The 72089-nt window shown below is 40.6% G+C and overlaps 2 long non-coding RNA genes across 2 annotated transcripts; one reads left to right on the top strand and one right to left on the bottom strand.

Moving 5' to 3' along the window:
• Positions 1 to 2155: 2155 nt before the first annotated feature.
• LOC132344875 (uncharacterized) lies at positions 2156 to 7873 on the bottom strand. The gene is made up of 2 exons (XR_009493916.1): positions 6989 to 7873; positions 2156 to 5749 (listed from the first exon to the last, which is right to left on the bottom strand). It is a non-coding gene; the product is annotated as an uncharacterized lncRNA (long non-coding RNA).
• Positions 6424 to 41135, top strand: LOC132344874 (uncharacterized). Its single transcript, XR_009493915.1, has 3 exons — positions 6424 to 6598; positions 25239 to 25343; positions 39067 to 41135. It is a non-coding gene; the product is annotated as an uncharacterized lncRNA (long non-coding RNA).
• The last annotated feature ends 30954 nt before the right edge of the window (positions 41136 to 72089 follow it).

The following is a 72089-nucleotide window of genomic DNA, read 5'->3' on the forward strand; positions in this document are numbered from 1 at the left end:
TCTCCAGGCAAGAACACTGGAGTGGATTGCCATTTCCTTCTCCAATGCATGAAAGTGAAAAAATAAAGTCAAGTCGCTCAGTCGTGTCTGACTCCTAGAGACCCCATGGACTGCAGCCCACCAGGCCCCTCCGTCCATTGGATTTTCCAGGCAAGAGTACTGGAGTGGGTTGCCATTGCCTTCTCCTAGTGAGTGCAAATACTCATTGTGGTAATAATGTGCATGTTCCTAGGAACTAATGATGGTGAGTATCTTTTCATGTGTTTGTTAGCCATTTGTGTATCTTCTTTGAAGAAATGTCTGTTCAAGTCCTCTGTCCTTTAAAAATTGTCTTTTTGTTAAGTTGTAAGAGTTCTTTACATATTATGGATACTAGATCTTTATCAGATATTTGATTTGCAAATATTTTCTCTCATTGTTAAAGTTGTCTTTTCACTTTCTTGGTAATGTCCCTTAAGACACATTCATTTTTAATTAAGTCCAGTTTATCTATTTTTTCTTTTGTTGCTTGTGATTTTGGTGACATATCTAAGAATCCATTGCCAAATCCAAGATCATGAAGATTTATCTGTTTTATCTTACAGAGTAAGTTTTACCTTTGACATTTAGACCTTTCGTTAATCTTTAGTTAATTTTTGCACATTAGTATGAAACTGTCTAATTTTTTTCTTTATTCTTTTGCATGTGAACATTCAATTGTCCTAGAACTATTTTTGAACCTATTATATTTTTGAAATGGAATTTAAGTATGAAACAAATAGATAAACTTAGTCTTTTCAAGCTTTCCTCCTTTGGGGCGTGTCAATGTTTTGCAGTCTCTTACATGACTTAGGAGTTTTAGAGGCACCTTCCTGTATCAGTCCTCTGTGCTAGCTGTGATTGAAGCATTGTCTCAGCATGCACAGTTCCTTCCATGCCAGGAAACCTCGGATGAGGCTGGGATCTTCTGATCTAGTATTTAACTGACCTGGTACACTATGCAGCTAAGAACCCCCTTCCTCCTCCAGTCTTGGGCATGATCTTTTTATTTTTCTTCAAACTCCAATCTCAGTGTAAGCTTGGACAATCAAAAGTCATGAAGCCATCCTACCAAGCCCAAATGAAGCAATGAAGCAGAAGATTTCTTCTGTGAATGGGGAAGGGAAAGGGGAAATGATAGGGAGAAACATAAACTAATGCCTCAAGAAATTATCCTGCTACACATGTATTGGGAACGTACTTACAAGAAATTCAAAAGTAAGTAAGATAGCCCCTACCCTCTTGAAACGAACAACGTAAGGACAAATACAGGCTAGGGAATTATAAGGAGCCAAGTTTCTGATAACACTTATTTCTACACTTAAATTTTGCATTTATCCTCACTTCAGTTCTCCGTCTGGTACACTGTGCCCCACATTTGTATGCTCAGTTCCGATCATTTTTAAGCAAACCTTGATTCAAATAGCAGTTACAGTCGTTTTAAAAAATTTGTTTATTTTTGGTCGCGCTGGGTCTTTGTTGCTGCATGAGGGCTTTCTCTAGTTGCAAGGAGGAGGGGCTACTCTTTGTTGCGGTACGTGGGCTTCTGATTGCAGCGGCTTCTCTTGTTGTGGAGCACGGGCTCTAGCACTCGAGCTTCAGTAGTTGTGGAGCACAGACTTCGTTGCCTTGCAGCATGTGAAATATTCCTGAACCAGGGTCATGTCCCCTGCATTGGCAGGTGGTTTCTTCTCCACTGTACCACCCGGGAAGTCCATAGTTAAAGTTTTGATGCCCTATCTGACTGGCTAAATTCTCAGTCATCCATTTGTATAGGGGATCCAGTCAAAGAGACACAGTTATGGCCTCCATAATGATGTTTGACTCATTACTCATCTGGATACCACTTTATCCCTCTTTCAGAACTAACGTGCTGCCCTGACCCCAACTGGGATTAGACACTGTGCTGAGTCTTCTCAGGCCTCCTGTGTAGAAATAGAACTTTGCACAGTTGCTTGCCCAGCCTAGGGTCCTGCTCCACAGCCTCTTTGTTTGATGATCAGCCATTGTCTGATTCCTGGATTCTCTAGCACTGTGTGCTACCCACCAGAATGGAAACTTAAGAAGTTACTAAAATTTGGTGTGTAATAATAAAGCCAGAAAGTTTTGAAATTAAAAAACTATAAAAAGGCCAAAGAACTCTTTATTATTTTTATTTATATAGATTTTTAACAACTGAAAATGTACACTGTTTTACCAATACAATTGACCCTTGAACAACACGAGATTGAACTGAATGGGTTCATTTTCATGCAAATTTTTAAAGTAAATATAGTACCTATATCTTCATTTTATAGGTCTTCAAATTAGCAAGTATGGGGGAAAGTTAGTGTTTGATAAGGGATCACAATATGTGTAATCAATATAACTAAAATGTGAGTCCTGATTCTATCCAAACCGACTGACTTACTTTGTTTACTTTAATGCTTGATATTTATTTTATATTTATTTGGGCCCTACTTTGTGAAACAATTACAAGAAGATGATTATTTAAATCATAATGATAGCTATGAGGGGGGAAAGCTATAAAAAGGCAAGCACGAACAGATTCTAAAGCTGATGCTGATGCTTTGTTCTAATTGAAGTATAGTTGACATACAATGTGATGTTAGTTTCAAGTCATAGCAAGACATATGTATCTATGTCTACTCTGTTTTAGATTATTTTCCCTTATAGGCTATTACAGAATATTGGGTAGAGTTCCCTGTGCTATATAGTAGGTCTTTGTTGATTATGTATTTTCTACATGGAAGTATCTATATGTTAAGCTCACACTTCTAAGTTATCCTTCCTTCTCTTTCCCCTTTGGTAACCTTAAGTTTGTTTTCTATGTCTATTGACCTATTTATTTTGTATATAAGTTCATTTGTACCATTTTTTTAAATATTCCACATGTAAGTGATATCATATGATGTTTGTCTTTCTCTGTCGGGCTTATTTCATCTAGTATGATCATCTATAGATCCAGCTATGTTGCTGCAAATGGTATAATTTTATTCTTTTTTATGGTGGAGTAGTGTTCTATTGGATCTATATGATTCCCCAGTGGCTCAGCAGTAAAGAATCTGCCTGCGATGCAGAAGCTGCAGGAAACTCATGTTTGATCCCTGCATGGGGAAGATTCCCCGGAGAAGGGCATGACAACCTACTCCAGTATTCTTGCCTGGAGAATCCCATGGACAGAGGAGGCAGGCAGGCTATAGTCCATGGGGTCACAAAGAGTCAGACACGAATGAAGCAGCTTAACACATGCACACACATATATGTGTGTATCTTCTTTATCCATTCATCTGTCAATAAACATTTAATTTTTTAAAAATATCTGTATATTTCATTAAGCTGTGAGGGTCTTAGCTGTGGCATGCAGCATCTTCAATCTTCTTTGCAGCCTGTGGACTCTAGCTGCAGCATGCAGAATCTAGTTCCCTGACCAAGGAGTGAACTTGGGTTCCCATGCATGGGGAGTATGGAGTCTTCACCATTAAACTACCAGCCAAGTCCCAACATTAAGTTTTTAAAAAATGAAAATAGAGCTACCATGCGGCTGCTGCTGCTGTTAAGTCATGTCAGTCGTGTCCAACTCTGTGAGACCTCACAGAAAGCGACCCACCAGGCTCCCTTCCCTGGGATTCTCCAGGCAAGCATGCTGGAGTGGGTTGCCATTTCCTTCTCCAGTGCATGAAAGTGAAAAGTAAAAGTGAGGTTGCTCAGTCGTGTCCGACTCTTCGAGACCCCATGCACTGTAGCCTACCAGGCTCCTCCGTCCATGGGATTTCCCAGGCAAGAATACTGGAGTGGGGTGCCATTGCCTTCTCCAAGAGCTACCATATGATCTTTCAATCCCACTCCTGGGCATATATCCGGAGAACACCATAATTCAAAAGTACCCCAATGTTCACTGCATTGCTATTTACAATAGCAAGACATTGAATCAACCTAAATGTCCAGCAACAGATGAATGGACCTTTATATCTAGACCCATGGCCTGTTTACAGATGAAGAAACTAAATTAAGGAGAGGTGAAGTACCTTGGCCAATATTCTGTGATTAATTAGTGACAGAATCAGTATAATCTTCCCTGTTCCATTTTTTTTTTATTTCTGTACCTTTCTCACTTCTTTCCTCTTTAATACGGTTATATTAAGAAGACAGACCCTTTAAAAGTAATGTATTAATGTTACTACACACTTGAATTCAGATATTTCTATTTAAAGTTGTTAACTTGAGATTTTAATAAAGCAGGATTATTAAAAAAAATGAGATTCATTAAACAAATTAAGAAATTGCTAATTAAATAGTTATTGTTAATTAAACAGTTATAGCTAATTAACTATTAACTGTAACCATTTAATGATGCTGAAGCTGAAGCTCCAATACTTTGGCCATGTGATACAAAGAGACGACTCACTGGAAAAGATTCTGATGCTGGGAAAGATTGAGCGAAAGAGGAGAAAGAGGCAATCGAGGATGAGATGGTTGGGTTGGATGGCATCACTGACTCAATGGACATGAATTTGAATAAACTCCAGGAGACAGCGGAGGACAGAGGAGCATGGTGTGCTGCAGTCCATGGGTTCGCAGAGTCAGACACAACTTAGCAACCAAACAATAACAAATAGCTGATTAAGTCATTTTAAAGAATACTCTACATAGGAAAACATTGACTTGACTACCAATCACTGATCATTAAGAAGGTTTTGATTGTTTTCTTTAAAATTGTTATTTATTTTCTGCTTGGAAGGTTAGGTTCATCTTTTGGTCTGTTCATTCTCTTGGTCTTAATTGTTTCCTAATATACCTGATAGCAGCTTTGTTCATAGTTTCATTTGTGCTACAATAATGGATGGCTGTTTTTCATTTTAACAAATATTTATTTATCTGACTGTACCAGGTGATAGTATACAGCCTTGACGTACTCCTTTTCCAATTTGGAATCAGTCTGTTGTTTCATGTCCAGTTCTAACTGTTGCTTCTTGACCTGCATACAGGTTTTGCAGGAGGCAGTTAAGGTGGTCTAGTTTTCCCATCTCTTTAAGAATTTTTCAGTTTGTTTTGATCCACACAGTCAAAGGCTTTAGCATAGTGAATGAAGCAGAAGTCGATTTTTTTTTTTTTTATTCTCTTGCTTTTTCTATGATCCAACAGATGTTGGCAATTTGATCTCTGGTTCCTCTGCCTTATCTAAATCCAACTTGTACATCTGGGAGTTTTTAGTTCACATACTGTTGAAGCCTAGATTGGAGGATTTTAAGTATGACCTTGCTACCATGTGAAATGAGCGCAATTGTATGGTAGTTTTTGAACCTTCTTTGGCATTTCCCTTTTTTGGGATTGGAATGAAAACTGACCTTTTCCAGTCCTGTGGCCATTGCTGTTTTCCAAATTTGCCTGCATACTGAGTGCAGCACTTTCACAGCATCATCTTTTAGGATGTGAAATAGCTCAACTGTAATTCCATCACCTCTAGCTTAGTTCATAGAAATGCTTCCTAAGGCCTACTTGACTTCACACTCCAGGATTTCTGGCTCTAGGTGAGTGATCACACCATCTTGGTTATCTGGGTCATTGAGATCTTTTTTTAATAGTTCTTCTGTATTCTTGCCACCTCTTCTTAATATCTTCTGCTTCTGTTAGGTCCTTGCCGTATCTATCATTCATTGTGCCCATCTTTGCATGAAATGTCCCCTTGGTATCTCCAATTTTCTTGAAGAGGTCTCTAGTCTTTCCCATTCTATTGGAAAAACAAAGGAGAAAGGGAAAGATATACCCAACTGAATGCACAGTTTCAGAGAACAGCACAGAGAGAAAAGAAAACCTTTTTAAATAACATTCATATATACAAATAACAACCAGTTTAGAAACTATAATAGATGAGAAAACTCCATTAACAACAGCAATAAAAAAGAAAAACTATTTCAGAATAAACTTATTAATAAAATATTCAAAACCCATATGAAGAAAATTATAAAACATCACCAAAAGACACAAACATAGCTTTGAACAAACAGAAAGACATCCTGTTTCTTGGTTAGGGTGTTTCAACATCATCAGTATGTCAGTTCTCCCTTAGTAAACGGTACAATTTCAAGAAAAATCCCAGTGAGCTTTGTATGAAAGTGGATAAGTTAATTCTAAAGTTCATATGGGAAAATAAACACACAAGAGTAACTGAGAAGAAAAGATTTAACCCTTTCAAATATTAAAACATACTATAATGCATCTATAATTAAAAGTGATGCCATTGACACATGAATAGATAGACCAATGGAATAGAATAGAAAATCCAGAAATGGAGCCAACTGTGTATAACAATCTAGCATTTGATACAAGTAGTAACTCTCATCACTGGGCAAACATTATATACTTTTTAAAAATAAATTATATTCAGAGAACTGGATAATGATTTGAAAAATAGGGGGAGGAGCCAAGATGGCGGAGGAGTAGGACGGGGAGAACACTTTCTCCCCCACAAATTCATCAAAAGAGCATTTAAACGTCGAGTAAATTCCACAAAACAACTTCTGAATGCCGGCAGAGGACATCAGGCACCCAGAAAAGCAACCCAACTCTTCGAAAGGAGGTAGGAAAAAATATTAAAAACAAAAAAAAAGAGACAAAAGAGGGAGGGACGGAGTTCCGTCCCGGGAAGGGAATCTTAAAAAGAGAGAAGTTTCCAAACATCAGGAAACCTTCTCACTGCCGAATCTGTGCCGAGCTTTGGAAGCACAGAGGGCAACATAACAGGGGGAAAAATAAATAAACAATTTAAAACTCGCAGATTGTGAGCCCTACGGTAACTCCCCCAGCAGAGAAGCAGCGCAGACGCCTGCATCCGCCATTAGCAAACCGGGGCTGGGCAGGGAGGCGCGGCGTGGGCTGCATCACTGAGAGTAAGAATCTGGCCTGAATACCCTGAGCGCTATCTGAGCGAAATAATTTGGGCTAGCAAACCAGACTGTGGGATACCTACCACGCGAAAAGCCAGCCCTAACCTAAGACCGCCAGGCCCGCGCACGGAACAAAGGACTGAACAGAGATAGCCGGCTGCAGACCTTCCCCCTCCGGTGACAGGCAGCCAGAGCCGGAAGGGGGCAATCGCAGCCCCAGAGAGACATTATCTATAAAATTGTAAGCAGGCTTCTTTGCTAACTAAAACTTCTTGGGGGTCTGGACGGTCAACATCTGCCTGAGAAGGTGCGCCGGTTTTACATCCAGATAACCGAGTGGCGGGGAGGCGATAAGTCGCAGCATTGGCGCTCGCCTGGGAAGAGCAAATTGGCGCTCGGACCTGGGAAGAGCACAAAACGCAGGCCCAACTGAGTCTGCGCCTCTGAGGACTACCCGAGTGCCTGAACCTGAGCGGCTTGGACCTGGGAGGTGCATGCAGCCCAGGGCCAGCCTCGGATTGTTCCCGGCGGAACAACCTAGAGTCCGAGCAGTGTGGACAGGGAGGCTACACGCGCCGTGAGCAGGGGCAGACCCAGGGTGGCTGAGGCATTGCGAGCCCACGCCAGTGTTATTTGTTTGCAGCATCCCTCCCTCCCTCCCCACAGCGCAACTGAACAAGTAAGCCTAAAAAAAAAAAAAAAAAAAAAGCGTCCTCCACCGTGCCCTTTGAGTCAGGGCGGAAACCAGATACTGAAGAGACTAGCAAACAGAAGAAGATATAACAGAGGGAAACGCCTTGGAAGCTACAGGCAATAGATCAAAACCCTGTGGTTACTACGGACTACATAGGAAGGGGCCTATAGATCTTGAGAAATATAAATCTGACCAAGGAACTAGCCAAAAATGAACTGAACCCACAACACCCAAAAAAAAAAAAAAAAAAAAAGTCCTAGATATATTTTTATTATTTTTACGATCATTCTTTCTTTTTTTTTAATTAAAAAAAATTTTTTTAAGTCCTCTATTGTTCCTTTAATTTTCACTTTTATAACCTATTACTTTGCAAAAAAAAAAAAAAAAAAGACCCTATTTTTTTTATTCTTCAGCAAACTTCATATATATATATTTTATAATTTTTTGACCTTGTTTTTTTTGTTTGTTTGTTTTTGTTTTTTTCTTCTTTTCTTTAACATTGTATTTTTGAAATTCCAAACTCTACTCTAGATTTTTAATTTTCACTTTTTGGTATATGTTATCAATTTTGTACCTATAGTTTTTTTTTATATATATAATTTCTGTGACTTTTTTTTTTTTTTCTTCTTCTCTGTTTCTTTCTCTTCTTCTTTTATATAACATTGTATATCTGAAATTCCAAACTTTACTCTAGATTTTTAATTTATGCTTTTTGGTATTTGATATCAATTTTGTACCTGTATTTTCTTTATAATTTTTGTGACATTGTTCATATTTGTTTGTTTGTTTTCTCTCTTTATTTTTCTTCTTCTTTTTTTTTTTTTTTAACATTATATTTTTGAAATTCCAAACTCTTCTCTAGATTTTTAATTTTTGCTTTCTGGTATTAGTTATCAATTTTGTACCTGTACTTTCTTTACAATTTTCGCGACCTTGTTTGTTTTTGTTTGTTCGTTTTTTCTCTCTTTCTTTTCCTTCTTCTTTTCTTTAACATCGTATTTTTGATTTGAAAAATACATCATCTTAAATCCATTTCCCACATCATACACCAGAATAAATTCCAAATGTAAAAAATAAATTACACAAGTACTGCAAGAAAACATAGACAAATTTCTCTTTAACCCAGGTATCAGAAAAGTTTTTCTAACTGACTAAAAATCCAAATGCAATGAAAGGAAAAAATTGATAAATATAAGTAATAACAATAAAACTTCAATATGTCCTAAAGACAGTATAAGCAAAGTCAAAAGACAATGGTAAACTACTGATAGAAAAAAATAAAAATATTTGCAACCTACATTCCAGTTAATAACATTCCTAATTTATAAATAGTGTATGTATAAAACTTGAGGGGAAAATGAACAAATGACAAAAACCAGACAGTTCACAAAAAGAGATAAAAAACTGGTCTTTGAACATGTTGAAAAATGTTTAATAAGAGAAATTGGAGTATAAAGAAAGCTGAGTGCCAAAGAATTGATGCTTTTGAACTGTGGTGCTGGAAAAGACTCTTGAGAGTCCCTTGGACTGCAAGGAGATCCAACCAGTCCATCCTAAAGGAAATCAGTCTTGAATATTCATTGGAAGGACTGATATTGAAGCTGAAACTCCAATACTTTGGCCACCTGATGTGAAAAGCTAACTCGTTTGAAAAGACTCTGATGCTGGGAAAGATTGAAGGCAGGAGGAGAAGTGGATGACAGAGGATGAAATGTTTGGATGGCATCACTGACTCAATGGGCATGAGTTTGAGTAAACTCAGGGAGTTGGTGATGGACAGGAAGGCCTGGCGTGCTGCAGTCCATGGGGTCGCAAAGAATCAGACATGACTGAGTGACTGAACTGAACTGAAAAGACATTATTTAGGGTACATTTCTTACCCATAACATTGGCAAAAATTAAAAAGCTCAGCAATGTTACTCTGTGGCAAGAATTCAAAAGCTTAACAAGGTTACCCTGTGGCAATACTATGAGGAAAATGTTCTCACATATTTGTCCCTCATACATCACCATAGGAATGAAAAAAAATAAGAGAAGTTTGGCATAATTATACATACATATAATTATACATGCAATTTGCCTCTTGCCCTACTTCTAGGGATTAAGAAATCAGAGGAAATAGATCCACTTCCAGAAATACAAAACTGTATATGCACAAAATTCTTTCTTGTAGAATTATTTGAAATTGCAAAATAATGGAAACTAAGAAGACTCTTGAGAGTCCCTTGGACTGCAAGGAGATCCAACCAGTCCATTCTAAAAGAGATCAGTTCTGGGTGTTCTTTGGAAGGAATGATGCTAAAGCTGAAACTCCAGTACTTTGGCCACCTCATGCGAAGAGTTGACTCATTGGAAAAGATTCTGATGCTGGGAGGGGTTGGGGGCAGGAGGAGAAGGGGACGACAGAGGATGAGATGGCTGTATGGCATCACCGACTCTATGGACATGAGTTTGAGTGAACTCTGGGAGTTGGTGATGGACAGGGAGGCCTGGCGTGCTGCAATTCATGGGGTCGCAAAGAGTCAGACACAACTGAGCGACTGAACTGAACTGAACCCAAGATTCAAGTGTAGGACATTGATTGAAGAATCTTTGGCATGGGCACACAATGAATTCTATGCAGCTGTAAACAATAATAATAATAATAATAGAAAAGATCTCTGTAAATTGAAATAGCATAATTTTAGATGATATGACAGTTTTAAAAAGTAGCGCGGCTTATATAGGATATTACCTTTTATGTGCAAAAGAGGAAAAGTAAGGATACATACATATATTTGCTTATCTTTACAAAAAGAAACACTGAAGGAGAAACCAGATAATAATGAAAGTGATAGCACACCAGAGTGGGAGGAAATAGGGTGGAAGGCATGTGAAGAAGCATCCCTTCTCTGAGGTTACCTCCATGAATAGAAGAGCCTGGTGGGCTACAGTCCATGGGGTTGCAAAGAATCAGACATGACTGAGTGACTGAGCACACACACAAAATATGCATATGGGGTGTGTGCATATGTAAGTGTATGTATTTAAGTATGTATGTTTATATTTTTAATTCTGTCCACTGCAAGGACCAAGAAGCAAAGACACTGGTAGCAATGATTACACCCAATATCCAAATCTTGGTCTTTAATACCGTTCTTTGCTAAGTTGAACCAGGGCTCCTCAAAGAAATGATTAACACCAGGGATGGAGCAAAGTGGGTATTAGATGAACCTGAAACATCTAGTTATGCCAGAAATAAGGAAGTGATACGACAAAAATCATGGAGGAAAGAATGTCACAAGAATACGACATCCATCTTGAATAGACTCCTTTTGGCCAAATCTGGAATAATTTGTGTGCCAAAGTAAGTAATGAATTGTAAGCCATTGAGGAAATAGAAATTAATGAGTTTGTACCTACAATAAATAAGCAAATAAAATTGCAGAGGAAAGAGCTCTTGATTATCGTTGCATATTGAGAGCCAACTGGTAAGTGTAGAGGAGTTAGCAAGTTGGAAAATGATCATTTTGCCATAATCACAGTAAAGATTTTATCAGGTAAGAATCACCAATGATGCTAAATCTAGGAGGAGACTTTCATAAGGAATAGGATATTTTCTTGATTCTAAATTATCTCCCCCATAGACCACCTATTAGTTATAATAGAGAAAAACAGTAATTTTAGAGTGAATAAATTAGAAACATCTTGACTGGGAAATCCAAATTAACATCACCAATGCTGGACAGATGGACAGTTCATGCTTCTGGTTGTGCTACTCTGAGAAGGATATAGCATCTCACATGCAGTATTCCGGTCTGCATAATATGAATCTAATTGTGAGGAAATATTAGAACAACCTGAAATGAGGAACACTTTTTAAAAAAGAGAAGAGGTACCGATTTGTCAAATATATAGTGTCATAAAGACTTCAGAAAAATCTTTTAGGAAAAAAAGTCTTTAGAAATATTCCAGATTAAAGAAGCCTCATGAGAGGTGACAATGAAAAGCAACAGCTGACCCTAAATGGGATTTTTTTAAATTGGGGAAGTAGGGGACTTTGTTAAGGACATCCAGTTCGGCTCAGTTTAGTCACTCAGTCGTGTCTGACTCTTTGCAACCCCATGAACTGCAGCACTCCAGGCTTCCCTGTCCATCACCAACTCCCAGAGCCTGCTCCAACTCATGTCCATTGAATTGGTGATGATATCCAACCATCTCATCCTCAGCCGCCCCCTTCTCCTCCTTCCTTCAGTCTTGCCCAGCATCAGGGTCTTATCCAAAGAGTCAGTTCTTAGCATCAGATGGCCAAATTTTTGGAGTTTCAGCTTCAGCGTCAGTCCTTTCAATGAATATTCAGTATTGATTTCCTTTAGGATGGACTGGTTGGATCTCCTTGTAGTCCAAGGGACTCTCAAGAGTATTCTCCAGCACCACAATTCAAAAGCATCAATTCTTTGGCACTCAACTTTCTTTATGGTCCAACTCAGTTAAGGACATTACTGAGTTAATAACTGACAAAATTGGAATACAATTGATAGATTAGAGTATTACATTGATGTTAAGTTCACTGAAGTCAGTAACTATACTATGACCATATTAGAGAATATCCACATTCTTGAACTTTTTAGGAGTAAAAGTCTGTAATTTTCAAGCAAAGGACCTTCAAATGGTTCAGGAAACACACACACACAAATGTAAAAGCAACATTTATATGGTTACAATAGACAAATCTGGATAAAGAGTATTTGAGTGTTTTGTTTGCAAGTTTAATTTTTTTTTATTCAATTTTAATTAAAAAAAAATTATACATGTGTTCCCCATCCTGAACCCTCCTCCCTCCTCCCTCCCCATACCATCCCTCTGGGTCGTCCCATTGCACCAGCCCCAAGCATCCAGCATCGTGCATTGAACCTGGACTGGCATCTCGTTTCATACATGACATTTCACATGTTTCAATGCCATTCTCCCAAATCTTCCCACCCTCTCCCTCTCCCACAGAGTCCATAAGCCTGTTCTATACATCAGTGTCTCTTTTGCTGTCTCGTATACAGGGTTATCGTTACCATCTTTCTAAATTCCATATATATGCGTTAGTATACTGTATTGGTGTTTGTCCTTCTGGCTTACTTCACTCTGTATAATAGGCTCCAGTTTCATCCACCTCATTAGAACTGATTCAAATGTATTCTTTTTAATGGCTGAGTAATACTCCATTGTGTATATGTACCACAGCTTTCTTATCCATTCATCTGCTGATGGACATCCAGGTTGTTTCCATGTCCTGGCTATTATAAACAGTGCTGCGATGAACATTGGGGTACACGTGTCTCTTTCCCTTCTGGTTTCCTCAGTGTGTATGCCCAGCAGTGGGATTGCTGGATCATAAGGCAGTTCTATTTCCAGTTTTTAAAGGAATCTCCACACTGTTCTCCATAGTGGCTGTACTAGTTTGCATTCCCACCAACAGTGTAAGAGGGTTCCCTTTTCTCCACACCCTCTCCAGCATTTATTATTTGTAGACTTTTGGATCGTAGCCATTCTGACTGGTGTGAAATGGTATCTCATAGTGGTTTTGATTTGCATTTCTCTGATAATGAGTGATGTTGAGCATCTTTTCATGTGTTTGTTAGCCATCTGTATGTCTTCTTTGGAGAAATGTCTATTTAGATCTTTGGCCCATTTTTTGATTGGGTCATTTATTTTTCTAGAGTTGAGCTGTAGGAGTTGCTTGTATATTTTTGAGATTAGTTGTTTGTCGGTTGCTTCATTTGCTATTATTTTCTCCCATTCTGAAGGCTGTCTTTTCACCTTGCTAATAGTTTCCTTTGATGTACAGAAGCTTTTAAGTTTAATTAGGTCCCATTTGTTTAGTTTTGCTTTTATTTCCAATATTCTGGGAGGTGGGTCATAGAGGATCCTGCTGTGATGTATGTCAGAGAGTGTTTTGCCTATGTTCTCCTCTAGGAGTTTTATAGTTTCTGGTCTTACATTGAGATCTTTAATCCATTTTGAGTTTATTTTTGTATATGGTGTTAGAAAGTGTTCTAGTTTCATTCTTTTACAAGTGGTTGACCAGATTTCCCAGCACCACTTGTTAAAGAGATTGTCTTTAATCCATTGTATATTCTTGCCTCCTTTGTCAAAGATAAGGTGTCCATATGTGCGTGGATTTATCTCTGGGCTTTCTATTTTGTTCCATTGATCTATATTTCTGTCTTTGTGCCAGTACCATACTGTCTTGATAACTGTGGCTTTGTAGTAGAGCCTGAAGTCAGGTAGGTTGATTCCTCCAGTTCCATTCTTCTTTCTCAAGATCACTTTGGCTATTCGAGGTTTTTTGTATTTCCATACAAATTGTGAAATTATTTGTTCTAGCTCTGTGAAGAATACTGTTGGTAGCTTGATAGGGATTGCATTGAATCTATAAATTGCTTTGGGTAGTATACTCATTTTCACTATATTGATTCTTCCAATCCATGAACATGGTATATTTCTCCATCTATTAGTGTCCTCTTTGATTTCTTTCACCAGTGTTTTGTAGTTTTCTATATATAGGTCTTTAGTTTCTTTAGGTAGATATATTCCTAAGTATTTTATTCTTTTTGTTGCAATGGTGAATGGAATTGTTTCCTTAATTTCTCTTTCTGTTTTCTCATTATTAGTGTATAGGAATGCAAGGGATTTCTCTGTGTTGATTTTATATCCTGCAACTTTACTATAATCATTGATTAGTTCTAGTAATTTTCTGGTGGAGTCTTTAGGGTTTTCTATGTAGAGGATCATGTCATCTGCAAATAGTGAGAGTTTTACTTCTTCTTTTCCAATTTGGATTCCTTTTATTTCTTTTTCTGCTCTGATTGCTGTGGCCAAAACTTCCAAAACTATGTTGAATAGTAATGGTGAAAGTGGGCACCCTTGTCTTGTTCCTGACTTTAGAGGAAATGCTTTCAATTTTTCACCATTGAGGATAATGTTTGCTGTGGGTTTGTCATATATAGCTTTTATTATGTTGAGGTATGTTCCTTCTATTCCTGCTTTCTGGAGAGTTTTTATCATAAATGGGTGTTGAATTTTGTCAAAGGCTTTCTCTGCATCTATTGAGATAATCATATGGTTTTTATTTTTCAATTTGTTAATGTGGTGTATTACATTGATTGATTTGCAGATATTGAAGAATCCTTGCATCCCTGGTATAAAGCCCACTTGGTCATGGTGTATGATCTTTTTAATGTGTTGTTGGATTCTGATTGCTAGAATTTTGTTTAGGATTTTTGCATCTATGTTCATCAGTGATATTGGCCTGTAGTTTTCTTTTTTTGTGGGATCTTTGTCAGGTTTTGGTATTAGGGTGATGGTGGCCTCATAGAATGAGTTTGGAAGTTTACCTTCCTCTGCAATTTTCTGGAAGAGTTTGAGCAGGATAGGTGTTAGCTCTTCTCTAAATTTTTGGTAGAATTCAGCTGTGAAGCCGTCTGGACCTGGGCTCTTGTTTGCTGGAAGATTTTTGATTACAGTTTCAATTTCCATGCTTGTGATGGGTCTGTTAAGGTTTTCTATTTCTTCCTGGTCGAGTTTTGGAAAGTTGTACTTTTCTAAGAATTTGTCCATTTCTTCCTCGTTGTCCATTTTATTGGCATATAATTGTTGATAATAGTCTCTTATGATCCTTTGTATTTCTGTGTTGTCTGTTGTGATCTCTCCATTTTCGTTTCTAATTTTATTGATTTGATTTTTCTCCCTTTGTTTCTTGATGAGTCTGGCTAATGGTTTATCAATTTTATTTATCCTTTCAAAGAACCAGCTTTTGGCTTTGTTGATTTTTGCTATGGTCTCTTTTGTTTCTTTTGCATTTATTTCTGCTCTAATTTTTAAGATTTCTTTCCTTCTACTAACCCTGGGGTTCTTCATTTCTTCCTTTTCTAGTTGCTTTAGGTGTAGAGTTAGGTTATTTATTTGACTTTTTTCTTGTTTCTTGAGGTGTGCCTGTATTGCTATGAACTTTCCCCTTAGGACTGCTTTTACTGTGTCCCACAGGTTTTGGGTTGTTGTGTTTTCATTTTCATTCGTTTCTATGCAAATTTTGATTTCTTTTTTGATTTCTTCTGTGATTTGTTGGTTATTCAGCAGGGTGTTGTTCATCCTCCATATGTTGGAATTTTTAATAGTTTTTCTCCTGTAATTGAGATCTAATCTTACTGCATTGTGGTCAGAAAAGATGCTTGGAATGATTTCTATTTTTTTGAATTTACCAAGGCTAGCTTTATGGCCCAGGATGTGATCTATCCTGGAGAAGGTTCCATGTGCGCTTGAGAAAAAGGTGAAGTTCATTGTTTTGGGATGAAATGTCCTATAGATATCAATTAGGTCTAACTGGTCTATTGTATTGTTTAAAGTTTGTGTTTCCTTGTTAATTTTCTGTTTAGTTGATCTATCCATAGGTGTGAGTGGGGTATTAAAGTCTCCCACTATTATTGTGTTATTGTTAATTTCTCCTTTCATACTTGTTAGCATTTGTCTTACATACTGCGGTGCTCCCGTGTTGGGTGCATATATATTTATAATTGTTATATCTTCTTCTTGGATTGATCCTTTGATCATTATGTAGTAACCTTCTTTGTCTCTTTTCACAGCCTTTGTTTTAAAGTCTATTTTATCTGATATGAGTATTGCTACTCCTGCTTTCTTTTGGTCCCTATTTGCATGGAAAATCTTTTTCCAGCCCTTCACTTTCAGTCTGTATGTGTCCCCTGTTTTGAGGTGGGTCTCCTGTAGACAACATATGTAGGGGTCTTGTTTTTGTATCCATTCAGCCAGTCTTTGTCTTTTGGTTGGGGCATTCAACCCATTTACGTTTAAGGTAATTACTGATAAGTATGATCCCGTTGCCATTTACTTTATTGTTTGGGGTTCGAATTTATACACCATTTTTGTGTTTCCTGTCTAGAGAATATCCTTTAGTATTTGTTGGAGAGCTGGTTTGGTGGTGCAGAATTCTCTCAGCTTTTGCTTGTCTGAGAAGCTTTTGATTTCTCCTTCATACTTGAATGAAATCCTTGCTGGGTACAATAATCTGGGCTGTAGGTTATTTTCTTTCATCATTTTAAGTATGTCTTGCCATTCCCTCCTGGCTTGAAGAGTTTCTATTGAAAGATCAGCTGTTATCCTTATGGGAATTCCCTTGTGTGTTATTTGTTGTTTTTCCCTAGCTGCTTTTAATATTTGTTCTTTGTGTTTGATCTTTGTTAATTTGATTAATATGTGTCTTGGGGTGTTTCGCCTTGGGTTTATCCTGTTTGGGATTCTCTGGGTTTCTTGGACTTGGGTGATTATTTCCTTCCCCAGTTTAGGGAAGTTTTCAACTATTATCTCCTCAAGTATTTTCTCATGGTCTTTCTTTTTGTCTTCTTCTTCTGGAACCCCTATGATTCGAATGTTGTAGTGTTTAATATTGTCCTGGAGGTCTCTGAGATTGTCCTCATTTCTTTTAATTCGTTTTTCTTTTATTCTCTCTGATTCATTTATTTCTACCATTCTATCTTCTAATTCACTAATCCTATCTTCTGCCTCTGTTATTCTACTATTTGTTGCCTCCAGAGTGTTTTTAATTTCATTTATTACATTATTCATTATATATTGACTCTTTTTTATTTCTTCTAGGTCCTTGTTAAACCTTTCTTGCATCTTCTCAATCCTTGTCTCCAAGCTATTTATCTGTGATTCCATTTTAATTTCAAGATTTTGGATCAATTTCACTATCATTATTCGGAATTCTTTATCAGGTAGATTCCCTATCTCTTCCTCTTTTGTTTGGTTTGGTGGGCATTTATCCTGTTCCTTTATCTGCTGGCTATTCCTCTGTCTCTTCATCTTGTTTAAATTGCTGAGTTTGGGGTGTCCTTTCTGTATTCTGGCAGTTTGTGGAGTTCTCTTTATTGTGGCTTTTCCTCGCTGTGTGTGGGTTTGTACAGGTGGCTTGTCAAGGTTTCCTGGTTAGGGAAGCTTGTGTTTGTGTATTGATGGGTGGAGCTGTATTTCTTCTCTTTGTTCAGTCGCGCTGTGGGGAGGGAGGGAGGGATGCTGCAAACAAATAACACTGGCGTGCGCTCGCAGTGCCTCAGCCACACTGGGTCTGCCCCCGCTCACGGCTCGTGTAGCCTCCCTGCCCACACTGCTCGGGCTCTAGGTTGTTCCGCCGGGAACAATCCGAGGCTGGCCCTGGGTTGCATGTACCTCCCAGGTCCAAGCCACTCAGGTTCAGGCACTCGGGTAATCCTCAGAGGCGCAGACTCAGTTGGGCCTGAGTATTGTGCTCTTCCCAGGTCCGAGCAGCTCAAGTGATGAGGTGTTTGGCGAGCGCCAATGCTGCGACTTATCGCCTCCCCGCCACTCGGTTATCTGGGTGTAAAACCGGCGCACCTTCTCAGGCAGATGTTAACCGTCCAGACCCCCAAAAAGTTTTAGTTAGCAAAGAAGCCTGCTTACAGTTTTATAGATAATGTCTCTCTGGGACTGCGATTGCCCCCTTCCGGCTCTGGCTGCCTGTCACTGGAGGGGGAAGGTCTGCAGCCGGCTAACTCTGTTCAATTCTTTGTTCCGTGCGCGGGCCTGGCGGTGTCTTAGGTTGGGGCTGGCTTTTCGCGTGGTAGATATCCCACAGTCTGGTTTGCTAGCCCAAATTATTTCGCTCAGATAGTGCTCAGGGTATTCAGGCCAGATTCTTACTCTAAGCGATGCAGCCCGCGCTGCGCCTCCCTGCCCAGCCCCCACTTGCTAATGGCGCATGCAGGCGTCTGCGCTGCTTCTCCGCTGGGGGAGTTACCATAGGACTCGCAATCTTCGAGTTTTAATTGTTTATTTATTTTTTCTTCCTGTTATGTTGCCCTCTGTGCTTCCAAAGCTCGGCACAGATTCGGCAGTGAGAAGGTTTCCTGGTGTTTGGAAACTTCTCTCTTTTTAAGACTCCCTTCCCGGGACGGAACTCCGTCCCTCCCTCTTTTGTCTCTTTTTTTGTATTTTATATTTTTTCCTACCTCCTTTCGAAGAGTTGGATTGCTTTTCTGGGTGCCTGATGTCCTCTGCCGGCATTCAGAAGTTGTTTTGTGGAATTTACTCGACGTTTAAATGCTCTTTTGATGAATTTGTGGGGGAGAAAGTGTTCTCCCCGTCCTACTCCTCCTCCATCTTGGCTCGCAAGTTTAATTTTTGCTACTATTCATAAGTTTGAAATTATTTGTTAAAAGAAGTTTTTAAAAAGAGGAAATTTAAAGAATAATTTGAGAATATCCATAGCAACCTTGTTCATAACATCCTAAAACTGGAATCCCCTGTGCCCATCGACAAGAGAATGAGTAAATAGACTGCAATATAGCCAAATCATGAACCTCAGCAGGGAAAAGGAAGAACTACTGATAAGCACAGCGATATGAATATCCAAAATGCTGGATGAAGGAAGATACATGCACACACACACGCGCACACACACACATGCGCTACTTGAGTCCGTGAATATGAAGTGCAATAACAAGCAAGATAACAAAAGCAATAACAAAAATACATGTATGAAAGAAGTCAGAAAATGGTTGTATTTGGAAGTGGGGTAAAATCGACAAGAAGGAGCATGAAGAAGCTTTCTGGGGTGACAACATATTCTCCATTTTGTTTGGGGTGGTGGTTTCATGGGTGTTTACAAATATCAAAACTCATCAAATTGAACACTTAAGATCTGTGCCTTTTGTGGTCTGTAAATGGTAATTCCAACTAAGTGAATAAATATGAATGAATAAGCAAACAAATTAATTGTTGTTTTTTAAAGGAAGATAACGTAAGGTAAATTTCAGGTTGAAAGAGAAGTTAAATATCCCTGGAATTTGTTCCAGTACTAAGAGCATTAGGTACTGAAAAAGACCTGGTTTTTCTAAAAATAAGAAAGGGAGATAATTCATCTCAAGAAGACCCAGGGTATCTGAAAATATGGAAGGGAAATAATTTGTCTTAACCTTCCCTCAAACAACCTTTAGAATATTTAAGAATTCCCTGTGGGATCTATGGCTAATTTCAAAACATAACTTAACCAGTTTGTTAACCTCAAACAATGCATATATTGCTAAACTTGGGAGGATGTCCTGATTTTGCCACTGGGTTGTTTTTTTTTTTTTTTGTACATATAAAGAATGGCATGTCTTCATAGGGGCCTGTTAGGGCATCTTCTCTTGGTTAGCCCACGCTTGTCACCAACCAAGGCTGCAACTACATGTGTAGCTGAGTTCCACCAGTCCAGATATCTGTCTTTAAGCTGTACAAAAAGGAATTCATTTTATTCAAATAACTAAAGGGATTAGTTCGCAAAAACTAAACTGCAAAATGGACATAATGTTGAATATCTACACCATTTTTCAAGCACTCACAGCTATAATCATACACAAAGATTTTTTACAACCCTGCATGACATAACACAGAAAATAAGAATCACCCCCTTCTAGCACATGACTGCCCCTTTATCTACAGCTACAGAAGCTGAGGCCAAAACGTTCTACTTAACACCTCATCGTTGTTTTACTGGTAGTCCGTTTCGTCAGCTCAGATCAGATCAGATCAGTCGCTCAGTCGCATCCGATTCTTTTCGACCCCATGAACCGCAGCACGCCAGGCCCCCCTGTCCATCACCAACTCCCGGAGTTTACTCAAACTCATGTCCATCGAGTCGGTTATGCCATCCAGCCATCTCATCCTCTGTCATCCCCTTCTCCTCCTGCCCCCAGTCCCTCCCAGCATCAGAGTCTTTTCCAATGAGTCAACTCTTTGCATGAGGTGGCCAAAGTACTGGAGTTTCAGCTTTAGCATCATTCCTTCCAAAGAAATCCCAGGGCTGATCTCCTTCAGAATGGACTGCTTGGATCTCCTTGCAGTCCAAGAGACTCTCAAGAGTCTTCTCCAACACCACAGTTCAAAAGCATCAATTCTTCGGCGCTCAGCCTTCTTCACAGTCCAACTCTCACATCCATACATGACAATAGGAAAAACCATAGCCTTGACTAGACGAACCTTTGTTGGCAAAGTAACGTCTATGCTATCTAGGTTGGTCATAACTTTCCTTCCAAGGAGTAAGCGTCTTTTAATTTCATAGCTGCAGTCACCATCTGCAGTGATTTTGAAGCCCAGAAAAATAAAGTCAGCCACTGTTTCCACTGTTTCCCCATCTATTTCCCATGAAGTAGTGGGACCGGATGCCATGATCTTCGTTTTCTGAATGTTGAGCTTTAAGCCAACTTTTTCACTCTCCACTTTCACTTTCATCAAGAGGCTTTTGAGTTCCTCTTCACTTTCTGCCATAAGGGTGGTGTCATCTGCATATCTGAGGTTATTGATATTTCTCCCAGCAATCTTGATTCCAGCTTGTGTTTCTTCCAGTCCAGCGTTTCTCATGATGTACTCTGCATATAAGTTAAATAAACAGGGTGACAATATACAGCCTTGACGAACTCCTTTTCCTATTTGGAACCAGTCTGTTGTTCCATATCCAGTTCTAACTGTTGCTTCCTGACCTGCATACAGATTTCTCAAGAGGCAGATCAGGTGGTCTGGTATTCCCATCTCTTTCAGAATTTTCCACAGTTTATTGTGATCCACACAGTCAAAGGCTTTGGCATAGTCAATAAAGCAGAAATAGATGTTTTTCTGGAACTCTCTTGCTTTTTCCATGATCCAGCGGATGTTGGCAATTTGGTCTCTGGTTCCTCTGCCTTTTCTAAAACCAGCTTGAACATCTGGAAGTTCACGGTTCACATATTGCTGAAGCCTGGCTTGGAGAATTTTGAGCATTATTTTACTAGCGTGTGAGATGAGTGCAATTGTGCTGTAGTTTGAGCATTCTTTGGCATTGCCTTTCTTTGGGATTGGAATGAAAACTGACCTTTTCCAGTCCTGTGGCCACTGCTGAGTTTTCCAAATTTGCTGGCATATTGAGTGCAGCACTTTCACAGCATCATCTTTCAGGATTTGGAATAGCTCACCTGGAATTCCATCACCTCCACTAGCTTTGTTTGTAGTGATGCTTTCTAAGGCCCACTTGACTTCACATTCCAGGATGTCTGGCTCTAGGTCAGTGATCACACCATCATGATTATCTGGGTCGTGAAGATCTTTTTTGTACAGTTCTTCTGTGTATTCTTGCCATCTCTTCTTAATATCTTCTGCTTCTGTTAGGTCCATACCATTTCTGTCCTTTATCAAGCTCATCTTTGCATGAAATGTTCCTTTGGTATCTCTGATTTTCTTGAAGAGATCTCTAGTCTTTCCCATTCTGTTGTTTTCCTCTATTTCTTTGCATTGATCACTGAAGAAGGCTTTCTTATCTCTTCTTGCTATTCCTTGGAACTCTGCATTCAGATGTTTATATCTTTCCTTTTCTCCTTTGCTTTTTGCTTCTCTTCTTTTCACAGCTATTTGTAAGGCCTCCCCAGACAGCCATTTTGCTTTTTTGCATTTCTTTTCCATGGGAATGGTCTTGATCCCTGTCTCCTGTACAATGTCACGAACCTCATTCTATAGTTCATCTGGCACTCTATCTATCAGATCTAGGCCCTTAAATCTATTTATCACTTCCACTGTATAATCATAAGGGATTTGATTTAGGTCATACCTGAATGGTCTAGTGGTTTTCCCTACTTTCTTCAATTTAAGTCTGAATTTGGCAATAAGGAGTTCATGGTCTGAGCCACAGTCAGCTCCTGGTCTTGTTTTTGCTGACTGTATAGAGCTTCTCCATCTTTGGCTGCAAAGAATATAATCAATCTGATTTCGGTGTTCACCATCTGGTGATGTCCATGTATAGAGTCTTCTCTTGTGTTGTTGGAAGAGGGTGTTTGTTATGACCAGTGCATTTTCTTGGCAAAACTCTATTAGTCTTTGCCCTGCTTCATTCCGTATTCCAAGGCCAAATTTGCCTGTTACTCCAGGTGTTTCTTGACTTCCTACTTTTGCATTCCAGTCCCCTATAATGAAAAGGACATCTCTTTTGGGTGTTAGTTCTAAAAGGTCTTGTTGGTCTTCATAGAACCATTCAACTTCAGCTTTTTCAGTGTTACTGGTTGGGGCATAGACTTGGATTACTGTGATATTGAATGTTTTGCCTTGGAAATGAACAGAGATCATTCTGTCATTTTTGAGATTGCATCCAAGTACTGCATTTCGGACTCTTTTGTTGACCATGATGGCCACTCCATTTCTTCTGAAGTCTTCCTGCCCACAGTAGTAGATATAATGGTCATCTGAGTTAAATTCACCCATTCCAGTCCATTTTTGCTCGCTGATTCCTAACATGTCGATGTTCACTCTTGCCATCTCTTGTTTGACCACTTCCTATTTGCCTTGATTCATGGACCTGACATTCCAGGTTCCTATGCAATATTGCTCTTTACAGCATCAGACCTTGCTTCTATCACCAGTCACATCCACAGCTGGGTATTCTTTTTGCTTTGGCTCCATCCCTTCATTCTTTCTGGAGTTATTTCTCCACTGATCCCCAGTAGCGTATTGGGCACCTACTGACCTGGGGAGTTTCTCTTTCAGTATCCTATCATTTTGCCTTTTCATATTGTTCATGGGGTTCTCAAGGCAAGAATATGAAGTGGTTTGCCATTCCCTTCTCCAGTGGACCACATTCTGTCAAACCTCTCCACTATGACCCACCAGTCTTGGGTTGCCCCACGGACATGGCTTAGTTTCATTGAGTTAGACAAGGCTGTGGTCCTAGTGTGATTAGATTGACTAGTTTTCTGTGAGTATGGTTTCAGTGTGTTTGCCCTCTGCTGCCCTCTTGCAACACCTACCCTCTTACTTGGGTTTCTCTTACCTTGGGCATGGGGTATCTCTTCACGGCTGCTCCAGCAAAGCGCAGCCATTGCTCCTTACCTTGTACCAGGGGTATCTCCTCACTGCCGCCCTTCCTGACCTTCAATGCGGGATAGCTCCTCTAGGCCCTCCTGCGCCTGTGCAGCCACGGCTCCCTGGACGTGGGATTGGTCCACCAGGCCACCGCCCCTGACCTCGGGCATGGGGGCGTGGGGTAGGTCCTCCCAGCCGCCGCCCCTGACCTCGGACGCTGGGTAACTCCTCTCGTCCCGGCCCCTGGCCTGGGGCGTGGGTTGCTCCTCCCGGCTGCCACCCCTGACCTCGGACGCTGGGGAGCTCCTCTCGGCCGTTCCTGCGCTGTCGCAGTCTGGTACTCTCGGCGGCTGCCGCTGACCTCGGACGTGGGGTAACTCCTCTTGGCCGCCGCCCCTGGGGCATGGGAGTCCTCCCGGCTTCTGCCCCTGACCTCGGACGTCGGGTGGCTCCTCTTGGCCGTCCGTTTCATACTCACCCATATTTGGGTTGCAGGTTGATCTGAGCACATGCCTTTGAACTAAACACCAGGAAGTAAAAAGAAAAATGATCTGGGAGTTTTGAGTCTGAGTTCCACCTCAAGTTAGTCATAACAAAACTTATGTGGCCTTAATCTCTGATTCTCAGCTTTCTCATATGTGAAATAGGTTATTCTGAGGATGGGGCTTGGAACCATAACCTACTGGGCCAAATAAGGACCTACCAATAGGGATAAAGAAACTACAGATGTCAACAAGATCTTACATGTTCACAAATGCAAACAACTAGGGGAGAATTGTTTTTCACATTATACCTTTCTTTTCCATTAAACAAAAATGTGTGTGTATTGTATACATTATAAAAATACAAAAAAATATATAAAATAGAGAAGTTTTGGACAACTTGATTTCTAAATTCTTTATTATATAAAATGTTTATCATTTTACCAGAAGGTTTTACAGCAGGGGGAAAGAATGTATGAAAAATACATTATACAACTGCATGGGGATAGGAGAAGAGCTGGTCTAAGTGATTTGGGAAAAGAGTGTTTTTTACCGGAAACTGTAAGACTAAAGACAAAAAGAACTGATGAAAACACTGATGTGTTTTACTTGGTAAATGTGTGGCACACAAGAGTACGGTTTAGCAATTCTGATACTGGTTCTGATACAATTCTGATTCAAGTATACTAGGGGTAAACAGAACCAAGTAAATGGTAAATAATGGAAATCATGGTTTTCATTGCCAGAGAAAGCAAGTTACAAATAAGCAGAGAAGGAAAGGCTAGAATGAACCCTGTGGAATTTGGTGAGTCAAAGATATCAGCATAAACTTATATACATAGATAGGTAGATAGATAGAAATGATACAGAAATAAGAAGAGCTTCATTGACCAAACTTGGAGGAATTTGAGCAATAAAATCAATAGAAATATTGTTGGGCTATAACTTAAAGAATAAAATAAATATCTATTCCATACTGATATAAGTAATTGATAAAAATGGAGAAGAGAAAACTCTTCCTTATAGAAAAATTCCAAAATTCCAAATAATAAATGTAGAAGGAATGAGGGCAATAGAAAAATCACTATTTGAACACCACAGTAATAATTACTGTGGGCAAGATTCAAGGATGTATGCTAAAACTAGTAAGTGAAGATTTAAGGAGAAGCAGAATAGTTGCAAAGCCTCAATGTATCTTCCCCCTAGAATTTATTAAATGCTTTAGTGGTTTTAATATATGTCCACACATTCTTTAATATGCCTCCCTCCAGAAGATGTCATTTATTTCCCCAGATCTTGCGTGTCCACTGGACTTCGACTTCTGATGAATATAACATGGAAACAGGAAAAATGACAGTGCAGAAACCCAGCAGACACCACGTAACCAAGTGATCACCGGTAATGAGTTGATTAGTACATGTTGATATCACGAATCTTTGATATGATGCAATGAGAAGGGTGCTTTTTTGTGTGGTATTCTTAAAAAAACCCACAACCTCAGTCTACTCATGAGGAAACATTAGACAAACTCAAATTGAGGGACCTCTACAAAATATCTGGTCAGTGCTCTTCAAAAGTGTCAAGTTCATGAAACACAAGGAAAGACTCATCCCAGGTTGGAGGAGACTAAAGAGATATGGTGACTAAATGCAGTGTGGAATCCCACTGAATACAGGAGCAGAAAAAGCATAAGTGAGGAAAGTGGTGGAACTCAAACACAATCTGTGATTTTGATAATAATGCTGCACAAAAGTTGATTTCTCAGGCTTTGATAAATACAACACAAATGTAATAACAGGAGGGGAAGATAGATAAAACATGCAAGAATTCTCTGTACTGTCTTTGTAACTTATCTCCGCACTGTGTACCTTGTCTTTGTACTATCTTTGTACTATCTCTAAATCTAAATTGTTTCAAAATTAAAAGTTAAAAAAAATGCCATGACAAAATGCATTCAGTGTTGATATAAAAATATGCACATTGAATCAGGTTCTGTATCTATTGTTGAACCCAGAACTCATAAAAGAAACTAGCATTTTAAAAAATCCTGAAAAAGATATTAAATGTAAAGAAATAAAGGCCACTATATCTTTTTTTTCCCTTGGAATACCAGCCAACTACATCTCGGACTCATCAACAAAACCTGTGCACATACCTTACATGTCATGGAATTCATTATTTTGTCATTGCTTGCTTTTCATATCGCTCAAAGAACCTCAGGAGTCCATCAAGTCCCAGGCTGGGGAATCATTTCATTCCTATCCAGACCAATAGACCCATAGAAAAACATAAGCATTAGTACAAAGTGATTTAATGCCATTTTCAGTTGCTGTTGTTTTTTCAGAGATAGAAATGTATAATGCTATATTCACGTGCATATAAAATTAAGAAGGGTTTACATGAATCTGTTCTACTATAAAGGTAGAAAAAGGTAGGAAAAAAAGACAAACTTCTATCCACACTAGGAAGTACATAGAGTGAGAAGGAAAGGAGAGAGGAAGAGAGATGAGGAGGAGTTGCCTGCTACCCCAAGGCAGGCACTGACTTCATGGCTGAACATCTTGTGGTGCCCTAGAGAGTGAGGTTGCATGAGAAGGCAACCCTTGAGAATAACTGCAGTCAGTGTCCTGGTAAAGGAAGACTGTTAAAGTCCACCATCAAGATTCTGTTGTCAGGTCTGAGAGTTAAAAAGGGGAGTGAAGTGAAAGTCGCTCAGTCGTGTCTGACTCCTTGTGACCCCATGAACTATACAGTCCATGGAATTCTCTAGGCCATAATACTGGAGTGGGCAACCTTTCCCTTCTTCAGGGGATCTTCCCAGGCCAGGAATCGAATCCAGGTCTCCCGCATTGCAGGTGGATTCTTTACCAACTGAGCCACAAGGGAAGTCTAAGAATACTGGAGTGGGTAGCCTATCTCTTTTCCAGCAGATCTTCCCTACTCAGGAATCGAACCAGTGTCTCCTGCATTGCAGGTGGATTCTTTACCAACTGAGCTATCAGAGAAAGACTGAATGATTATTGGAGCTTTCACTTATAGGCACATAGCTCATTTTATTTACTTTTAAGGAAACTAAAGCCTTCCAGTGTTCTTGCCTGGAGAATCCCAGGGATGGGGGAGCCTGGTGGGCTGCCATCTATGGGGTCGCACAGAGTCGGACACGACTGACGCAACTTAGCGGCAGCAGCAGGGACATTAAGGATACTTGCCAAATATCACATGGTAACTGGGGAAGCCAAATTGGAACTTAGTTTATGTGACCTCAGAGTTTGAGCTCTTAACCACAACATGAAAAGAGTAGTAACTGAGCAGACACAGGAAGCAAGCTAGGCAGGAATAATGTGAGAGAGGTTAGTATTTGCCTCAAACACCTGAGATTCACTTTTAACAGCTGCTGGGTTTCCCAGGTATAAGCCCTAACATTGGCACAAATAAGGAAATGGCAATGGACATAGCTCTCCCCGACCTCCTTACATACACACACACACACAAGCACTCACACACACACACAGAAATCTCAGACTCAGAGAGGACATGGAATTGGAATCACCACATGTAACCTTATATACCTTCTGAAGCAGCTTTTCTCCCTTTCCAGGACCAGCTTTCCATCTGGTTCCATTCTGAAAGGGCCATGAACTTGGCAGAGTGGAGGCTGGTTGGATAGTGACTGGGAACTATCCAGTGCTATCTGGAAGTGGTTTGGGGCTCTCATACCTGCTGGTGAGATAGTTTTTAACTGGCGTAAAATAACTAAAAAGCTAGAGAAGGCCAAAATGATGTTCAAAGCCTCATGTTCCTCATGGTCCTCTTCCCCAGCCTCTTTGTTTCAGGTGACACCTTGTGTGTGTCTTCTCCAGAAAGCATCTTGTGCTCAGACTCTGCCTGATAGCATCTTCCTCTCTCCACCTCTATGAAAACTTGACACCTTCAAATCAGACCCTCTACGAATCCAAATCTAAAATCCCCAATTCTGTTTCTAAGTTAACTGGAGCAAGCAAACAACTAGAAGGAAAGATTAAAATTGCAATGGCCCTTGATTCTTCATAGTAGACAAATATACTCCAGAACTTCTGGGAGAAAACTTGCTTTATGGTTCTGGCAGTCTGTTGAAGCCTTTTGGTAAGTTACCTATTCTGTTTCAGAGGGGGAAACTTTATTTTAAATTAGTCCACTTAAGAGGCACACTTAGAAGAGACAATGGAATCCATTTTGTAATTTTTATGCACAAGTTAATTGATTCCAAAATAGCTCTAAAAGGATCCTTACAGCATACAAAACAAACAAAAACTTTGATCACCTGGGCAAGTGAACTTAGTCCATCTACCAAAAACACAAGTTGTATCCAACTATTCTTTTGAGTTTGTATCTGAGACATGACTAACATTTAAAACACAGCTATGAAGTTCCTGTTTGCATCTGTCTGTATGCTTATGTTTGTCTGTATACATACACATGCATGGGTTTCCCAGGCATCTCAGTGGGTAAAGAATCCAACTGCAATGCAAGAGTCACAGGCAGATGCAGGTTTGATCCCCAGATCAGGAAGATCCCCTGGAGAAGGACATGGCAACCCACTCCAGTATTCTTGCCTGGAGAATGTGGTGGACAGAGGAGCCTGGCAGGGGTAATGTCAGTCTTCCAACTTTGTTGTTCTCCTTCCATACTGTGTTGGCTGTTCTGAGCCTTTTTTTTTTCTTCATATAAACTTGAGAAGTAGTTTGTCAGTATCCATAAAATAACTTTAAGGGATTTTGACTGGGATTGTGTTGAATTTATGAATTAAATTTATGAATCTGTGACTCAAGTTGAATGTAATAATCAACTGACATCTTAAACACTGAGTCTCCCTATCCCTGAGCATGGAAGTGCATCTCCATTTACTTATTCCTTCTTTAATATCTTTCATCTGTTTTGTTGTTTTCCCTCAAGTCTTATACGTATCTTAGGTCCATTTCATTTAGTGCTAATGTAAATGGTAGCATCTTTTAATTTCAAATTTCAGTTATTCACTGCTGCATATATAGGAAGACAATAGACTTTTGTATTAACTTTGTATTCTGCAACTTTGCTGTATCTTCCATTAGTTCCAGTTGTTTGCTTGTTTTTGTAAATTCTGGTGGACTGTCTATTAATACATAATCATGTTGTCTACAAATTAACACAATTTTATTTCTTCCTTTTCAATCCGCATATATATTTTTTCTTTCCTTTTTGTATTAGCTAAGACTTCCAGTATGATGCTGAAAAGCAGAGGTGAGCCAGGAAAGACATTTTGCCTTGTTTGTGATCTTAATGGGAAAACTTCAAACTTTTCCTGTTAGGTGTGATATTAGCTGTAGGTATATTAGTTGTAGGTTTTTGTAGATGTTTTTAAAAAACCAAGTTGAGGAAATTCACTTCTATTCTTCATTTACTGAAGTTTTGGTCATGAATGGTGTTGGATTTTGTCAAATGCTTTTTCTGCTATATCCATTGATAAGGTTATGTGATTCTGATACAGTTCATACACTCGCAGATTTGGGACTGAAACAGCTGAGTGTGCGTTCATATACACCTAGGTATTGTTGATATGTGGCATTCTTTATCTCTGGATTGTATTGCTAAAATTTATTTGTAAAGAGTTCTATTTAGTTGGCTTAAAAACAAGCAAGCACTATATGAAGTAAAGAAATGTTACAGAAACTAACCCCAAATGCTTTTCAAGTTCACATAATCTAGGGTGGTGGCTGTTGTTGTTGTTTAGTTGCTAAGTTGTGTCTGATTCTTTTTTGACCCCATGGACTGTAGCCCATCAGGCTCTTCTGTCCATGGGATTCTCCAGTCAAGAATACTGGAGTGGGTTGCCATTTTCTTCTCCAGGGGCTGTTAACTTTTATTTGTATAGGTACATATCAATATATGTGTTCCAAAGTTGTGTGAAATCTCTAAAATTCTAAGTTGTCCTGATACACTTTTACTGGCCATATTTTAAAATGTATGTCACAGAAATAAGCAGATCCCCTTGTCAATCTCATTATAATGAAATCTCAACAGATCTTTAATAATGGTCATCTTCAAGTCTTTTTGCCATTTATGGAAAGTTACTACTTCAGTCTGGTGTTTTTGCAAAATGCTTTTCATCTTCAAAAACCTTCGTGGAAAGGATTCTGATAGGTACTCTGTAATACAGGGTTTTTTGGATAAGTTTAAGATTATAACACTGAATTGGATAAGGATTTCTAAAACTCCAATGGAAAACTAATTGCCTTAGTGTTTTATGTTTCAGATGTAAAGGATCCCTTTTTGTCCTCTCCTCTAAGCTACCTATAACTTATAGCAATTTGATAAATGATGTCTTCACAATAAAGGTTGAAGCAGTTATTTTTTTCTGCCTACTTGATCTTTCAAAGTGTTCTGAAATGCTTATTAAATGTTCTTTTTTTCTCATGACAATGTAAGTATTTGTGTAGGTTCGATGGCAGGCTGTTCTTGTAATGGGATGCCCAACGCACCTCGTTACTGCATCTTTTGATCCACAACTGATAAAGCGCTTATTAAATGTTCTTTTTTCTCATGACAACGTAAGTATTTGTGTGGGTTCAATGGCAGGCTGTTCTTGTAATGGGATGCCCAACGCACCTCGTTACTGCATCTCTTGATCCACAACTGATAAAGGGAGACAGACATCTACACTGTAAAGGCCTAAATTGCTTCTACTAAAAACAGCCTTGTTCTGGTAGAGCACTCTTTTTCATTATGCACCTAAAAGATAAAGACTTCAGACATCACATGCTACAACCTGGAGATTTTGTGTACTGGAAAAGGCACCTCCAAAAGGTGCCTCCCTCCAGCCTGAAGGGCAATTATCAGCTCCCATTAACTAACCCCTGTGCCGCCAAAGGCCCGGGAGTAGACTCCTAGCATTTGCACATGCTGTACCTAAGGAGGAAGCAAATCCCAGACTGGACCTACATATTGTATGGCAACCTGAAGATAAAGCTCACTAGGATCTGATGCAGAAGACATCTGAGGCTGGGAGCTTTCCCGAGATGTCTATGCCAGGCCTGTATACTTTTCTTTCAGTACTGTCTCTTCCCTTATTTTCTCATTCCTCCGTGGAAGGACAATGCCTTGGTCCATATTCCCTAATTCCTTGTGAAAGAAGGAAAGCTCTCCAGTTGCTGGATCTGCCACTGAAAACCTCGGTCCATCCAAGATAGCAATGACCCTTGGGCTCAGTCTGTCCAAGAATGCAATGACCCTTTAGTTCTTCCTAGAAGTAATTTCACTGGGGTTCCAGAAGCTGTTGTCTACCCAGATTCTTCTGTGGGTCCATTTTATAGAGTCAGTGATTACCTAAATTTATTCCTTGCTTCAACTGGACCCAGTCCTAGAATGGGTAAACAAGATCTTTTGAATATTTATATGGAAGTTTCTCCAGAGTTAGAAATGCAAGTTGGATTATTTATAAATTTGTTGAATATCTATACACACAGGTGACCCCTCAGGATGTAACAGTATAATGTCTAAGGCTTTGTTAAGTAACGCTAATGCCTCTGTACCAACAAATAAATCCACAGATACAATCTCTTATGTGGGCACCTTAAGAACACCAGCTGCTTTTATTTTCATATATGGAAGTTTGAGAAATGGCCTCTATGCTTGAGCAATCCATCACCTTGGTAGCTAGAGAATACAAGGTCAGGGTGTCTTTGTTGTGTTCACTGGCCTATTCTCCCTACATAACTGAACAGAGCCTCTCATTGATCTGTCCAATTAAGCCTCTATAACTGCCTTAAGTGAGAACTTCTGGGAGGTGTACGTAATTCTGGTTTTGCCTCCCTAGGGAGAGCTTTGGAGTGCAAATAAACAAATGGTCAGGAGCCTCTCCTGACATTAGAAAGTTAGTTGATTCTGTAGACAGAGTTTTAGCTCAGCAATGGTCACTTAAATTCCTGGCCAAAGTGGTTTTGGATAATCACATAGTCCTTGATTACCTATCTGCTGAGCAAGGAGGGATCTGTGCAATAACAAACACCTCTTGCTTCACTTGGATAAAAGCCTCTGAAATAGGTCAAACACACTGGTCACATCAACTTCTACCAGACTACCCACTGTCTCTTAGTTTATTCACCTGGCTACCTTTGGGTCTGGGTTCCTGGTATAGAACCATCTTACAAACTGGGTTTATTATGTGGTTTTAAATTTTGCTCTGTATACTTGTTAAGTTCTGTATTTATTGCTTGTCAGGCCTTTATAAAAATGACTTGCCTAATGTAAGAAGGTGCTACGCTAGCTCATCGCTTTGAGATTATTTCTACCACTTACAACCTTGACTTTAAACGGGCTTTTAACCAAAAAATGCATGAGAGTTTTCCCTACTTCTTTCCAGCTTCGTGCGGTTTCTGATTTGTGTACTTTCTCTTTGATGTGGGACATGACAATCAGGCAAGGTCCCTTCTGGCACCAAGGGACAAATCAGTACATGCGGAGGTCCTGACTTGATCTGCAACCCTTAGAGGAAAGATCTTGACCAAAAGGAGGGAATGTAGAATTAATTAAAGAAATTTCAGTTAAAATTAGAGTTGGGACAGGCCTGCAGGGCTAACTCTCATGCTCAGCCATCATAAATCACTCCAATCAGGAAGAGATGTACATTTACATCTCTGACAGGAAAATGTTGCCTACTTTACTGCCCAGCAGGAAGAAGAAAACTTCTCTCTACCCACCAACAGCCCAGTCAGTCATAGACTATAGCGGCCAACGAATCAGAAGCATCTAACTTTTTACTCCCAGTTTCCTCTAGTGGAGCCTGGTTAGACAGTCCTTCCCAGCTTCTCCCTTTTCCCTGTAAAAGCAAGTTTCCCTTCTTTGTTCTCTGGATTTTCTATGATCTGCCAAAGTTCTCATATCCCAAATTGCAATTCCTCTTTCAATTCCCAAATAAACTTCCTTGTACTGATAAAATAACTGGACATTATATCATTAAAGTCTACAAAGTATAGCAGAACAAAGGACCAGAAAAGCAAGGAGACTTAGGTTATAATTCTAACCCTACAGCTAACCTATTTGTGATTTTGTTCAGTTCATTTAATCTCTCTGACCTTGTTCACTTGTGTGACAGGTGAAGATATTGATCAAGATGACCTTTCATTCCTTCTGAGCTCCAAAATTCTTTAGACCATGGAAGGTACAAGAGTTCTAAATTTCTGTGCTATGGGACATGAAGTGCCTCACAAAATGTTCCCTTGATTCTTTTTTTTTTTTTCCAATTTTAAACTTTTTATTTTCTTTTGGGGTATGGCCGATTGACAATATTGTAATGGTTTCAGGTGAACAGCGAAGGGACTCAGTCATACATACACGTGCATCCGCTCCCCCACAAACACCCCTCCCAGCCAGCCTGGCATACAACATTGAGCAGAATTTCACGTGCTGTCCAATAGGTCCTTGTTAGTTACTAGGCTCTAAATGTTCTAAACCTTTGCCATAACCCATCTTTGTCCAAGGCACTGTCTTGGCTCCCCTCTTTGTTCCAAATTCAGTACCTTAAAGCTTATTTCACCCCATTCCTACTCCAAGTGAAAAATGGAATTACCTGGGTAAGCCCTACCCCAATGTCACACAGTGGGGAATTGATCCCCTTCTAGCGGGGAAAGCCTTAAGATAGTATCACAATACTGAATTTTCTTCTGTGGAGGGCATAAATGTTCCTTAAACAGTAAGTCCAAAAAGCTTTTCTTAAACTGCTTGCAATACAACTAAATATTGAGAAGGATGTCTTCCGGCAAATTCAGCAAATTCCTCGGGCCTGAATGCTTTCAGTTAAAATACAAATGGTGTATACAAATTCTTCTTTAAGCTAGATTTTTAAATGACTTAAAGCAAATTCCCATATATACAGATTTCTAAATTCACTACATTTTATTCATGGCTGCTCACCTGTTTACATAGACATCCACAATCACATTGCCTCCCCCACATGGTTGGGAGTTACTATAGATTAGAGAGCTTATGAAGAGGGATGGCGTCTAAAAGTGCTGTGTCAAAGACAAAGAAACTTTGAATATAATTTCAATGAAAAGCACTGAAGGTACACTTCCAAGAATCTGTCTTTAACCAAAATGTAAAAAATGCAGTCAAACTCTTCTGCTTCCTCAGGGTCTTGACCTTGACTCTGTGTCCTGATTTCAGGCTATACCATGTCTGAATATAGTGCGGCCAGCATCAACCGCACTGCAAGGTATATTTTTAGTCCTGCCAGTTTAGTGCCCTCTCTTTTGTGCAGTATTTAATAAGCTTGATTATATATATATTAACTTTGTTATGTTCGGATTTTCTTTTCTTTTTTTTAAACGGAGTCTTTTCTTAAATTTATTTTATTTTATTATTTATTTTGGCTGTGCAGGGTCTTAGTTGCTGTGTGTGGGCTTTCTGTGGTTGTGGCGATCGAGGGCTGCTCTCTAGTTGAGGTGTGCGGGCTTCTCTTGTTGCAGAGCTCTGGCTCTAGGACCCGTGAGCTCAGTGGTTGTGGCACATGGGCACTGTGGCGGGTGGAATCTCCCTGAACCAGGGATTGAACCCATGTCTCCCGCGTTGGCAGGACGATTCTTAACCACTGGACCACCAAGGAAGTCCTATATCCTTTTTTTTTTAATTTCCCACATTGCACAAATCTTACCAGGATTATAAGATGTCCATGCCCCAATGTACTGTGGAGCAGAACCAACTTCTCACAGATCTATAGTAAATGGGATAGACTGGTTTTTTCCTTAGTGGCAACTGGTGCCAACCCTCTCTTCGCTAGTTCTTGAACTTGGTAAATGAAATCAACATTCCCTTGTCTGGAGACACTTGAAAAAAAAAATCTCAACTGAGGCAGATTCCTCTTAAGGTTATACTTTTTTCCCTCAAGATCTGACCTATTTCCCTCATTGCCTTCAGACTGGTAACTATGGTAAGAGCTCAGCATAGTCCCAGAGCAGAAATACAGTTCCTATTCTGGGAGGAAGTAGCCTACATGCCAAAGAAATTTCAGGACCTGGTGAATATGAATATTTCAGGAGGACACGTGTACAAGGATCTTGAGGATACTGGATCAGGGATGGTGGTGGTTGGTGGGGATATAAAGCTCGGTGGAGTATAGTTTATTGACGTGGGAGCACTCCTCCATGACTTAGAGCTCAGTGTTCTGGCAAGAACACAAGGAGCCCATCTCACATAGTGCTGCTAAGATGACTCTTTGAAGCTTGTGCATTAAGAGCCTACTATTAACATAAATGAGGTGGGGATGCTGGAACTGCCTTGACATAGTATTGAGGAAAAATGCCAATGATTCAAGGAGGTAAAAATATTAGAATAAATTTATTATGTGTGATCAAGAAAAGCTAGCACTGGACAATCTTCCCTGGGAAAACGGAGAGGACACTTCTTTTGCTAAAGCAATGAGGAATACTTGCTAAGGGACATCAGCTAATTTAAGAAGCTCAGTGACAACTATCCCATTTAGGATGGGGTTGACAGAAGAAGGTATTGCAAAGGAATTGAGATCACTAATATCAAGGTGCTGATAGGATTCTGGAATGGCAGAGACCAATGGCAGCACTTAGAATAAAGAGGACATAAGCCATAATAAGGCAATGGCAACCCACTCTGGTACTCTTGCCTGGAAAATCCCATGAACAGAGGAGCCTGGTAGGCTGCAGTCCATGGGGTTGTGAAGTGTCAGACACAACTGAGCGACTTCACTTTCACTTTTCACTTTCCTGCATTGGAGAAGAAAATGGCAACCTACTCCGGTGTTCTTGCCTGGAGAATCCCAGGAACAGGGAAACCTGGTGGGCTGCCGTGTATGGGGTCGCAGAGAGTTGGACATGACTGAAGTGACTTAGCAGCAGCAGCAGCAGGCTATCTGTTATAGGATTCAATCTGCCTTAGTGCTTTTTTCCTTAGTGGCAACTGGTGCCAACCCTCTCTTCGCTAGTTCTTGAACTTGGTAGATGAAATCTACCCTGCCCCCCCGCCCCCGCAGGAATCAGTAGCAGTAACTGATAAATCATGGTATTCTCTGAGGGCAGGTCAGGTAGAGAACCACTCAGAACATTATTTAACTTGTAACAAAGAATAAAAACTGGTGAACAGAAAACCTTCACCAGCTTTCACTTCAGCAGAAAAGAGTCCATCACCCAGTTTCCAAATATGTCATTTCATAGACCCAAATCTCACTCATTGAAAGAGAGGTGGATCCCCTTGAGGAAAGACAATGCAATGCTACTTTAAGTATGTATGATAAACATTCTCGTGATCCTAGCCAAAGGGGATCTAAGATTGTTTATCAGGGTTAACATACACTGACAGAAAGGGAATCCCCAGACTTTTAAAGAACTGCTGAATATTGGGACTATGGTTCTGTGTTCACACTGACTCAAGGGTGCTGCAGCCCCTTCATTACCCTCTCGTTGAAAGGGGTTATAAGGAGGGCCAGGTTAGAAATGGAGTTCCGCCTGTCTCAGATGGGTTCAGTGGATCTGTTGGAGCTACCCTGTGGTTATTTCTCTAGTTTCTGAGTATGCAGTTAGGGTGCATAACTAACTATTAATACAGTTAGCATTAATAGCTGGGAGAAGCCGTACATTGGTTTCCCAACCTGTGAAGAGCCGTTATGGCAAGAAACTTGAAACTGTCTCTTCCCTCCATCAAGTGAGCATGGCAAAATAATACACACTGGCAGGATTGCACACCAGCTACCCAGCATGGTTGCTAAGTCAATAATATATCACAGAATTTGGAGGTAATTTTTTTCCTTCCATGTTTTACTCTTTCAGACCCTCAATCTTGCTCTTTGGGATTACTTTTTAAATAAACTACTTGCATACGAGACTGCTTTTGGGAAGACTTGGGATAAGATGATTCCTCAATGGCCTTGTCTGTGTTATTCCACTTATTTTGGGGAACCACATTTGGTCCCATCACTTCATGGGAAGTAGATGGGGAAACAGTGGAAACAGTGTCAGACTTTATTTTTTTGGGCTCCAAAATCACTGCAGATGGTGACTGAAGCCATGAAATTAAAAGACACTTACTCCTTGGAAGGAAAGTTATGACCAACCTAGATAGCATATTCAAAAGCAGAGACATTACTTTGCCAACAAAGGTTCATCTAGTCAAGGCTATGGTTTTTCCTGTGGTCATGTATGGATGTGAGAGTTGGACTGTGAAGAAAGCTGAGCACTGAAGAATTGGTGCTTTTGAACTGTGGTGTTGGAGAAGACTCTTGAGAGTCCCTTGGACTGCAAGGAGATCCAAGCAGTCCATTCTGAAGGAGATCAGCCCTGGGATTTCTTTGGAAGGAATGATGCTAAAGCTGAAACTCCAGTACTTTGCCCAACTCATGCGAAGAGTTGACTCATTGGAAAAGACTCTGATGCTGGGAGGGATTGGGGGCAGGAGGAGAAGGGGATGACAGAGGATGAGATGGCTGGATGGCATCACTGACTCGATGGACATGAGTCTGAGTGAACTCCGGGAGTTGGTGATGGACAGGGAGGTCTGGCATGCTGCAATTCATGGGGTCGCAAAGAGTTGGACACGACTGAGCGACTGAACTGAACTGAACTGATACCTCTATCTTCTGTGGCTACATTATCTGAATGGAAGCTGCCATATTCTTAGAGGACTTTTCCTGGCAGTAGTAATTTGTCAAGGGATGGATATGGGACACAAATGGGCCAAGAGGAGTGCTTCTCCAAATTTCCTCCATATGGAGCTTTTGGGGAAAATAGCCTCAAGTCTGAGCACTATTGGCAGAACAGAGAGTCTGCCCAGACCTGCAAAAACTCATATTTGCTAAAGCCACCGTATCTGCTATACCTCGTCTGGAAGAATGCATTCTATCTGCCGTCCCTTCCCCAAATAGTTTGAGAGTATCTTATTGAGGCATTTAAATTACATTCAGAATTATAGTTCCTGAGCTTCCGGTCCCTTGAATACAAGCGAAAGCAGAGAAGAAGGTGGAAACAACTGCTGATTGCTAATAAACAGTATCAAATAGGGGAGATGTTGTGTACTTCACAGGATTGGGGACGGCTAAATGAGATTATGTGCAATGGCTGGTTTAGATTAGGAATTAAATATATCAGAGGAAATTCAGCTAAAAAAACAGCAGGTAAAGCAGTATTGCCAGGTGAAAGATTTTATCTGTTACAACCTATTTCTCTTTAACACTTCTAAAGGGATAAAACAATCAGTCATTTCTATAAACATATGACATAAAAATGTACCAACTTTTCTACCATTATATTATTGCTATCAGTCAGTCAGTTCAGTCACTCAGTCGTGTCCGACTCTTTGCGACCCCATGAATCGCAGCACGCCAGGCCTCCCTGTCCATCACCATCTCCTGGAGTTCACTCAAACTCACTCCATCGAGTTGGTGATGCCATCCAACCATCTCATCCTCTGTCGTCCCCTTCTCCTCCTGCCCCCAATCCCTCCCAGCATCAGAGTCTTTTCCAGTGAGTCAACTCTTCGCATGAGGTGGCCAAAGTACTGGAGTTTCAGCTTCAGCATCATTCCTTCCAAAGAAATCCCAGGGCTGATCTCCTTCAGAATGGACTGCTTGGATCTCCTTGCAGTCCAAGGGACTCTCAAGAGTCTTCTCCAACACCACAGTTCAAAAGCACCAATTCTTCAGTGCTCAGCTTTCTTCACAGTCCAACTCTCACATCCATACATGACCACTGGAAAGACCATAGCCTTGACTAGATGGACCTTTGTTGGCAAAGTAATGTCTCTGCTTTTCAATATGCTATCTAGGTTGGTCATAACTTTTCTTCCAAGTGTCTTTTAATTTCATGGCTGCAGTCACCATCTGCAGTGATTTTGGAGGCCAAAAAATAAAGTCTGACACTGTTTCCCCTGTTTCCCCATCTATCTGCCATGAAGTGATGGGACCAGATGCCGTGATCTTCGTTTTCTGAATGTTGAGCTTTAAGCCAACTTCTTCACTCTCCACTTTCACTTTCATCAAGAGGCTTTTTAGTTCCTCTTCACTTTCTGCCATAAGTGTGGTGTCATCTGCATATCTGAGGCTATTGATATTTCTCCCGGCAATCTTGATTCTAGCTTGTGCTTCTTCCAGCCCAGCATTTCTCATGATGGACCTAACAGAAGCAGAAGATATTAAGAAGAGGTGGCAAGAATACACAGAAGAACTGTACAAAACAGATCTTCATGACCAAGATAATCACGATGGTATGATCACTCACCTAGAGCCAGACATCCTGGAATGTGAAGTCAAGTGGGCCTTAGAAAGCATCACTACGAACAAAGCTAGTGGAGGTGATGGAATTCCAGTTGAGCTATTCCAAATCCTGAAAGATGATGCTGTGAAAGTGCTGCACTCAATATGCCAGCAAATTTGGAAAACTCAGCAGTGGCCACAGGACTGGAAAAGGTCAGTTTTCATTCCAATCCCAAAGAAAGGCAATGCCAAAGAATGCTCAAACTACTGCACAATTGTACTCATCCCACATGATAGTAAAGTAATGCTCAAAATTATTACTATAGGTATTATTTAATCTCTGAGCTAGGTATTATTATCTTCATTTTACAGATGGAAAAATGGGCTTTGAAGAACTATGTATTTTCCTCTAGTTTATGTCATTAGTAAGTGACAGAAATAGGTCTTGAACTTAGTGTTTTTTAGCTTCGAAGTTTATGGTCTTTTCTCTGTACCATGTTGACTTCTAATAGAAGTACGAATGGTCTTTGGAGTACAAATGAATTAATCCCAGTTGGGGGAATCTGAGAACCATTTTGAAGGAAGTAAGACTTATGGCTGGCCTTTGGAATAACTCAACAGGTGACTATGGGGAAGGAAAGCACATTCCAGGTAAGGACAAACCTGGAGAGAGAAAAGCAGACAGCCTATCTGGAGAGTGATGAGTGGCTTGGGGTTCAGAATTCAGTGGCTGCCAGAAAGCATTTCCCAGATGAAGCTCAGCAAGGCCAGTGACTGGGTCTGCACCACTGTGTCCTCAAGAGCCCAACACAGCACCCGGCACAATACTGGAACAAGTTCAGTAAAGATCTTTAAAAAGGTTGAAGCCAAGAAAAAGAAAAGATAATGATCATAGCCTGGTGCTATATAGGGTAAGGGGGGGCTCGAAGAACTTGTAGGGTCAGAAACTGCTGACTTTGTGCCTTTTGTTGTTGCTGTAGTTCCCGCAGTGAAGCCACCACCCCACTGCTAGTCTCCACCCAACCAATACTAAGTAAGTGATGTGGACAATATCACACCACTCAAGGCCTCTTGTTAAATAGAGGCTGGGAGAAGTGCAGGAACCACCCAAGAAGACAGAGTGACCTGGGCAGTGTCAAGCCCAGGCTGTCTTACCCCAGGATTTGACAGAAACACTGCTCAAACTACTGCACAATTGCACTCATCCCACATGATAGTAAAGTAATGCTCAAAATTATTGCTATAAAAGCTATCAGCTTTTCCTTAAATTATGAAATGGAGGTTCAAGCATGTCTTAGTAGGATAAGTTTCACATAGAAAAAAGTGCACAGGTAAAGAACCAAAGGCAAATAGTATATCTGAGCATATTAACTGAAAACAAAGTGTTAGCAAATCAAAGAACAGTTAAAATTCTTATAGCAGCTCAAAATGATCACCATAAACTCTGAGACACTGAACTCTGAAAATTAAATCGAATAAAAGAAATGTTGCTCAGAGAAACCCTTAATTGCGCCAATGAATTTTTTCAGTGCATTTCTTTAATGTAATGATAAATATTTGACTGCTTAGAAAATCCAAATATTTACATTTGTAATCCTCATAATGACCCTGAAGGATTCAGAAAGTATAAAAAGTTATTGTGAGCATTCTACAGCATTATAACTGCCTTTGCTAAATCTATTGTATTCTGACCTGTGATATTGTTATGCACTTGCATTTTCTCTCCCACTAGATTGCAGTTCAATTTTGCAGTCCTTCAAATTGCCTTGTACATAGTAAGTGATGAATAGATGCTGAATTCAATTGACAGTTTTCCCAGTGTTTATCCTATGTATTAGAAGAGAATGAAACATTAGTTACCTTAGTAATTTAACATTTGCTTGAAAAGGGTAAGAATGTGTTTATGAAACTCTTACAATTTTATTATTTCTAATATGAAATTAAAATATAATTTAGAACCACCTGAATTTTTTTGGTTTTATTTATTTTTTATTTTTTGGCTGTGCTTCTTGGCATGTGGGATCTTAGTTCTTCTACCAGGGGTTGAACTTGTGCCCCCTGCAGTGAAAGCACAGAATCTTAACCACTGGACCACCAGGAAGTGCCAGAATCACCTGAATTGTTATCACACTTTTTCTCTAAAGAGCTCATTGCTCACCATGGACTTTAAGGCCACAATTTCAGTAACAGATGGCCATTGCTGATCCCACACAGACATCTACCCATCTCCGGCTCAGAGAGAGACGCTTTGCTTAGAATGGAGAAGTGGTTCCTGCAGTGAAGGTGGAGGAATACAAATGTGTATCAAAAATGAAGATGAAAATGAATATAATCTTGTAACAATCTTGTAAACAATTTGGTGAATATCTTTCCATTCTTTTTTCCTGAACTTTTTTCATATTTACAGTTATGTACTATATGGTCTATTGGTATCTGTGTATATGTCTGTGTGTCTGTGTATTTCCTCACTGTTTATAAAAATTTCAGACAAGTCCTTAGTGACATAGATAAACATCTCCTGAAGTTGGATTAGGGTGACATTTCTCAACTTACTGGTAATGAATGACAGAAAATTCATAACTCAGACAGCAGTTCAGTTCAGTTCAGTTGCTCAGTTATGTCTGACTCTTCGCCACCCCATTAATCACAGCAAGCCAGGCCTCCCCGTTCATCACCAACTCCCGGAGTTCACTCAAACTCATGTCCATTGAGTCGGTGATACCATCCAGCCGTCTCATTCTCTGTTGTTCCCTTCTCCTCCTGCCCCCAATCCCTCCCAGCATCAGAGTCTTTTCCAATGAGTCAACTCTTCGCATGAGGTGGCCAAAGTATTGGAGTTTCAGCTTCAGCATCAGTCCTTCCAATGAACACCCAGGACTGATCTCTTTTAGGATGGACAGGTTGGATCTCCTTGCAGTCCAAGGGACTCTCAAGAGTCTTCTCCAACACCACAGTTCAAAAGCACCAATTCTTCGGCACTCAGCTTTCTTCACAGTCCAACTCTCACATCCATACATGACCACTGGAAAGACCATAGCCTTGATTAGACGGACCTTTTTTGGCAAAGTAATGTCTCTGCTTTTCAATATGCTATCTAGGTTGGTCATAACTTTCCTTCCAAGGAGTAAGTGTCTTTTAATTTCATGGCTGCAATCACCATCTGCAGTGATTTTGGAGGCCAAAAAAATGAAGTCTGACACTGTTTCCCCTGTTTCCCCATCTATCTGCCATGAAGTGATGGGACCAGATGCCATGATCTTCGTTTTCTGAATGTTGAGCTTTAAGCCAACTTTTTCACTCTCCACTTTCACTTTCATCAAGAGGCTTTTGAGTTCCTCTTCACTTTCTGCCATAAGGGTGGTGTCATCTGCATATCTGAGGTTATTGATATTTCTCCCGGCAATCTTGATTCCAGCTTGTGCTTCTTCCAGCCCAGCGTTTCTCATGATGTACTCTGCATAGAAGTTAAATAAGCAGGGTGACAATATACAGCCTTGACGTACTCCTTTTCCTATTTGGAACAAGTCTGTTGTTCCAAGTCCAGTTCTAACTGTTGCTTCCTGACCTGCATACAGCTTTCTCAAGAGGCTGGTCAGGTGGTCTGGTATTCCCATTTCTTTCAGAATTTTCCACAGTTTATTGTGATCCACACAGTCAAAGGCTTTGGCATAGTCAATAAAGCAGAAATAGATGTTTTTCTGGAACTCTCTTGCCTTTTCAATGATCCATAGGATGTTGGCAATTTGATCTCTGGTTCCTCTGCCTTTTCTAAAACCAGCTTGAACATCTGGCAGTTCATGGTTCACGTACTGCTGAAGCCTCTGAAATGTGAAGTTACTTGGAAGATGAGTTACAAATATATTCATGGGCAGGAAAATAGAATTTGTCCCTGTTTAAGGCAGTGACTGATACATACAGAGTACTTTTCTACCATCAGGTTCATGGCAGTCAAAGGAACGTTGGCTGCCCGTAAGGTGATAAGTGCTTTGTGTAAGAACCTGTTTCTAGTTCTTGGGCCCTCTTTTTTCGTAACTGCTCCACTTCAAGTGTAGTCTCTTGATGTGCTCCCTTCCTTCCTTCTCAGCTTGCTCTCTTTCTCTGCTTTGTATTCTGAAGTCACTTCAGGTGTTGTGAAATCTAGAATTCACATTCCAGTACAGGATTACATTTTAGTTGGTCAAGACTTCTAGACTTCCTGAAATACCGAGTCCAAGAGTATCTCCTTTGTTTGCCAACATTCACCTTAACGTATGACCACTTGCCCTGCCCCTGGGCTAAGAGAATGTCTCAGTGCTCACTCTGGAATAAGCCCCCTAAAATATTTCAGCGAGGATAAGATCCAGTCTGCCCAGATCTGGTTCTTGGTACAGGTACAACCTCAGTTTTCAGGACTTCATCTTTGTTGCTCACAATCTGCTTCCTTTCTTGGATGCCTTCAAAATCATCCACAGTGGCCACCATTTTTTTAAAGCAAGTTCAGCCTCTGAATGTACCCAGTCTTTACATGTTCACTGCCCTTCAGTGCTGAATGAGCCAATAACTCCACTGCTCCTGTCTCTCAATCTACTTTGCACTTTGGAGAGAGACCCAGGCTTTTGACTCTAACTTTGCTCACCACTGCTTTCTCTAAGGGCTCTGAGCAACCATTCACACCTAAAAGTGTTTGTCTGGGTTAAGAGGGAGCTACTGCTGAGTTGAGAAGAGCTACTGCTCTTTTCTCACTCTGCTGAGCTTTTAGAATCTTCCTCGTACATCTGAGACCACTGGGAAGCAGAGTAAGTCCCACAATCCTCCTGAGAGGTTATAGTTTTAAGACATTGTCCTTCATTGCAGAAATGCCCACAAAAGTCCAGGGATTGACATTTGCTTTAATTGAAAGATCAGTTTCAGAAATTGACTCTCAGGGCGATAAGTTAAGGTAGCAGTAGTGCTTAGGATAAGAAATGTTTGTATTAACTGCTAATTATTGAGTTCCCAGGTTTGGCCATGTTCTCAACATATGTTATTTCATTTTTATCAACACAGAACATATGATAAAGTAAATATTATTTGCCCCATCACAATTAGCCAAAGCTGAGAAAACTGATTTACTTTCCAAAGGCACAGAGTTAACAAATGGCAAAATCGAAACTCAAATCTAGGACTCCAGATTCTAGCTCTTAGTCACCAGGCTAATAGCCTCCCACAGAGAAAACACTGAGATCCACTCCATCCACATGAGAGCGTGGGTCACATTATTTTAACACAGGTTATTTGGAATCTGCTCTAGTCAGTCAATGATTGACAGAGTCCAACGATATGCAAGGTACATGGGCAGGTACACTGAAGGACAAGCCAAAGTATGACATGGTCCGTGCCCTGCAGTTAGAGAGAAGGCATCACACTGAGTGAAGAATATAAAGGCAAAAAGTTAGAGAACAACATTAGGCAATAATGCAAGAGATACCACAAATAAACCAGAAACTTTAGTATGTATCAGACCCTGTTCCTTTAAAACCGTTTTTATTGTGGTATAATATACATAACAAAACTCACCATTTTCAGCATTTTAAGCTTACAGTTCAGTGGCATTACATGCATTCTTATCGTTGTGCAGCTCTTACCACTTTTCATCTCTAGAACTTTTTCATCACCTCATATCAAGGTTCTGTATCTAGTAAACAATGACTCCCCTTTTTTCCTTCCTTCAGCCTCTGATAACTTCTGTTCTACTTTCTGTCTCTATGTATTTTTCTGTTCTAGGAATCTCATACAATATTTGTCCTTTTGTGTTAGGCTTATTTTACTGAGTGTAATGGTTCAAGTTTGATCCATATTGAAGTTTTCATTAGAACTGCACTTTTTTTAAAGCTGAGTAAGAAATACTCCATTATATGTTTCTATGTCATTTTTCAGTCCATTTGTCTGTTAATGAACATTTGGGTTGTTCCAAGTACCTTTACAGGAATTAACTTAGGACTTCCCTGGTGGTACAGTGGTTGAGAATCCACCTGATAATTTAGAGGACATGGGTTTGATCCCTAGTCCGGGAAGATTTCACATGCCGCGGGGCAGGTAAGCCCATGTGTCACGACTGAGCCAGTGCTCTAGAGCCTGTGCTGCACAACAGCAGTCACCATAATGAGAAGCCCATGCTCCAAAACGAAGAGTAAAGCTTGCACACTGCAGCTAAAGAAAGCCCTTGTGCATCAGAAAGACCCAGAACAGTCAAAAATAAAGAAAGAAATAGAGTTAACTTGACCTTTGAGGTAGTTATTATTATCCCCATTTTCAGATGAAGAAACTGAGATAAATTAAGAAACTTGGCCAGTAAATAGTGAATTTGAATCCAGAAGCCTGCATAAAGAGCCTGAAATCTTAGTCATTATGCTCTCCTCTCCCTGTGTTTTTAAGTGGAAGATACAGTTAACAAAATTCAGTATATCTAAGGATGAGGAAATCACCACAGGTTGAATTGAGAGAGGAGCTCTTCATGGCAGCTGTCGTTCTGGTTCTGAACCTTACAGGAGATGAAACACTGAAATAAACCTTGGACTACAAAGCCAACATCTGAAGGGGTGGAGGCAGGGCTTGCTTTGAGGGAAGGGCCATTTAAGGACCTGCAGGATCAGCCATTTTCCACAAGGGATACCGTGTGCCAAGGAAAGCATTGTGAACCAGGTGAGATGACTTCAGTAGCTCCATAGGCTACTTGGCAGACATAGCCTTATCGGAACTGTACTGCCTTAAGCACAGCTGCTGAGTCCAGAAGACTAAAGGGCTTTGAAAACTGAATATACATTTCCCCCAAAACCTGTAGTACACTTCACTTTTTAAATTAACTGACATTTTAAGTGCCCTGGAAAGACTGGCTCTTAAATACGTCATTCCTTTTTAATGTAGCGTGAACTACAGGCCATTTCCTTACATTGTTTTTCACGGAATCATTCAACACCATCTAAAGGCAATCCACCTTTTCACCTGTTTTACCTCCTCCTGCAATGCTTTCCAGGTGGCGCTAGTAGAGATCAGATCAGATCAGATGAGATCAGTCGCTCAGTCGTGTCCGACTCTATGCGACCCCATGAATCGCAGCACGCCAGACCTCCCTGTCCATCACCAACTCCCGGAGTTCACTCAGACTCACATCCATCGAGTCAGTGATGCCATCCAGCCATCTCATCCTCTGTCGTCCCCTTCTCCTCCTGCCCCCAATCCCTCCTAGCATCAGGGTCTTTTCCAATGAGTCAACTCTTTGCATGAGGTGGCCAAAGTACTGGAGTTTCAGCTTTAGCATCATTCCTTCCAAAGAAATCCCAGGGCTGATCTCCTTCAGAATGGACTGCTTGGATCTCCTTGCAGTCCAAGGGACTCTCAAGAGTCTTCTCCAACACCACAGTTCAAAAGCATCAATTCTTCGGCGCTCACCCTTCTTCACAGTCCAAATCTCACATCCATACATGACCACAGGAAAAACCATAGCCTTGACTAGATGAACCTTTGTTGGCAAAGTAATGTCTCTGCTTTTCAATATGCTATCTAGGTTAGTCATAACTTTCCTTCCGAGGAGTAAGCGTCTTTTAATTTCATGGCTGCAGTCATCATCTGCAGTGATTTTGGAGCCCAGAAAAATAAAGTCTGACACTGTTTCCACTGTTTCCCCATCTATTTCCCATGAAGCGATGGGACCGGATGCCATGATCTTCGTTTTCTGAATGTTGAGCTTTAAGCCAACTTTTTCCCTCTCCACTTTCACTTTCATCAAGAGGCTTTTGAGTTCCTCTTCACTTTCTGCCATAAGGGTGGTGTCATCTGCATATCTGAGGTTATTGACATTTCTCCCCACAATCTTGATTCCAGCTTGTGTTTCTTCCAGTCCAGCATTTCTTATGATGTACTCTGCATATAAGTTAAATAAACAGGTTGACAATATACAGCCTTGACAAACTCCTTTTCCTATTTGGAACCAGTCTGTTGTTCCATGTCCAGTTCTAACTGTTCCTTCCTGACCTGCATACAGATTTCTCAAGAGGTAGATCAGGTGTTCTGGTATTCCCATCTGTTTCAGAATTTTCCACAGTTTATTGTGATCCACACAGTCAAAGGCCTTGGCATAGTCAATAAAGCAGAAATAGATGTTTTTCTGGAACTCTCTTGCCTTTTCGATGATCCATAGGATGTTGGCAATTTGATCTCTGGTTCCTCTGCCTTTTCTAAAACCAGCTTGAACATCAGGAAGTTCACAGTTCACATATTGCTGAAGCCTGGCTTGGAGAATTTTGAGCATTACTTTACTAGCGTGTGAGATGAGTGCAATTATGTGGTAGTTTGAGCATTCTTTGGCATTGCCTTTCTTTGGGATTGGAATGAAAACTGACCTTTTCCAGTCCTGTGGCCACTGCTGAGTTTTCCAAATTTGCTGAAACCGTACTCACAGAAAACTAGTCAATCTAATCACACTAGGACCACAGCCTTGTCTAACTCAATGAAACTAAGCCATGCCCGTGGGGCAACCCAATAGGGGCAGGTCATGGTGGAGACATTTGACAGAATGTGGTCCACTGGAGAAGTGGTAGAGAACTTGCCTGCAAATACAGGAGACATAAGAGATGTGGGTTCTATCCCTGAGGTGGGAAAATCCCCTGGAGGAGGTCAGGGGCAACCCACTCCAGTATTCTTGCCTGGAGAATCCCATGGACAGAGGAGGCTGGCAGGCTACAGTCCATAGGGTCACAAAGAGTTGGACATGACAGAAGTGACTTAGCAGGCACACACGTGATGCTTTCAGCTGAGGTATGGGTAGGTGAAGACACCCAGCGCAGTTAAAACTTGCATGGAGCCACTGATTTTTAAACAGTAGCACTTTGAGGCTTTAGGACTGCAAATACTTTGAAAGCAAAATCCTTGGCTTTGTCTTCCTTGGAGCCTAGCATCAAGTCGTCATCTAAAACTTTGGAAACATGGCCTGCTGGATGAAATGAAACCAAAAGGCAGGGATGCTTGGATTGAGGAGGAAACAAGGCCCTAGTCTGACCTCAACCACTCTAGCATTGTGACCACAAGCAACTTACTTAAACATCCTAGGCATCAGTATTCTTAGTTGAAAAAATAACATTGTGCTTGTTGTTGAGAATAAAGATGTTCCTCTATCTTTTCTTTATCAGCTCATGACTCCTCAGCTTGGATGTCTACCCACTCATTGAGAAATCAGTGCCCCAGTCCAGCACAGCTGGTGTTGTTTACCTAAACTCACAGCTTCTAGTTCCTACAGTGAGAACACTCAGGCAATCACAGACAAAAAGAAGGTTAATGACAGACTAAAGTTACCCAAGTCAGAATATGATAAACTCAGCTAAGGCAGGCAAATGCTATGGGATAGCAAAAATGGAAAGTTATTGTTTAATAGGTACTGAGTTTCAGTCTGGGTTAATGAAAAAGCTTAAAGGTGGTGTTAGGACTCAGGGTGGGCCACCCCAAAACATGTTACAGTGGCATCTTCATTATGTTGAACTGAAGTTCCTTGAAGCTGAAGTTGAACAGTTCTATGGAGACGAGAAGACCTTCTAGAACTAACACCCCAAAAGATGTCCTTTTCATTATAGGGGACTGGAATGCAAAAGTAGGAAGTCAAGAGATACCTGGAAAAACAGGCAAATTTGGCCTTGGAGTACAAAACGAAACAGGGCAAAGGCTAACAGAGTTTTGCCAAGAGAACACACTGGTCATAGCAAACACCCTCTTCCAACAACACAAGAGATGACTCTACACATGGACATCACCAGATGGTCAATACTGAAATCAGATTGATTATATTCTTTGCAGCCAAAAATAGAGAAGCTCTATACAGTCAGCAAAAACAAGACCGGGAGCTGCCTGTGGCTCAGATCATGAACTCCTTATTCCCAAATTCAGACTCAAATTGAAGAAAGTAGGGAAAACCACTAGACCGTTCAGGTATGACCTAAATCAAATCCCTTACAATTATACAGTGGAAGTGACAAATTGATTCAAGGGATTAGATCTGATAGACAGAGTCCCTGAAAAACTATGAATGGAGGTTCATGACATTGTACAGGAGGCAGTGATCAAGACCATCCCCAAGAAAAAGAAATGCAAAAAAGCAAAATGGTTGTTTGAGGAGGTCTTACAAACAGCTGAGAAAAGAAGAGAAGCTAAAGGAAAAGGAGAAAAGGAGAGATATACACATTTGAATGCAGAGTTCCAAAGAGAAACAAGGAAAGATAAGATGGCCTTCTTCGGTGATCAATACAAAGAAACAGAGGAAAACAATAGAATGGGAAAGATTAGAGATCACTTCAAGAAAATTAGTGATACCAAGGGAACATTTCATGCAAGATGGTCACAATAAAGGACAGAAATGGTATGGACCTAACTGAAGCAGAAGATATTAAGAAGAGGTGGAAGAATACACAGAAAAACTATACAAAAACTATGTCTCCTGGTCATCTTCATGACCCAGATAACCACAATGGTGTGATCACTGTAATGCAAAGTCAAGTGAGCCTTAGGAAGCATCACTATGAACAAAGCTAGTGGAGATGATGGAATTCCAGTGGAGATTTTTCAAATCCTAAAAGATGATGTTGTGAAAGTGCTCCACTAAATATGCCAGCAAATTTGGAAAACTCAGCAGTGGCCACAGAACTGGAAAAGGTCAGTTTTCATTCCAATCTCAAAGAAAGGCAAAGCCAAAGAATGCTCAAACTAGCACACAGTTGCACTCATCTCACATGCTAGCAAAGTAATACTCAAAATTCTCCAAGCCAGGAGTCAAAAGTACATGAACCATGAACTTCCTGATGTTCAAGCTGGATTTAGAAAAGGCAGAGGAACCAGAGATCAAATTGCCAACATCCGTTGGATCATCAAAAAAGCAAGAGTTCCAGAAAAACATCTCCTTCTGCTTTATTGAGTATGCCAAAGCATTTGACTGTGTGGATCACAACAAACTGTGGAAAATTCTTCAAGAGATGGAATTACCAGACCACCTGACCTGCCTCCTAAGAAATCTTTATGCAGGTCAAGAAGCAACAGTTAAAACTGGACATGGAACAACAGACTGGTTCCAAATAGGAAAAGGAGTACATCAATGTTGTATATTGTCATCCTGCATTTAACTTCTATGCAGAGTACATCATGCAAAATGCTGGGCTGGATGAAGCACAAGCTGGAATCAAGATTGCCAGGAGAAATATCAATAACCTTAGATATGCAGATGACACCACCCTTATGGCAGAAAGTGAAGAGGAACTCAAAAGCCTCTTGATGAAAGTGAAAGTGGAGAGTGAAAAAGTTGGCTTAAAACTCAAGTCAGAAAGCTAAGATCATGGCATCTGGTCCCATCACTTCATGGCAGATGGATGGGGAAACAATGGAAACAGGGCCAGACTTTATTTTCTTGGGCTCCAAAATCACTGCAGATGGTGACTTCAGCCATGAAATTAAAATCGTTTTCTCCTTGGAAGAAAGGCTATGACCAATATAGACAGCATATTAAAAGCAAAGGTATTACTTTGCCAACAAAGATCCAGCTAGTCAAAGCTATGGTTTTTCCAGTAGTCATATATGGATGTGAAAGCTGGACTATAAGGAAAGCTGAGTGCTGAAGAATTGATGCTTTTGAACTATGGTGTTGAAGACTCTTGAGAGTCCCTTGAACAGCAAGGAGATCCAACCAGTCCATCCTAAAGGAAATCAGTCCTGAATATTCATTGGAAGGACTGATGCTGAAGCTGAAACTTCAATACTTTGTCCACCTGATGTGAAGAACCGACTCATCTGAAAAGACCCTGATGCTGGGAAAGATTGAAGGCAGGAAGAAAAGGGGACGACAGAAGATGAGATGGTTGGATGGCATCACCAACTTGATGGACATGAGTCTGAGCAAGCTCTGGGAGTTGGTGATAGGGAAGCCTGGTGTGCTGCAGTCCATGGGGCCGCAAAGAGTTGGACACAACTGAGCAACTGAACTGACTGAAGTTGCTTGAAAAGCAGGTGATTCAAGAAGGAAACCCTGACCCTTCTCTGTCTCCATGAAAAAAGCAGGAAATAAATCTTACATGAAGAGTGCACCCTCTGCATCTGGAGGGAGGACACTTCATCACCAAAGTTAGGAATTCAGAGCAGAGAAGCCTGTATTAATAAAACTTGTTACTTATTCTCATTTATCACCTTAAGCCAAGCTCAGTTTACATTCTTCACCCAAAACCTTTGACCTGTCAATTCCTCACAGATATATTTCTAATTTTTCTACAAAGTATATAAGCTGCCTGAACTGCTTATATATTCTTTGACAATGCCAAAGAATGCTCAAACTGCTGCACAATTGCACTCATCTCACACACTAGTAAAGTAATGCTCAAAATTCTCCAAGCCAGGCTTCAGCAATACATGAACTGTGAACTTCCTGATGTTCAAGCTGGTTTTAGAAAAGGCAAAGGAACCAGAGATTAAATTGCCAACATCCACTGGATCATCAAAAAAGCAAGAGAGTTCCAGAAAAACATCTACTTCTGCTTTATTGACTACATCAAAGCCTTTGACTGTGTGGATCACCACAAACTGGAAAATTCTTTAAGAGATGGGAATACCAGTCTACCTGACCTGCCTCTTGAGAAATCTGTATGCAGGTCAGGAAGCAACAGTTAGAACTGGACATGGAACAACAGACTGGTTCCAAATAGGAAAAGGATACTGAACTGAACTAAACAGATATAAGCTGTCTATTTTGGCCACTTAAGTTCTATTTCCATGGGACTTCCATGTGCAGAAATTAAAATTTAATTCTTTTTCTCTTGCTAATCTGCCTGTGTCAATTTTATTATTAGTCCTGTTAGGTAGTTAGAATGGGGAAAAGGAGTCCAGAATGGCAATGGCTAAAAGACAAGGAAAGAAAAGCCCATGAAAACAGAACAAAGGAAGGTCGGAGGACCAGAGTGAGGACCTCAGGTAAAACAAACAACACTCCTGGCTGGTCCAATTTACATAGGACAGGCCCAGGGAGAGGAAAACATGTAAAAAGAGGAGCCAAAGGGCTGGGGCTCTCTCTCTCCCCCGCGCTCTCTCTCTTTCTCTCCCCCCGCCACCCCCACGCACTGGGGCGCTCTTCTCTTCTTATCTTTGGGTCAACATGCCCTCACGCCTCGAAGATGGATTTTCCTGTTATTATCTAAATAAAATAGAGCTGTAACACTGAGCTGTAACACTGATTTGTCTAAGAGCTATAACACGGTCCGCTCGAGACCTGAGAGCTATAACACGGTCTGTCCAGGACCCGAGAGCTGTGACACGCCGAGGGGGGCTTTAATGTCCGTCACTCCAAATCTTTGTTGTGACGAGACAGAACTGAGGAGCCTACACTCGCCTGACAGTACAACCACAAGAACTCAAGAGAGGTAAAGGGGGAAATGTCCCTCTCCTTGACACTAGGTAGATGGTTGCACAACAATTCCAATGTACTTAATGCCATTAAATCGTACACTTCAGTTCAGTTCAATTCACTTGCTCAGTTGTGTCCAACTCTGTGACCCCATGGACTGCACCACACCAGGCTTACCTGTCCATCACCAACTCCCAGAGCTTGCTAAAACTCATGCCTATCAGGTTGGTGATGCCATCCAACCATCTCATCCTCTGTCATCCCCTTCTCCTCCTGCCTTCAATCTTTCCCAGCATCAGGGGCTTTTCCAGTGAGTCAGTTCTCCACATCAGGATTGGAGTTTCAGCTTCAGCATCAGTCCTTTCAAAGAATATTCAGGACTGATTTCTGTTAGGATGGACTGGTTTGAGCTCCTTGCAGTCCAAGGACTCTCAAGAGTCTTCTCCAACACCACAGTTCAAAAGCATCAATTCTTTGGTGCTCAGCTTTCTTTATAGTCAGACTCTCACATCCATACATGACTACTGGAAAAACCAAAGTTTTCACTAGATGGACCTTTGTTGGCAAAGTAATGTCTCTGCTTTTTAATATGCTGACTAGGTTGGTCATAGCTTTTCTTCCAGGGAGCAAGCATCTTTTAATTTCATGGCTGAAGTCACCATCTGCAGTAATCACTGCCCAAGAAAATAAAGTCTGTCACTCTTTCCATTGTTTCCCCATCTATTTGCCGTGAAGTGATGGGACCGGATGTCATGATCTTGGTTTTTTGAATGTTGACCTTTAAGCCAGCTTTTTCACTCTCCTCTTTCACTTTCATCAAGAGGCTCTTTAGTTCTTCGCTTTCTGCAATAAGGGTGGTGTCATCTGCATATCTGTGTATAAGGGAGAAGAATTAGCCACCCCAAAATATCTCTTTGGCATGTAGATTTTTTTCAAGACAACCAGAAAATATAGAAGACTCAAGAAGTCTTTTTTTCTCCCCCTTAGCTGCTCAAAGAATTTAAATAAAGGGCTTGTTTTCAAAATAGAGCTATGACCAGAGATATCTGCAAAGCATATGGGTGGTGGTGGGAAGTAGCGAGGATGTAGAGATCAGAGTCCACTCTGTGTCCCATAGTCTCCACATGACCCATCAAAATTTATTTACCAGACATTTGCTTTTCTATCTCTATATAAATTGTCTTCTTTCCCTGTGAATCCCTAAACCCCTACCCACAAGATCTTTTGTTTTTAACTGAAAATGGTATTTAAAGTGAGAGTTTAGGCTATTTTGGCAGAAATAGCCAAATGGTGTTTGGCAAATAGAAATGGTGTTTGGCAGAAGCCAACACAACATTGTAAAGCAATTATCCTTCAATTTAAAAAAAGTTTAATGACATGGCAGAACTTGGACACTTCTAGTAGAGGAGATTCATTTCAGAGATTTCAGTCAGAAAATAGCAATATCGAGAGGCATCTGGGGAGAGACGATTTATCCAGTGAAGTAAGCACCTGCATTTGCCCTTTGTACTTTCAAGCTTGTCCTTCCCAGTTGCCTGGGGTAGTCATATCAGCTGTCACTCCACAGAACGAAGTTCCCCTCCTTATTTTAACTAAGTCTCTATTCACAGTCTGTGAATTAAAACCAACACATCCACAATCTAGCTGACTGAGCAACTAGACAGAAAACTAGGAAAGATACAGAAGAACTCAACAAGACATCAGTCAACAAGACTGAGCAGACATTTACAGAACACTCCATTCAAGAACACATCTTCTTTTCAAATACACTTGGAACATATGCCAAGATACACGGTACCTCGAGTGGTAAAGATACCACCACGCACCTACTACAGTGGCCCAAATCCAAAAATCTGACAACACCAAAAGCTGCTGAGCGTGTGGAGTAATAGGAGTTTCTCAGGTTCCTCAGACACCTGGGCCCTGGAGGCGGGTAGCCTGGATTGAAACCTGGCTGTGCCACTTAAAGTATGACTTTGACCCAAGTCATCAACCTCTCAGAAGCTCAGACTTCCCATCTGTTAATGGAAATAGTAATAACTATTTTCTCTTAAAGCTGTTGCAGTTTTTAAGCTACACTGAATTTTCACAAACTTAACTCATCCATGTAACCAGCACCTTGATTATGAAACAGAACATTTCCTTGACTCCAGATGTGGTTCCTGTGCTCTCTTCTTGTCATTATGTCCCAAAGCACGACCTTTTTTTACAGGCTAACTTTGCCTGCTTTGTACCTCATCTCAGTGGAGTCATATAACATGTATTTTTTTGTATTTGGCATCTTTCCTTAACACTATGTTCAGAGATTTACCCATTGTATGGAATTATAAATTCTTCATTCACATTACTGTACAGTATTCCACTGTATGTTTAAAATTCAGTTCTTTATGGGCATTTACGATCATAGAGTTGTTTGGGGGATTGAGTGATATGTACTGAACTCTTACAAACTGAAAACAGACCACATCTGTTTTTGTTTGGCATTGCATTCCTAATGCATAAATGCAGTAGGATCTTAAAAATACTTATTCAATAAAGAAGCATTTTTTATCCTCTACATTAAACATATTGCCTTTAAAAACTAAAATATATCTGACATAAATATTAGTTTCAGGTGTACTACATATTGATTTGATATTTGCATACATTATGAAATGAACACTGAGATAAGTAACCACCTGTCTCCACACAGAGTTATTACAATATTATTGACTATATTTCTTATACTATAAATTTCATCCCCATAGCTTAGTTTATAACTGGAGGTTTGTACCTCTGAGTCCCCTTCACCAATTCAGCCCTCCACCATGGGCTTCCGCTCCAGCAACCACCAGTGAGTTCTCTGTATGTGTAAGTCAGCTTTCATTTTGTTTGGTTCATTTTTTTAGATTCTACAAGTAAGTGAAATCATATGGTGTTTGTCTTTGTCTGATTTCTTTCACTTAGCACAGTACTATCTAGAATTCATTCATGTTGTCACAAATGACAAGATTTCTTTGTATGACTGAGTGATATTCCACTGTACATATACCACATCTTCTTCATCCATTCATCTACTGATGGACTCAGGCTGCTTCCATGTCTTGGTTATTGTAAATAATGCTGCCATGAACACTAAGGTGTGCATATCTTCTCAAATCGATGCTTTTTTTCCCTTTGAGTAAATACCCAGAAGTAAAATTGTTGGCTCATATGGTAGTTCTGTATTTAACTTTTTGAGGAGCTTCTATGCTGTTTTCTATAGTGGGTGCTATGGAATTTACAATGTCACCAACAGTACATCAAGGTTCCCTTTTCTCCATATCCTCACTGCTGCTGCTAAGTCGCTTCAGTCGTGTCCGACTCTGTGCGACCCCATAGACGGCGGCCCACCAGGCTCCCCCGTCCCTGAGATTCTCCAGGCAAGAACACTGGAGTGGGTGGCCATTTCCTTCTCCAATGCATGAAAGGAAAAAGTGAAAGTGAAGTCACTCAGTCGTGTCCGAGTCTTCGTGACCCCATGGTCTGCAGCCTACCAGGCTCCTCCGTCCATGGGATTTTCCAGGCAAGAGTACTGGAGTGGGGTGCCATTTCCTTCTCCAATATCCTCACTAACACTTGTTATTTGTTCTTTTTGAAGGTAGTCATTCTGACAGGTGTGTGGTGTCATCTTCCTGGGATTTAATTTTCATTTCCCAGATGATTAGTGATGTCAACATTTTTTCATATGCCTTTTGGCTGTCTGTATATATTCTTTGGGAAAATGTCTCTTCAGGTCTCTGTTCATATCTTATTCAAGTTTGTTTTTGATGTTGAATAACTGAGTTTTTGGTTTGTTTGGTTGGAAATTAACCCCTTATTGGATATATCGTTTGTAAATATATTCAATAAGCTACTTTTTCATTTTGCTGATAGTTTCCTTTGCTGTGCAAAAGCTTTTTAGTTCAATGTAGTCTCAGGTGTTTATTTTTGCTTTTGCTTCCCTTGCCTGAGGAGATAGATCGCCCAAAAATGTTGCTAAGATCAATGCCAAAGAGCATGCTGCCTGTGTTTTCTTCTAGAAGTTTTATGGTTTCAGTTCTTACATTTAAGTCTTTATCCATTTTGAGTTTATTTTTGAATATGGTATGAGAAAGTAGTCCAGTTTGATTCTTTTGCATGTAGCTGTCCAGTTTTCCCAGTACAATTTATTGAAGAGGCTGTCTTTTTCCCATCGTATAATCTTGCCTCTCTTGTCATAGATTAATTGACCATAAAAGTATGGGTTTCATTCTGGGCCCTCTGTTCCGTTTCCTTGATCTATGTGTCTGTTTTTGTGCCAGTACTATACTGTTTGGATTACTGTAGCTTTATAGTATAGTTTGAAGTCAGGGAATGCAATGCCTCTGGCTTTGTTCTTTCTCAAGATTGCTTTGTCTCTTGGAGGTCTTTTATGTTTCCACACAAATTTTAGAATTATGTGTTCTAGTTCTGTGAAAAATGCAATTGGTATTTGGCTAGGGATTGCTCTGAATCTGTAGCATGCCTTTGGTAGTATGGACATTTTAGTGTTATTAACTCTTCCAACCCATGAGCATGGTTTGTCTTTCTATTTGTTTGTGTCACTTTCATTTTCATCAGTGTGTTATAGTTTTCAGAGTATAAACGTTTTACCTCATTGGTTAGATTTATTCCTAGGTATTTTATTCTTTTTGATGCAACTGTAAATAGGGTTCTTTTCTAAATTTCTCTTTGTGACAGCTTGCTATTAGTGGATAGAAATGCATCAGATTTACATATATTAACTTTGTATCCCACAACTTCACCAACCAAACTCATTTATTAGTTCTAATAGCTTTTTGGTGGGCATCTTTAGGGTTTTCTGTATATAGTATTACATCATTTAAAATGCCAAACAGTGACAGTTTTACTTCTTCCTTTCCAATTTGGTTTCCCTTATTTCTTTTCTTTGTCTGATTGCTGTGACTTCCAATACAATACTGAATAAAAGTGGTGAGAGTGGGCATCCTTGTCATGTTCCTGATTTTAGAGGAAACGCTCTCATCTTTTTGTGGATGACTGTGATGTTAGCTGTGGCTTTGTCATATATGGCCACATATGTTGCATTTAAAATCAATGAAAAAAGACTACCACACTATGGTAGTAGTATGGTATGCTAAAAATAATATTATTATAAGAATAACTAAATAAATGCTTGTTATCTAAAATGAAGATTTGTAGTTTATTCCCAAAGATAAACACATTATTCTGACCATTTCCTTGCATTGCACTCTTCTGTTAATAAACCAGGGGGACTCTCAGCAAAGCACTCTAACAAAGTACATAAGCCTTTCATAATTTTAGTTTCTTTATTTTTTCCCACATCTATTATTTCTCTCTCTCTACATTTTGTCTAGAGAAAAGAATGCTTGATTTTTTTTTTTTTTTTTACATATAAAATAGGTATTTCTTCCATAGTGCATACAAAGAAAAATCCCAATCTTCTCTGGGCATTGTCTTCTTCAGCTATCCATGTGAAAATGAAACCTCTCAAGACTCTGACCTTTTTCTTCAAAGCAGTGTGAGTTACAAAAGAGACTTTACAGTTTTTTCAGCTCTAAATTCAGATCAGTTCAAAGCATCTGCTTCCTTTAAGATTCTCTTAAAAGGAAACTTGATATGTTTATTATACAAAATACTTTAGGGAAAAAAAAACAAATCCTCCCTGTTTAGATCTAAGAAGATCTTGTAGAGTTTTAGAATTTCTCAAATGTGAAGTCTTCCCATCTCCATTTCATTCAAGATAATGCATTTTCTGTTCAGATAAATCTTGAAATGAATTACTCAACATTTCCATTGTAGACACTTATAGGTAACTTCAAACATGTTAGCGCTGAAGGAGTACTGCCCCAGGATTAAGCAATAGTACTCCTGATTTAATCAGACAGAGCCAGCCACTGATCACTTCTGACCTCCAGACTTACAATACCTTTCACCTTTCTCTCAGTTTCTTTGATGATGTTTTACAAATTGTAGAAATTTATCTGACAGATCTGAAAATAGTGTTAGGCAGCAATGATGCTGACAGGGAAGAGGAGCTGCAGAAGTGTCCTCATGCAAAGTCTAGACTTTCCCCTTGTCATTGGCTGGGGAGAACGTCAGCAGAAGCTAAGAACTTTCAACAAGAAGAGGGAATGAGATTTCCCTGGGCAAAGGGCAGGGGATGGAAGGATAAATGGATTGATCCTCTCTGTTAATCATGTCCCTCCTGCTATCAGAATATAATGTGGGGGTAACTGTGCTGTTTGTCAGATGATTAAAATTAGGAGACGAGTATATGAGGCTTTGAAAGAGGCAGGATTTTCTTATGCTATATAAGCTTTGGTCCAAAAAACATTTTAAATATATTCAAATACATTTTATTTCTCCAAGAGATCTTCCCAATCCAGGGATTGAACCCAGGTCTCCCACATTGCAGGTGGATTCTTTACTAGCTGAGCCACCAGGGAAGCCCTAAATATATATATATATATATATACACATATATATACACACACACACACACATATATATATATACATATATACATACACACATGATCTGGCTGGCAGCAACTGTTGTTGTTGTTGATGTAGTTGTTTAGTCACTGTCATGTCCAACTCTTTGCAACACCATGGAATGTAGCCTGTCAGGCTCCTCGGTCCATGGGATTTCCCAGGTGAGAATACTCTTTCCTGAAAAGTGGTATTTGGTCCAGACAACAGATGTTCTTTGAAGAGGTTGATCGTGTGTGTACTGTTGCTTCGGTCGTGTCTGACTGTTTGCGACCCTATGGACTGTAGCCCACTAGGCTTCTCTGTCTATGGGATTTTCCCAGTAAAAATACTGGCATGGGTTGCCATGCTCTCCTCCCGGGGATCTTCCTGACCCAGGGATCGAACCCGTGACTCCTGTGTCTCCTGCATTGGAGGAAGATTCTTTACTGCTGAGCCACCAGGGAACTCCTTCAAACAGATTTAAACATTTAAAAACATTTTTTTCGCTGCGTTGTGCCTTTGTTGCAGCACATGGGCTCTTCACTGCAGCATGCAGGCTTTCTCTAGTTGTAAGGGCGTCTCTCGTTGTGGCGCATGGACTTTAGTTTCTGCTCACAGGCTTGTTGCCCCAGGGTATGTGGGATCTCAGTTCCCCAGCCAGGGAATGAACCTGCATTGGAAGGTGGATTCTGGACCACTGGACCACCAGTAAGCACTTAGGAAATGTATGATCTTGCATAACAGGTAGCGCAGAGTTGAGAGCTGGCTTCACAGCTCATTGACCAGAATTGATCTGTTGGCAAAGGGAGTGAATGGGTTACTTTCAGACCAATCACTTCTGAAGCTGGGGGTGGAAAATAAGTGAATGTCTAAATGGTGTTTGAATTCCATCAGAAATCATCTTGCAGGGGGAGTGGTGATGGTAGAGAATGAATGCTGCCAACCAGCAGTGCCATCTACAACTCAGGTAGACAGTGAGCAAAGACAGGCTAGAGGGGTGAAATAGGATGGCCCAGCAGAGTGTAAGAAGTAGGGCCTGGAGAGATCAACTAAAGTTATTTTGCTTTCTAAGAGAGGGCTGTTTAAAGAGCACAGGCAAATCTACAAGTGGAGAGAAAGCCGCAAAGGACACTGAACGTCACCCTAATCCCTCATCAGTTCTTCTCTCCTGTGTGGAGAGGAACGGGATTTTCTAAGTTCACTTGATGGAGGGATTTAACCCATTAAGAGTATCATAAATAAGATGGACTGATGTTAAAACTTTAAGGTCTCACATTTTACCCTTCTTGCAAGCTAATGGATGTGATTTCATGCATGTTGGAGGAAGACTTGAGATTCCTGGGTCAAAGACAAAGTACTTTATTACTCAAAGCAATGACGGTTGTGAAGGTGTGAGCATTTGTGTTTGTTTCCCATGCCCCAATTCCTATAGTATGATGCAAAAAAGGACCAGGTGACACTTGCATATGTAACAGATATCATCACAGATGAGGAACGCTGAGCTTTTATATTATATAAAAGTCCACATATATATTATATGTAATATATATAATATAAATGTGTGTTATATAGTATAAACATATAATATATATAGGCTTTATATTATATATGTGTGTATATATACATATAGGCTTCCCAGGTGGTGCTAGTGGTAAAGAACCCACCTGCCAATGCAGGAGATGTAAGAGATGCAGTTCTATTACTGGGTCGGGAAGATTTCTTAGAGGAGGGCACAGCAACCTACTCCAGTATTCTTGCCTGGAGAATCCCATGGACAGAGGAGCCTAGTGGCCTATTGTCCATAGGGTTGCAAATAGTCAAATATGACTGAAGTGACTTAACACACATGAATATACATACACACACACACACACACACATATACATGTGTGTGTTAGTCATCCAGTCATGTCCAACTCTTTGTGACCCCACGGACTGTAGCCCACCAGGCTCCTCTGTCCATGAAGTTCTCCAGGCAAGAATACTGGAGTGGGTTGCCATGCCCTTCTCCAGGGGACCTTCCTGATCCAGGAATCAAACTCTGGTCTCCCCCGCTGGGGCAGATTCTTTACCCTCTGGAGCCACCTGAGAAGCCATATACATAAGCATATACATATACATGAGAAATGCCAGGCTGAATGAATTACAAGCTGTAATCAAGATAGGCAGGAGAAACATCAGCAACCTCAGATATGCAGATGATACCACTCTAATGGCAGTAAGTGAAGAGGAACTAAAGACCCTCTTGAGGGTGAAGGAAGAGAGTGAATGAGCCAGCTTAAGACTAAATATTAAAAAAAACTAAGATCATGGCATCCTGCCCCATTACTTCAAGGCAAATAGAAGGGAAAAAGGTGGAAGTAGTGACAGATTTCCTCTTCTTGGGCTCCAAAACCACTGCCAATGGTGACTGCAGCCATGAAATTAGAAGACATTTGCTTCTTGGCAGGAAAGCAATGACAAACCTAGATAGCGTGTTGAAAAGCAGAGACATTACTCTGCCAACAAAGGTCCATAGAGTCAAGGCTATGGACTTCCCAGTTGTTGTGAGAGCTAGACTGTAAAGAAGGCAGAACACCAAAGAATTGATGCCTTCAAACTGTGGTGCTGGAGAAGACTCTTGATAGTCCCTAGGACACCAAGGAGATCAAACCAGTCAATCTAAGGGAGATCAACCCTGAATATTCACTAGAAGGACTGATGCTAAAGCTGAAGCTCCAGTATTTTGGTCATTTGATGTGAACAGACGACTCATTGGAAAAGTTCCTGATGCTGGGAAAGACTGAGGGCAGAAGGAGAAGAGGGTGTCAGAGGATGAGATGGCTTGACGGTATCACCAATGCAATGAACATGAACTTGGGCAAACTCCAGGAGATGGTAATGGATAGGGAGACCTAGCGTGCTGCAGTCCAGGGAGTTGCAAAGAATCAGACACAACTAGGCAAATGAACAACAACATACATATACATAATATGTTTATATTATAATAAAAATAAAGTTTCCTGTTCTTTGCTGCAAAAAGAAACATTATCTTTATTATACTAGACAATGAGCATAACTATCTATGCTGTCTTGGATATCTGGAAAAATATCCCATGAGTCTACTACTCCACTGGCCACTCAGATTAGTCTGGACCAATAAAACCAAATCTGTCCAACTTTTTCTCACACCGCATTCAATTAACATGTTATCAATAGGAGTCAAAGTCTCAGGATAAGGCCAACCTGAAGTATTGACCTCAAACTTGCCTCCCAAGAGTCCAGACCCAGGCAGCTGAACAAATTCCATATATCATCAGGTTCTACCTTAGAAAGTCAGGTGATTTTGCTCTGTAAGTTTCTATATTGATTTTTCCACTAGGCCTGAGATATTAATCCAGGTGCAAAAGAACGTACTGGTGATTGTACAGGCTCTGTCTTGGGCCTCAAAGAAGTCTAGGGCAATCCTCTCATTTGTAACAACCCTGACCAGTGAGTTGAGGCCAACCTGAATGCCTTCCAGGGATAAGGTAGTGCCATTGATCACTTCAACTAAAGTCAGGAACTCATTTTCTAATTGGATGACTTCTGCCATAAGGATAACTACAGTGCGCATAAATGTCAGTTATCTCTCTGGGAATCTTTCCAAGGTAGCTTCTTTTTGGAGAGGTTTCTGTAGTCCTAAGGGCTATATTTTGGTGTTGGAGGAGACTCATGAGAGTCCCTTGGACTGCAAGAAGGTCCAACCAGTCCATTCTAAAGGAGATCAGCCCTGGGTGTTCTCTCCAGTACTTTGGCCACCTCATGCGAAGAGTTGACATTGGAAAAGACTCTGATGCTGGGAGGGATTGGGGGCAGGAGGAAAAGGGGATGACAGAGGATGAGATGGCTGGATGGCATCACTGACTCGATGGACATGAGTCTGAGTGAACTCCGGGAGTTGGTGATGGACAGGGAGGCCTGGTGTGTGGTGATTCATGGGGTCGCCAAGAGTCAGACACGACTGAGCGACTGAACTGAACTGAACTGAACTTAAGGGCTATATAGTCTACAGGTTCTTCCTTTAACCCTGGAAGATTTCTTATGACCACTGCTAAATTGTAAGTCACTGTGTTTTTAGAAGGCAGGGAGGTTAATGCCTGGATTCCACAAAAGAAGTATAGTAAAAGGATGTACACCATACCCATGGAAAGAAAGCGTTATTATAATTGTTGGAGTTTCCTATATAAGACCTGTATCATTTAGGGGAAGGTGTTGACAGTGCCTCTAACATAAGCTCTCAGCAAACTGGCAAACCTTACATTCCCAGTTCAGTTTAAGCAATTAAGTTTAATCATTGTTTTCAATGATTAAGGGCAGTCAGTCCAACCTATCCTGTTTGTCCACACCACCAGCTGGGTGGCATTTGTCTATCAGAGGAACTGACATAATTGTGAAACTGGGGCATAGGGAAAATATCTAGAGGAGTTAACAGATTTGTTTTGTGTGTGAAAGATTCAGCAGCTGAGGACAGCCTCTGTTGTTTCTGATTGACTTCTCAGTGAAGTTAGAGGAAATGGGCCAAACTGTGGTCAGAGGCATCAGGCAGAGGATAACAGATCCAGCAGTCAATAAAATCGAAGGCACACACAATGGTTTGGGAGAAACTCACCAGGCAGTGGCCCATCATGAAGAAGGCTCCAAGGGTGATTCTGAAACACAGAGGTCATGCAGATCCATCTCTCTTCTGTGTCTCTTGGGGTCTAACGTCTTCCCAATCCCAGGTACTATTCTTGTCTGTCCTCCATTGATTCAAAACTGGTGTGTTCAATTCCACTATTGATAATTTCACTCTTTTTGTAGTTATTTCCTAATCACACCCAGACCTTTTACTGAGAAAAAAAGGTGCAAGGCTTGGACATTTTAATAGAAGTTATACGAACACCTTATGTACCCCACATCAACCTGTCTGGACCACTGCATGGGGGTTTGGTGATAGTGTGATCAGTCAAGTGGCATTATCTTTACGATCTAGGACCAAGTCCATCTAACTGGAGAATCCAGATAGTAGAATCAGAATTAAGTTGGAACCTCCTGGGCACCATTTTGGCTGAACTGCCATCTAGAGAGTATACCAGCTGGGCTGGCCTGGAATTGCTATTAGGGGAGAGAAAGACATATGCAAGAATGGTCAGGAAGAAATCTCAATTTTTCAAAATAGGTCTATGTCACCTCCTACCCCTTTTGTCCTGACCAATACCTAGAAAGCAGCCAAGGGGAAGTGAACCCTTTCTGAGGACAGCAGCATTCAGTGACCAAACTGCCTTACCAAAGTGCATGGACCAGGAGAAGGTGAAGGAAGTAGAATTAGAAATTTTTTAGTCGGTTTTTGAGGAGGCCATTCCAGTGCTAGATGTCTGTGGCTGGTAGGGAGCATGGAAGTTCCTTCAAATATCTGTAATATCAGCAGCCAAGGTGAGAGTTGAGGGGGCTGAGGGAAGGAGGGGTACAAAGGGAAAAGAGCCTTCTACGTCAGTAAGGCTTTGCATTTATTTATTTTTAGTTTCAAATTGGGTGTGGCTGCTCATGGCTCCAATGAGTCAACTTGCAATGCTTTAGGCTGATTCAAAAATTTAAGGTAGGTAAATTTCCTCATGGCTGATATTGCCTACTTTGGGTTTCAGAATCATGGCCTCATTCTTTTCTGGCTGGTGTCACTGGATTTGCTTCTTTCTGCTCTCTTGGGCTTGGCTCATAGAGTGGCAAGTTTTTTAAGGAGTCAACTCATCCGAAAAAAACTCTGATGTTGGGAAGGATTGAAGGCAAAAGGTGAAGGAGGAAGCAGTGGATGAGATTGTTAGATAGCATCATTGACTCAATGGACATGAATTTGAGCAAACTCCAGGAGATAGAGGAGGACAGAGAAGCCTGGTGTGCTGCAGTCCGTGGGGCCAGAAAGTGTCAGAAACAACTTAGTGACTGAAAAAAAATGACAACTTCAATCTGAGGTATTTAATGCCTCACTATCAAAAATATCACTTTGGCTTCACCTAGTTCCAGTGTTAAGTTTTCCAGGGCTAAGAATTGACAGTAAGAATACATGTAGAGTTCTCTGGGTCAGTTTCCCATTCTCCAATATGTCATCTGCATCAGCATTAGAAACTCAATCCCAGGCAGGAAGAGCTCTAATATTAGATAATACCTCCTCCATGGATTCCCACAGAAGTTTTCCCCCAAAGAGCCACTGCTCCATTTAGCAGCCAGGACAATCTGCAAATAGCCTGAGACATTTTGCTCTAAACTGAATGGGTTAAAGTTTGGCATGAGAGATGGAGTGATGAAACAATCCAGCTGTTGTCACCCAGGGTGAATATTAGTACTAATTGTCACCGTGGGGCGCACGTGAAACTAATCAACAGGTTGAGAAAGTGCCCTGCACAGAGGAGCGTTAGCAACACCCCAGGCACTGTTTCACATGGTTGGCTTTCAACCTACTTCCTAGTACTCAGCCTGCAGCGAGAAATTACAGAAGTATTTGCCTGATTGATAATAAAATTTGGTCAACATGTTCAACACTAATTCCCAGGGATTTCCTCAAAATCTTTTAATTGGTCTATGAGGTCCTCATCCTTGCTCTTTCACATTCCCTCTTGGTTACCAAGACTGTCAATAACCATACAGTGTGATTTTTTACCATCCAATAATCTAAGCTAGCTTGCCACGGTTTCATGAATGCTGGGAGAAAACACAAGGCTGGATCATAGACAAAGGACTTTGTTAGTCACAGCACTGGCAGTAGTCAGATCTCAAATTTGTGTCAATTTCCCAGACCCCAGCTCCAACAGGCAATTCAAAGAAGACCAAATAACACCAATGTACGTGACAGATAGAGAGAAATCCTGAGTTTAGGGAACCCAGACCTCCTATAATAGGCAAAAGCAAACATGTACTGTCTCCGTCTTCCAAAATTGTTTGTTATACAAACATCTTTAAAAAGATAGTCCAGGAAGTCCAAGAAAGCCTTAGAAAGGTCACAGATGGCCAAATAACTTGAACTCTGCTTTTGCCAACATAGAAACAAATTTTAAAAGGAAGAAAGGAAAGAAAAATGGAAATGATGAAAAATAGCAAAACAGAAAGATATTCCTGGAACTCTTTCTACCAAATATAACCAAGTATTTCTAATTTCCTTACAAGACATAAACAAATAATTTCATAAAACTGAAGCATACACATACTTCTAGGCTAAGTTGGTAAGTATTTATATAATTTTGGCATATCAGCCATTATAAAGCATAAAACCAAAAAAATCATTAGGAAAAATTTATAGATATGATTATGCAAAATTCAAGCACTTCTCTCTTATGTCAAAATAAAATGAAATGCCATAAACAAAATTATAAGTGAAAAAGAACCAATTGAAAAAATATTTGGAAAATACATTAATAGATTCATTTTTTAAATACCTAACAAATTAATGATAATAACAATAATAAAATGAATTCATCATTTGGGCTTGGAAACTGAACAAGGAATTCAAATCAGAATATATATATATATATAGCCAGGAAGAATATATAATATGTTCTATCCTTATTTGTAGTTATAGCAATTCACATTAAAATAAATGCATTTTACTGATGTGGAAAAAAAAGCAAAGAAAAAGATAGTCCATAACAACAATAGTCAGTCTTTGTGCTTTCGTGATGTGTAGAAACATGAAAGACCCATGGAGAATTTCTTCCCAGCAATGCATTTCAGTTCACTTCAGTTCAGTAGCTCAGTCGTGTCTGACTCTTTGCGACCCCATGAATCGCAGCATGCCAGGCCTCCCTGTCCATCACCAACTCCCAGAGTTCACCCAGACTCACCCCCATCGAGTCAGTGATGCCATCCAGCCATCTCATCCTCTGTCATCCCCTTCTTCTCCTGCCCCCGATCCCTCCCAGCATCAGTCTTTTCCAATGAGTCAACTCTTCACATGAGGTGGCCAAAGTACTGGAGTTTCAGCTTCAGCATCATTCCTTCCAAAGAACACCCAGGGCTGATCTCCTTCAGAATGGACTGGTTGGATCTCCTTGCAGTCCAAGGGACTCTCAAGAGTCTTCTCCAACACCACAGTTCAAAGGCATAAATTCTTCAGTGCTCAGCTTTCTTCACAGTCCAACTCTCACATCCATACATGACCACTGGAAAAACCATAGCCTTGACTAGACGAACCTTTGTTGGCAAAGTAATGTCTCTGCTTTTGAATATGCTATCTAGGTTGGTCATAACTTTCCTTCCAAGGAGTAAGTGTCTTTTAATTTCATGGCTGCAGTCATCATCTGCAGTGATTTTGGAGCCCAGAAAAATAAAGTCTGACACTGTTTCCACTGTTTCCCTATCTATTTCCCATGAAGTGATGGGACTGGATGCCATGATCTTCGTTTTCTGAATGTTGAGTTTTAAGCCAACTTTTTCACTCTCCATTTTCACCTTCATCAAGAGGCTTTTTAGTTCCTCTTCACTTTCTGCTGAGTCACACCATTCCCTGGATAAGTCTCTTGTAAGACAGTCTGTTTTCCAGTCAGACTGATTGGTGGTGGGATATTAGTAGATGAAATGGAACTAGCAATGGTGATGACTGGGGGAGACCCTAATGGATAAAGACAACAGAAGATTTATTAGTTGAAAGGATTTAGGGTTGCAAACGGCAGAAACCAATTTTGATTAACATAAGTAAAAAGGAAATTTATTACAAAATTATAAAATAACTCAGAAATAAAGAAAAAGTTGAATAATTAGGTCTTTGGGAGACAGGAAGCAGTGCAAATTGAGATCTAGATCTAGGAACTCATGGACAGTCTCTCCAGAGTATTTCTGCTAGGATGACCCAGCTCCAAACTTTAAATTCTTGTGTCACACAGCTCAAGATTCAAATGTTCATGGGAGAGAGTCTAATGTTAGTCACTCAGTTGTGTCCAACTCTTTGTGACACCATGGACTGCAGCTAGCCAGGCTCCTCTGTCCATGGGGATTCCCTAGGCAGGAAAACTGGAGTGGATTGCCATTCCTTTCTCCAGGGGATCTTCCTGGCCCAGGGATCAAACCTGGGTCCCCTGCATTGCAGGCAGACTCTTTACCATCTGAGCCACTAGGGAAGCCTCTTGGGAGAGAGTCTAATTGGCCTCTATTGGATCATATGTCCATACCTCGGGCAAGTGAGTGTTGGAATCTTAACCAACAATCGAACCAAGACTGCATTCATTATAAAGGGGGAGTCCCCAAAGAAAAATCAAGATATTTTTCTGCTTATAAGGTTCATTTTCTCAATCTTCTCCATACTCTGGGGGACATGGTTCCTGGGAATTCTGGGATCACATCTGACATCTCCATTACTAGTGAGGGAAGAGAAAGAATCACAGGGAATGACTCTGAGTGCCAGGCTGGGTGACAGCTCTGCATGTGGGGCTTGGGGTTGGGTAGGATATTAGGATTGGCTCTTATTCCAGAACCATACAAGAAATAACAAAGGAACAGTTCCCTAAAGAATAGGAGTGTCACTACCAAAAGAAGGGAGCAGAGTGATATTGGGCAGAGAAAAATGGATTTCCATCATGTCATCAACCCTGCATGATTCTTCCTTGTGGCCTGGAATTTTGTGAGTCCTGTAGGAGAAAGAAAACTCAAGATGCTGCTGGTGAATTTTCCCAAGAGGAGTATCCCAGGCCAGGGTGGATGGGTTCTCCATCTGGCGAGCATAGGGCCATAGAAGGAGATAGGGTGTGGCACAGAAAATACCGTGCGATCTTGGATATTTCCTCACTAGGTGCTGAAGGCCTTTCTGGGGCCACTGGGAGATGGAGTCCAAGCCTGAAAGTCTTCCATTAAATCCCACAAGCTTCTTAACAGAGAGCTGAAGAAAATCCATGAGGTGGACAGGGCCAGGGAGGCAGGTTTGCCATTTGGTGCCTGGGGCCCAAGGGCCAAAACAGGCAAGCAGTTCACTGGACTTCCTCTCATCCCAAGCCATTCTGCATAAAAAGCTCAGTCTAAAATGTCAAGGTCCTAGGAAAGGCCAGAGGTGGGAATTAGGGTGAGGTGTCACAGCAAAACTCTAAACTCAGAGCCCAGCCGAGGACCAGTGAAGGGCAAGTACCAGCAGATAGTCTGAAGACATTTCTTAGGGCACCAAAGCTGGGGCAGGAGTCATTTATGGAGTTTGTAAGTGGGAAGGAAAAGGGGGGAAAAAGTAATTTTGAACAAGTGATGATAACTTTGTGAATATATAGTGAAATTTTCTCTTATGTAAGAATAAGAGCATGAGGTATGTAGGTAAGTGATATAATTATATAGCATATTGTACAAAATAAATTTTATTATGTCAATATAATATGGTGTAAAGTTTTACTGGTCCACTTCTCTTTGGATCTCCACTCACATCCTAGAGAAATAATGTAGACAGTCAACAAGAGAATGTCTTTGCTGCTGCATGGTGTTCTTAGAGCCTGTCACATAGACCGCCAGCTGCAGAGATCCCCAGGTGGAGCATACCTCATAGAATAAAATCTGCGAACTAGGGAACTGGAAAACCTGAGATTTGGCAATCATTTGAAGGCCATGGTCCACGATGTTACACCGTCAAAAGAAACACAAAGGATTTGTTCATTGACCTGGAGTCACAACCACAGGTAATTAGCATTTGCACCTCATCCTTTTGGGGTAGTGACACCTCTGTCCTCAGGAGCTTAGGCTTTAATCCAAGCTCTCATTTATAACAACTCAATAAACAGCCCAAATGTTTTCCACTGGGAAATTGATAAGCAAACTGTGGAACATCCATGCAATGAAATACCCATCAACGATAAAAAAGAAACTAACTGATTCACACATCTTAGAAATGATATCACATTTTTGCTGTCTTCTGTTTGTTCTAAATCATTATGTTAAATGAAGGAAGCAAGACAAAAAAGAACCACATAGTTTATGATTACGTTTATAGGAAATTTCAGAAAAGGCAGACTTACAGTGACAAAAAGTAGCTGATGTTTGTCATAAGGGAAGGGGGCTGACTCCTAAGAAGCACAAAGAAACTTTTGGGAGTGATGAATATTTTCTGTTTTTTGAAATAGATGATGGTTTGATTAAGACTGTGTACCTTTGTCAAAACTTATCAAATTGTATACTTAAAATTGGTGACTTTTTTTACTGTGGTAAAATATATACATAAGCTTGTCCTTCCCCCTCTAAGTGTACAGTTTATTGGCAATGTTTATATTCACAGGGTTGCACAACCGTCTTCACAATATATTTCCAAAACTATTTCTTTTCTCCAAAGGACAGTGTCCTCATTAAGCAATAACTCCCCATTTGTTCTTCCTCCAGGGTGACTTTTATTGTACACAAACTATACCTCAATAAAGCTGGTTTTAAAAATTCACTACCTGCACCCAGCCCCCCTGCCTGCTCTTACTTGAGATAATTTCTGTAGCCTTGCACTGTATCCTCTTGGACTTCCGCCTGTGTGCTGACCCTGCGTGCCCTGACCACTGCAGTCATCTCCCTCTCCAGGGTGTCCACAAAGCACACACGGGCATGGTTTCCCTGGGTTACCTGAGGACTTTACTCTTTGGCTCTCATCCAGGAAGGCGTCTCTTCCCTCTCGCCACCTGTCCATGAATCTTTTTTGCCTAGCCCAGCCTATCAGGTTCTAGCTTTGAGCAACACACGCACACACACCAGATTCTCCCTTCAACAGTGTGACACAACCTGTTTGTATGTCTTACCCACCCCTGACCCTTGACCTCCTTTCCTTTAACATTTTTTCTTCCTTATCAGTTAGTTGAGTCCAACTTGGACTTTACGCTTATATCTTAAATAGTATAGAGCTGATTTAAAGGCCGCACGATGAGACAGACTTTGTGTTTTCTCCTAAAAAACAGGAATCTTTTCTGTGTCATCTTTCTATGATGGCATCCCTGTAGGTCCACCCTCTCGAGGAGAGGGAGCTTACTTTCAAAGTGTCATGTTCCACTCTTGCAGCAATAGATATTAGATAGGGACTGTTGCTTCTTCCGTCTTTTAAAGGTACAGAATGAAATGTTCCTCTCCCTTTCCACTCCCCTCTCCATCTTCTCCCTCCCTCCTTTTCCCCAGGATAAGCATCAAAGTGTGTGTGTGCTTAGTCACTCAGTCATGTAGAGCCCATTTCTTATTCGTGAAGCCCAAGAAGACACAATTTGATAACAGGAAATTAAAGAAAGAAATGAATGCATTCAATGCAAAGAAATGAAGATGGGTCTGCAGCATATTCTGCCTGGGCCACCTCAAAGGAGGCTGGGCTTGGCTGCCCACCCCAGATTCCTACGTGTGGTTGGGGTGTTAAACTCCCCACCCCCACAGTTCTTAGGAACTGGCACCGGTGATAGGTTGTTCCCTTAGTGTATGCTGCTAGGGCCCCACTTTCCCTTCAGTATGCTGAGGACAATTTGCTGGTGGAAGTAGGGAAAGAATTCTGGGGAAGACTGATGCTTGTGGACAGGTGAAAAGTGAGGAGAGGAACACATGGAGAAAAGGTTAAAAGATTAGAAGAAAGATATAAAGATAGGGAGTGATATTAGAGACCAAGCTTGTCCATGAGACACTCTATGAATAATTTAACTTCCTAAGTGCACTTCTGGAAAAACCACATTTAACCCTCAGTTTTAACCCCCTTCCCCCACCATCTTGTATTATAATGTCCTTCATCTTAATGGAAATCCATCCTCCATTTCTCTCCTGCCCCCAAAGCACAGTCTCATCATCTGTACTGAACTATGAGATTACCAGTAATTATCAGTAATAATTACTGATTATTATCAGTAGTTATCAGTAATCAGCAAAGCTGGGAGCAGAGGGAAGCACATGGCACTGAAGTACAGCTCCTGATAGACTGCTCAGGTGGAGAACAAGAGAAAACCTTTTCAAATGCTTCTGAAAGAAAGTGTGTATTTTTAAGGAGGGGAAAATGATATTTGGGCCACAAATGGATCAGGTTGTAGACATTTTATTCCACTCCAAAGATGGGAAGCAAGTTGCAATGGATTTGTTAAGGTTAAGCACACATTTTTT

Source organism: Bos taurus, chromosome 3 (assembly GCF_002263795.3).
Source record: "Bos taurus isolate L1 Dominette 01449 registration number 42190680 breed Hereford chromosome 3, ARS-UCD2.0, whole genome shotgun sequence".
Classification (NCBI taxonomy): domain Eukaryota; kingdom Metazoa; phylum Chordata; class Mammalia; order Artiodactyla; family Bovidae; genus Bos; species Bos taurus.